Here is a 72,089-nt window from a genome sequence, read left to right as displayed (position 1 = left end):
TATATGGAGGTGTTGTGATCCCAGAGTCTCAGGATCAACAGTTTGTAGGACGAGTCCAGTGGGACAAAGACGTCCTCAGAGACGGACGACTCAGACTTCATGTGTCCAGACTCAGGACTGAGGACTCAGGACAGTACCTGTGTGATGTGAGGACAAACTATGATGGAGACTCGGGTGAATGTCGGCTCAATGTCTCTGGTAAGTTGGTTGAGTAGAAGTCAGTAGAACTTTTTTTGGATCAATAAGAACCTGAAGAAAAGTATTGATGATGACCACAATCCTTCACTTCATTCTCACAGTATCTGAGAAATATGTCACAACTTCTGTCACCACAGACACACCTGAGAGACCCGACACAGGAAGTCGGGGAATGATCGTCCTCTACTGTGGACTGACAGCAGCAGCAGTGGTAGTTTTGTTTTTTGTTTATAAATGTTGTTGCTGATGAACTAAACTACTTTGACTGATGAACAACAATAAGGGAGTTGATAGATGAAACGTTGTTCTTCACCTTCATGTTGTCCATTTGACAGGACGTCTCATCAAACTCTCTTATTGGACTGATCTGAGATCTGCTGTATGATCACTTTACTGAAGTCTCAGGACAGTACCTGTGTGATGTGAAGACAAACTATGGTGGTGACTTTGGTGAATGTCGGCTCAGCATCTCTGGTAAGTTGGTTGAGTAGAAGTCAGTAGAACTTTATTAACAGGTTCAATTCAGCAGCTTCATTTGATCAATCAGAACCTGAAGAAAAGTATTGAGGACGACCACAATCCACAATCAAGGTGTTCTATTGTTTGGTCTCTTTACAGCAGCGAGGAATCGACCTGAACCTGAGAGTCCCAACACAGCAAGTCGTGGAAGGATCGGCCTCTACTTTGGACTGGGACTGACACAAACAGTGGTAGTTGTGTTGCTTGTTTGTTACATTTTATCCATTCACTGTCTGTCTGATGAACAGAAGTCCAGCAGAGGATTTAAGAAAAGTTCCAACTCAGTATTACGGAAGGAAACTGTTTGATCAGCACTGTAAATGAGATGGTTAAAACACATCCTGCCTTCATGTAAACCACTAAAATTGGGTCAAGAACCGTCCAATGCATTGTTAAAACCTGGAAGAACAGTGTAGAACCATCAACTGCCAGGAAGAAATGTGGTCGGAAAACTATCTTGAATGATCGTTACTAGAGATCACTTAAACGTTTTGGTTATTTAAAAACTCAAGAATAGAGCTCATAGCTTTGTTTGATAGTGAAAGTAAGAACATTTCCACATAAAATGTGAAGAGAACTCAAGGGGCTGGATCTAAACATCTGTGTAGTCCTTACAAAATCACTTATCAGTGAGGCTAACTGGAAATAAAGGCTTCAACTTGCTCTGGAGCATAAAGATTGGACTCTGGAGTGGATGGAAGAAGGTCATGTGGTCTGATGAGTCCAGATTGACCCTGTTCCACAGTGATGGGAGCATCAGGGTCAGCAGAGAGGCAGATGAAGTGATGTACCCATCATGCTTAGTGTCTACTGTAGCTGCCTGTTGGGGCCATGTTATGATCTGGGGTTGATTCAGTTGGTCAGGTCAGCTGACTACCTGAATATACTGAATGAGCAGGCTTTTCCATCAGTGCTCTTCTTCTTCCCTGATGACACACTGTGTTCCAGGATGTGTTGAGACTTCACACAGCAGCTCGACTCTCCCATCATCAACACAAGATGTTGGTGAACAATTAAAGCAACTCTGGACGGAAAGAAATGTTGTGACATTGATCAGCTGATCAGAACGATGCCACAGAGAAACTGGCTGTAATCAAAGTTAAAGGTGGTTCAACCAAATATTACACCTCAAGTCTCTGGATGTTGTGGGGCTGTCTTGGTTGACACGTCTCTGCAGCATCGCGTGGCAGTCGGGGACAGTGCCTCTGGACTGGCAGACCGGGGTGGTGGTCCCCCTATTTAAAAAGGGGGACCGGAGGGTGTGTTCCAACTATCGGGGGATCACACTCCTCAGCCTCCCTGGGAAAGTCTATTCAAGGGTACTGGAGAGGAGAATTCGGCCGATAGTCGAACCTCGGATTCAGGAGGAACAATGCGGTTTTCGTCCTGGCCGTGGAACACTGGACCAGCTTTATACCCTCCGCAGGGTGCTCGAGGGTTCATGGGAGTTTGCCCAACCAGTCCACATGTGTTTTGTGGACTTGGAGAAGGCATTCAACCGTGTCCCTCGTGGCATTCTGTGGGGGGTGCTCCGGGAGTACGGGGTCGGAGGCCCTCTGTTAAGGGCTGTACGGTCCCTGTACGACCGGAGCAGGAGCTTGGTTCGCATTGCCGGCAGTAAGTCAGACCTGTTCCCAGTGCATGTTGGACTCCGGCAGGGCTGCCCTTTGTCACCGGTTCTGTTCATTATTTTTATGGACAGAATTTCTAGGCGCAGCCACGGGCCGGAGGGGATCTGGTTCGGGAGCCACTGGATCTCATCTCTGCTTTTCGCGGATGATGTGGTCTTGTTGGCTCCTTCGAGCCAGGACCTCCAGCATGTCCTGGGGCGGTTTGCAGCCGAGTGTGAAGCGGCTGGGATGAGAATCAGCACCTCCAAATCTGAGGCCATGGTTCTCGACCGGAAAAAGGTGGCTTGCTCCCTCCAGGTGGGAGGAGAGTTCCTGCCTCAAGTGGAGGAGTTTAAGTATCTCGGGGTCTTGTTCACGAGTGAGGAAAGGATGGAGCGTGAGATTGACAGGCGGATCGGTGCAGCGGCCGCAGTAATGCGGTCGTTGTATCGGTCTGTCGTGGTGAAGAGAGAGCTGAGCCGAAAGGCGAAGCTCTCGATTTACCAGTCAATCTACGTTCCGACCCTCACCTATGGCCATGAACTTTGGGTCATGACCGAAAGAATAAGATCCCGGATACAAGCGGCCGAAATGAGTTTCCTCCGCAGGGTGGCAGGGCGCTCCCTTAGAGATAGGGTGAGAAGCTCTGTCACCCGGGAGGAGCTCGGAGTAGAGCCGCTGCTCCTCCACATCGAGAGGAGCCAGCTGAGGTGGCTCGGGCATCTGTTTCAGATGCCCCCGGGACGCCTCCCTCGGGAGGTGTTCCTGGCATGTCCCGCCGGGAGGAGACCCCGAGGAAGACCCAGGACACGCTGGTGTGACTATGTCACCCAGCTGGCCTGGGAACGCCTTGGGATCCTCCAGGAAGAGCTGGAGGCAGTGTCCGGGGAGAGGGAAGTCTGGGTGTCCCTGCTCAGGCAGCTGCCCCCGCGACCCGGCCCCGGATAAGCGGACGAAAATGGATGGATGGATGGATGGATGGATGGATGTGACTTTTTATCAGGGCCAGACAGAATGTTATATTTATATTTTTTCTCCATGATGTATTAATTTAATAGGTAAATATGACATCATGATTCATCTCTCCTGTACTGGACTCCTGCAGGATGTCATGAAGCTTCAGTTGAACTGACCTGCTTGTTGTTTGATATTACAGGACACACAGGAAGTGATGTCATCATGTATTTCATATGAATAACATTTTGTAAATAATCCCTTTTTTATATAAAAATATATTATATGACACATAAAACTCCTTTATATCCCGTTTCTATTATGTATTTTGTTCCATGTATTTTATTCACTTTGTTGTGTTTGAAAAGCTGTGATTTGTTAACGCTGGTGTTAAAGATAAAGGATTTCTACTTTATTCAGGAGAGTCTGCTTGTTGTTGTTCCTGAAGACATCTAACATGAGAGTAAAATGAAGCCTCCTCAGCTGCAGTCATGTATTAATGTCAGCAGGGGGCTCCAGTGGTTACCAACCTGTGACAACATGTGGATCAGCTGCTGCTGCTGCTGCTGCTGCTGCAGAGAAGATCAGATACATCATCAGCTGTGAGCTTCACTTTGATTTACTCTCAGTCTGTGCAGGAGGAGGAGGATCAGTGAAACATAAAGAGTGTGTTGCTCTTGGTTTCTTCACCTTAATGACAGCTGACAATATCTTGGACTTTATTAAAGACTCTTATAAAACATGACATGTACTGTTTGTAGGCCTGCAGGTGATTTTCCAACACATGACTTTGTGTTTCCAGTCTGACACAAAGTCTCTCTGAGTCTTCTTGAGAAAACATGAAGTGAAGTCAGTTACAAACTGCTTTACAGGCCACATTAATGACTAGTGACATCACAGTGGTGAAGACTGCAGGTTTAGGTCCAGTTAAAGATCCTCTTCAGGCCTGAACAGACAGAGGTCAGAACCAGACTGAGAAGAGAACAATGAGCTACAAACTGCAGGAAGACTCAGTTGTAGTTGAGCTCAGTCATATGCCGAAACATCTGCAGCTTCTTTATGATTTAATTCTGATGCTTCACACACAGATCAATATATATGAAAGGAAGATGGAGAGGAGACAATATGAACTGTGATGTCACCCTGAAGCTGTGCAGGAACCTTTGAAACAGAACATGCTGCAGTATTCACAACAGTTTGATTGTGATGTCACCTTTTCAGTTCTGACATGGATTCAACTCAAGAGTGTGAGATGATGTTTAGAAGATAAGATGGTAGACAAAAGAATGTAGACAGACCTGTTATTAGAAAACAAAGGCTTCCTACTAAAACCATGACCAGTACTTGATATCTTTCCTTGTTCAGGGATGTGAATGCCACTCATAGTACAAATATACCAAGAATGTTGGTATACTAAGGGACACTGAATTGTAGGGAACTGGACGCTCTGAGACGTCACTAAACTGTCCACACAAACATGGAGATGGAGTTTAAAGGCTGCCATGTTAAAGCTGTCAGTGTGTCTGCTCCTCACTTTCCCTCTCTGTCTCCTCAACAGGAACATTTGTAGTGAATGTGACACAGACCTCCTATCAGGCAGAGGAGAACCACAACATCACACTGGAATGGACATTCACAACCACAGCTGACACTTCCCCCAACTCACTTTATATCTACTGTGAGCTGATAAATGATCACAAAGTCTCAGTCCTGTTTGAAATACGTGGAGGTGTTGAGGTCCCAGAGTCTCGGGATCAACAGTTTGTAGGACGAGTCCAGTGGGACAAAGACGTCCTCAGAGACGGACGACTCAGACTTTATGTGTCCAGACTCAGGACTGAGGACTCAGGACAGTACCTGTGTGATGTGAGGACAAACTATGGTGGTGACTTTGGTGATTGTTGGCTCAGCGTCTCTGGTAAGTCGGTTGATGAGTAAAACTTTTTTTTGATCAATAAGAACCTGAAGAAAAGTATTGAGGACGACCACAATCCTTCACTTCATTCTCACAGTATCTGAGAAATATGTCACAACTTCAGCTGTTCTGTTGTTTGGTCTCTTTACAGCAGTGAGGGATCCACCAGAACCTGAGAGACCCGACACAGACACACCTGAGAGATTGAAGGGGGTAATTCGGGGAATAATTTCCCTCAGTATAGTAGGACTGGCATTAGCAGTTGTGTGTGTTGTTTATCTTTCATCCATTAACTGTCTGTCTGATGAACAAGATTATGTGTCAGACTCCAGTGGACGACTTAAGAGAAGTCACATCTCAGTAGAAACAGAAGGAACAGTTTTCTCAACATTTTAATGAGACATAAGGACAGACAACTTAACATAACACCTCAGCACCAGTGATGACTACATCCTCCAGCACCTGGACTCCTCTGAAAGCCTCCACCAGGATGCTGTTTGTGGACTTCAACACCATCATCCTGGTTCTGCTACAGAACAATCTCTCCCTGCTGAGTGTGATGACTCCACCTGCAGCTGGACCAATAGAATATCCATCTGTACTGAGAACATGAACAATTCATATCAGGCATCCTGTTTACATTTATATTTTGTCATGTCTCCAGTTATTTTTATGTTTGTTCTTTTGCACCTAAACACAACAGTAGATTCCTCATATGTGAAAACTTACTAAACTAAACTGAATAGAAATTATTCTAATTGTGATAAAACTAAAACTGTACATGTTATATCTTATCAAACTTGTTCTTTTACTTTTATATGTGTATTTATATGTGTATATGTGTATAAAAGGGTTGATATTGTATATTATTGTGCTTTTTAAATTGCCTGTAAGAGCAAACTGAAAATGTGACCCTTCTGTAAATCATTCTGACTCTTTGACACTTTATCACTTTGCTCTTAGATATGAAATGTGACTGTTGTTGATTTCCAGCAGATGAAAAAAAACCTTTCTATTACTTTACTGTACAACATTATTGTGACTGTAGGAGCTCGGAGGGATTGTGGTGACAGATGATTGTTGTTTGACAAAATCTCTCCTTAATGTTGAGATTTAGATTATTTTTAGCTTTTAACATCATCATCTGTTCAAGCACAGAAGTTAAAAAATATAAACTCTGACTCTTTGAATCACAAGTTGAATCAGTCAACTGGGAACCTGTTGGATTGACATGAAGGAGACTCAAGTTTCTGATGAAGCTGCTGTTTCACTTCAAACAGAATAAAGTCCAGCTGTAACCAGACAGCAGCAAACTCAACACCACACAGATTCTGTAGTATAGAAGTTGATATGAGAATAACATTGAAGATAAACACTTAAAGAACGGCTTAAAACAACCTCTACATTTAACAAACCATTCAATGGTTCAATAAACAAGTTAGAGATGAAAGATCTTGACTTTTATTCAGGAGTTGTGAATTAATCAGGACAAACATTTTCATCTGTGACACTGATGTACTGAAATACTCCAGTAATGTGAGACAAACTGAGTCAGAAGTCACATTTAAATCAAATATCACAGAGAAAACACAACATGTGAACGTTTTTGTGACCTTCAGTCACATTTCAACAACCTGAAGGTCCAAGTGATCTCAGCTGTCACCTGCAGCCAGGTGAGGATCTCTAAACTGGTGATTAAGATAAAGAGCTCCCTCTGCTGACCACAACACATCTTTACTTTACAGCACAACAAGGAAAGGTTAAAGCTCAGTGAGAGTTACAGCTGTAGATAACATCTGGACAGACAGTCAGAACAGTCTGACAGTTTACAGGATGTCACAATAGAAGAGAAACATAACAACACTGTTTTCATTTGATGGAAGAGAAAAAACTTCAATACATCCTGCTGGAGTCCAGACAAGGATCAGAACAACAACAATAACAACTACAACAACAACAATAAAAATAATAATAATAACAATAATAATTTCAAAACCATTTCACATGGTAAAACACAATTTGCAGATCTCACTTAGACTTTTCAGCAGAACTCTAAACACATTCTGCACTCTAATGCACATGTCATCCATACTGGTAAACACACGTGGCAACAATAAAATACAAATAGAGAACACTTGTCATTGATTAAACACAACCACTCAAAATTGATTTCACCTGTTTCAAATCATGTGACACAACCAATATAAGCCAGTTCAGAGAGCAAACAGCCTGTGGTGATATAGGTGAGGAACCATGTCAGGGCTGGACACACAAGAGGCTTCTTCTTCTGTTGCCTCAGGAGGGAAAATATTGCTTGTGATGTGACAAAGTGCTCTGGCCTGATCCAGCCCAAAGACAAGAAGAAGCACATTGATCACATATTTACTCCTTTGATTATTGTATTGTATACTGTAGTACAGTGCATTGTAGGCTGCATACTGGACAATAAACAAACTGTCTGGTCCTGAACATTGTGCTCTCTATTTGTGTACAGTACTGACTGCTCAATAGATTTTGACTGGTTGCAGGTTCATATCAACAAAGAACAAGATTTACAGAATCACAGAAACAAAGGACAAGTTTGTGAGATGCAGGATAAAGTGCTGTAATAACAGGGGTACAAGGAGGAGGAGGAACAAAAAAACTTGCACAGAGCAAAGCAGAGTATAATTTCTGATTAATTTTGAGCTACTATGATAGAACATGTTTTCATTCATCAAAAGACAGTGACGGAAAAATATGAAATTTGTTTTGAGATTAAAAATGTGCTTCTCCCTGAGAACTATATGATTTGATCAACGTGTTTTCTATTTTATGGTGCATTGTTTTCTGCCTGCTTGATCGTGTATATTAATTTGATTGATTTGTTTATGATTTGAGAGCAGTGTTTGGTTTTGAGAACAGGTAAATCTGTTTTGAGGCGAAAGTTTCATTTTGCACGAGGAGTCAGAGGTTTTGTAAATAGTGCTTAAAGCTGAGGATTTGTGTTTAATGTTTTCAGAAAACGGAGCAAGGTTTCAGAAATAGTGTTTTAGCAATTGAGAAAAACTGTAACAGGCAGGATGTAGCCAGAGTAGGGCAGGTCATGCCAAGCAAGGTAGTGTGAACTAAAATAACGGAGATACAGCAACTGTATTCCTGCTAACTGACTGGAGTGCAGACAGTGTTGCTCACGTTACTCTTAAATAGTAATTAATTATATTTACTAGTTACTTCTCCCAAAAAGTAACTCAGTTAGTAATGGAATTACTCTAATATAAAATTAATTAGTTACCAGGAAAAGTAACCCTTGCGTTACTTTCTTTTCTTCCCCTTTTGAGCTCGGCATTGTTTTTAATGTATCTATGTATTTAGAAAATGTCTTTCTGCATGGCAGAGCGGCACCTGCTCTCCCTGGTATTTAGCCTATGAAGGAGTCTGGGTCAGCTGTTGATAACGGGAGCATGTTCTCAACAACATACCTGCCTATCATTGCATTCAGTTCAGTCTGTGTTACAAGTTTTAGTGAAGCTGCAGCAGAAACATCCAGCTTTAGCTGCTTGGACGACTCCGTGTCTTTCCTGACTCCTGTTGTCATCATCAACAGTGTCAACAACGGTGTTTTTGTCCACTAGTGTTGTAGAAGCGCGTGCAGTTGAGAGATGCTTCATTAGATTAGAGTTGCTTAAAACGGACGTGGACAAAGGAGGTTAAAGTAGTGTCTGTACTTCCACTTTGAAAACTTAAACTTTCTAGCGTTGTATCGGTCGCAAACGTGACGTTCAAACGAACGAATCTTTTGAGTGAACGAAGTGAATGGAATCACTTCAAGAACTTATTCGTTCCTTTCTCAGTTCAGTTGAGCTCAGCCGCAAGCATGCCGGCTGGGAGTGGATCTGCCGCGACTCACACAGAGAACTGTGAGGACGTGATTCACGTTCGCGCTGATTCGTTCATGATTCGCGAACCTACTGCATACAGAGAACTGTCGCTGAGGACGTGATTCTCGTTCGCGTACCGTGCTGAAAGTGGCGCTGTGTCAGTCACTCAGGGCAGACGAGTTAATTCACGTCCAGTAACCATACTGCTAAAATTAGCGCTGTGTTGCTAACATCCATGTAGCATCATGTTAAGTGATTTTACTGCACAGTTAAAGTCACTCACGTCCGCGAACGTGATTCTCAGCAGGTAACGTAATTCACCTCCTCATAATTCACCTGTTCGCGAACGACCTGCTGAGGAGGAGATTCACATCCATGCTGATTCAAGTGACAGCGCGAATGTGAATCACCTCCTCAGCAGGTCGTTTGCGAACGAGGGACGCCAGGACGTGAATCACGTTCGCGCTGTCATTCACTCATGATTCGCATCAGATTCTCGTTCACGTACTGTGCTGAAAGTAGCACTGTGTCACTCACTCACTCAGGGCAGAGGAGTTGATTCATGTTCAGTAACCGTACTGCTAAAACTAGAGCTGTGTTGCTAACATCTGTGTAGCATCATGTTAAGTGATACTACTGTGCACAGAGGACACTTTCACCGTATAATAATTTTAGTGCATGAATACCACTCAAAGCAGCGCTGCGTCTCCCGCGAAAGATTGTGTACTATAGTCAGTGAACGCACCGTCCCTCAATAAGTGAACTTGAACCTCAGGGCTGATTAATGAACTGAATGACGGATCGTTTGGCTGCTTATCAGTTCAGGGAGTTGGAGAGCACTGAACGATTCGGTGAACGAATCTTTTGAACAAATCATTTTAATGAACGGATTCTAGAGATTCAGTACAGTAAAAAGAACTGCCGTTCCCATCACTAAAACTTACCCTCTGGACTCGCCATTTCTGCAGCTCACCTCTGCTAGTTTGTGTGTGCGAGGCTGTGTGGTTTGTGTGTAAACCGAACACAGCCTCTGATTGGCTCACAAAATCTCACTCTACCTTAGAGAGCCAATCATCACCTCTGCGGTTGTCCCGCCCCTCCCACCGGAGAAAAATATAGCAGCCCTGCTGCCCCTGTGGACGAGAGCCGAGTCGGATGACAACAGCTTCAATGAGAAACTTCAATTTGTAACGCGCCACATGTTATAGTTGGTAACGGTAACGGCGTTGTAACAATGGGAAAAGTAATTAATTAGATTACTCCATTACTGAAAAAATAACGCAGTTAGTAACGCCATTATATTTAAACGCCGTTACTCCCAACACTGCTGGAGTGAATGTATGTTATAACAAATATATAAATATATGTTTATATAACTCCTGTTGGTGACACTCATAAGCTACAGAAGTAAAGGCTCAACTCCAGACCAGGGGTTTCAGGCAGTGCAGGAGCAGAGTTTTCTGTGGAATAGAGTAACTCCCTGTGGCGTGGGCTTTAGGCTTTTTCACTTTGGAGACATTTTACATGCACAACAATGCTCCATAGCAAAATTAAGGAAAGGCAAAAACCCTAAAACGCTTAATATGACCTCTTTTGTACATATGTACAAAACACGTTACGTATACATAGTAGACAAAGACGACACGTTTCTCAGCATTACTTCAGTAAAGTGATCATACAGCAGATCTCAGATCAGTCCAATAAGAGAGTTTGATGAGACGTCCTGTCAAATGGACAACATGAAGGTGAAGAACAACGTTTCATCTATCAACTCCCTTATTGTTGTTCATCAGTCAAAGTAGTTTAGTTCATCAGCAACAACATTTATAAACAAAAAACAAAACTACCACTGCTGCTGCTGTCAGTCCACAGTAGAGGACGATCATTCCCCGACTTCCTGTGTCGGGTCTCTCAGGTGTGTCTGTGGTGGGTCTCTCAGGTTCTGGTGGATCCCTCGTTGCTGTAAAGAGACCAAACAACAGAACAGCTGAAGTTGTGACATATTTCTCAGATACTGTGAGAATGAAGTGAAGGATTGTGGTCATCATCAATACTTTTCTTCAGGTTCTTATTGATCCAAAAAAAGTTCTACTGACTTCTACTCAACCAACTTACCAGAGACATTGAGCCGACATTCACCCGAGTCTCCATCATAGTTTGTCCTCACATCACACAGGTACTGTCCTGAGTCCTCAGTCCTGAGTCTGGACACATGAAGTCTGAGTCGTCCGTCTCTGAGGACGTCTTTGTCCCACTGGACTCGTCCTACAAACTGTTGATCCAGAGACTCTGGGATCACAACACCTCCACGTAGATGAAACAGGACTGACACTTTGTGATCAGTTTTCATCTGACAGAAGATATAAAGTGAGTTGGGGGAAGTGTCAGCTGTGGTTGTGAACGTCCATTCCAGTGTGATGTTGTGGTTCTCCTCTGCCTGATAGGAGGTCTGTGTCACATTCACTACAAATGTTCCTGTTGAGGAGACAGAGAGGGAAAGTGAGGAGCAGACACACTGACAGCTTTAACATGGCAGCCTTTAAACTCCATCTCCATGTTTGTGTGGACAGTTTAGTGACGTCTCAGAGCTGCAGAGGCTCATCAACATCAGCTGTTTGCTCACATGTGGGCCACTTTAACTGCTTCATTGAATCACAGTGTCAGAAAGTGAAGCTGTAAACTGACCACAGACACAGTTGAGGCTGATGAGCAGCAGGATCCTGCAGATCATCTTCTCCCTGTGAGAGGAGACAGAGGTGAAGAGTCATGTGATCACAGTTCAGTCCTCACATGTACCACAACCAACATCTACAGTCTGTCTTTAGTCTTCTAAACACTCCTCTGTCTTCATCGTCCTCATCATCACACACAAGGACTTCCTGACTGAACACAGTCTGGATGCTAATGCTAAGCTGCTGTGTTGTTCTTCTGACACAAGATGGCGCCAAAAGTGTGTGACCATCTCAGGAACAGCATCATCAGGGTGAGAACAACAGAGTGTTCTGTGCTGCATGGAGGCAGACAGACAAACCAGGAAGTAAATGTGTGACGACATAATGTCAGTGATGTAAATATCTAACACTGAAACATTATAAACACATATAAACAATGGGGTGAAGCCAAGATGGCGTCGTGAGCGGGAGTTTTCGAATGTTGTCCTCCGAAAATATCACTGTATGTGACTGTACTACTTGAAACTCAATGAACCTACGATTCCCCAGACCCATTTTGTTTAGTTCATACGAAAAGTGTTCTACAGGTGATATTTCTTCTCTCTTTGATGGGAAAAAAAGCACGAAGAAGAAGAAACGCAACAACGCACTGAATTCATGGATGATGACTCCTCAACTGAAGCTTTAAACAGCTAGCAAAAGCCCTCCTTCCATATTAAGAGCAAATGAACAACGGTGCCTCAGCAAGAAGCGAAGAACTCCGGGTATCTGTGCGACAACAATCTCCGCACCAAAGAGGCCTTAACTCCAGAGGATGCAGCTGCCAGAGAGAAACTGTGGCCTTTGTTGAAAAAGGCCAGAGAGGAGAGGAAGAGAGCTTCATTCAGAGGCCCTTTCTCTTACATTGAAGGAAAGAAGATCGACTGCTTGGAGGTGAAAAGAGGAGGAAAAAAAACTTAACAGGGGTACTCAAATACAAATCTTAAAGGGCCACAAAGATTTTTTTCAATGACTCAAAGGTCCGTGTATTGAGGTCGGTCAGGCCACATGCAATAATACTTGGGTATTCTGTTGGTGTTGGTGTAATTATGGTTCATGAATGTGTTTGTGAATAAGATGATATGTTGGTTGTGGGTTAATTCACGTCATTTGTTCTGTGATTAAATGGTGTTGAGTTTTAACAAGGATGATAAACATTTTGGCACCGTGAGTGAAAGGGTGTTTGCCGGGAGAAACTCCCCGTCCGTTACACATCTTAAGGCAATACATGATGAGACTTGCTAACATTACACTTAGTCAAAAACGTAGGTGTGTGTTATTACAGCACCTTCATATTCGTGGGTTTTGTCCTGGTTCGAGAATGAATACATGCAAAGTTCCTACTGCTATGAGTGGCTGATTCTCATTGTCCACTTTGTTATAGCAGTTTACTTGGCAAACGCCATTTCAATCTTTTACCACCGGCGGAATGTGAATACGCGAACTGCTCCGAAGACGAAAGTGAAAGTTAGAAGTTGCGCTCGCAGTGGTGAGTGACCCAGCTGTATGTGTATCGTCGGCATGGAGACAAGTCCCGGTGCACACGTGCTGACCCAAACAAAACACATGGTGAAGGAATAACAGTTCGGGTGCCACAAATAGGAGGACGGCGGGCCGGATGCGGCCCGGGGGCCGCCTATTGAGGACCGCTGAAGTAGGAGTTTGAGACCATGGACTTCCGAAAATAAAGACAATTCAGGCAATTCAGGTATTTGTAAGACAGGGAAATGCAGATTAAAATGCAGCCTTAAGTCCATGGACGGCAAACATTGGATAAATAATCTAAAATCAAAGTAAATTAAGGTCTAAATTAAAGGAGATGTAAGAATAACGCATGCAAGGACCAAAACTGCAGAAAAGAACAATCTGAACTGAAATAAACAACAATAAAAGTTAGTTGTTAACAAAAATCGAAGATCAACAAAAAAGTTTCAGTAAAATCAATAATAAATGTTCGAACATTCTTATGGGGGTTTAATAGAGTTAAAAAGTAGTGTATGTGGTTGTTGACTGTGTGTTGTCAACTACCTGTGTCCTGACTGTGTGTTGAAAAATCTGCTGGAAAGATTTGTGTTTCCTAAAATAAATTGTGCTATTTCGCAATGTTGTGTGATTTTATGCTGATGTAACTGTCAAGGTGTTACAGACATTTTGCTGTTCTAAAGAGCTTTGTGTTGCTGTTAAGTAGTCAAACGGTGTGAAGGTTATTAGACAAACTTGATAGTTCTGGTCTAAAACGTGTGTGCTAAAGATATATTAGTATTGGGTGTGATTTATGAGATTGTTGTTTATGTATGTGTTGTTTTTGGCTTATGAATACTATTCGCGCAGGCTAATAGTTTCTAAATGCTAAATGGATGAGGACTTGTATTACTTTAAGAGCGGGTTCCTATCTCACTGGTGGCTTAGGAAGTTGTGTGCTGAAAAGTTGTGTTTCAAACTGCAGCTCCATTGCTCCTCCCCTGGTGTGTGTGAGAGGGGGATCCTAGAGCCCCCACCGCTCTACTGCACGTCCGGTGTGACGTAATCGCCCTCCCTTTCTCTTCTCACTGTCGGCTGTGTCCGAGCTCAGTGAACTTTTCCTTTTTTTTTGTACAGCAAGGTTTTGTTGTGGTTTTTCAAGCTCCTTCCAGCATGCTGTCTCATTAGCGGTTGTTGTCTGAAGTGAATGCCTATATGCCAGTGATAAATACATTTATTTGATGATTACATATAAGCTGCTATTTCAAATATTATAACCAATTGTGTTGCAAATACAGTTTAAGCCAAGTTAATATTCAAGTAAACGCTATGATCTGTTTTTTGTTTTTTTTCTCTAAGTACAGGGTGTGAGCTGAAGAAGGCTGTTGTGAATCAAGTAGTATTTGACCAACCTACTCTGTTGCCCAAATGGTGTGTTCATAGATAAGAAATTTAAAGCTGATATTAGAACTGAAACAGGTAAAGTACTAATTGAAAATACTGCGATCCTTTAAAAAAGCGTATATATAAAGTGTCTGTGTTGATTGCATTATGATTTTCACATCAAGGTTCACATACCTGTTACAGAAGAAGTAAAATCATCATTTGAACAACAGAAGCATCAAGCATCTAATAAAAACATACATATAAAGTGTCCACAGTCACAAGGTTTAGTAGAATGTGCCAATGGTGCATTAAAAACTAAAATAGCCAAAATCATGGCTGATTTAATGGTAAACTCACCTGGGAAGATGCTTTTGCCATTAGCACTAATTTCTATGCGCTTGCAAACTAACAGACTAACAAATCTAACCCCGCATGAAATGCTCACTGGACACCCAATGCCACTGCCACAGTGCAGGGGCCCTATAGAGGGATCACCGCTTCAGCAGCTGAAGCGAAATTTGGGGGACTATTTATGGGGTTTAACTCAAATCCACAGACTTGTCTTCCAACAGGTGAAAGACTGATAGTAGTGTCGGAGAGGCTGCAGAGGATGGTGCCCTCAGCACAACCATGGGCAGTGACACCCCGGAAAGTGCACGTGCAGGACTGTCCGGCCTGCAAGACATACACCACCCACCCACGCCTGAATTCAGGCCAGAGTTGGAGTGTTCTCTGACTCAGATTAATTTGTTTGTTTTCTTTCTCTTTGTGCTAACCCTTTCAGGTTTTGCAAGGGGGGAGGGAGAAGGAGAAGTCCTAATGACATGCGCCACTATTATTACACCACATGTTAATTGTGTACTTGCCATAGTCACCTTAAAAAAAATGGGAGAACTACTACATCTTCTGTATGTAAAAAACTGATACATATGATTATGCACTTGCCACCGACAGCACAATAGCTAACGTTCCAGGTAAACATTGGGTGGGACTACCCCGCACCACTGACTGCCAAGAGAAGGAATGGTGACATTACAGGTAATATGCACAGACACGTCATGTCAGGACACAGAAACAAATCAGGAAATGACAACAATAGATGCCAGTAGATGGATTTGACTAATGAGTAAGCGAAAGAAAAAAAAGAGATTTGGCCAAACTAAGAACTGCACAGTGGGACTCAGACATGTTTCAGCAGTGGATAACCTACTCAGTTGAACCAGTGCACAAAGCACAGAAAAGACAGACAGTATTGCATGTTACAACGCCAAAAGAATACCACTGCTCATGCCACTGCCAGGAAGTCACAGAGGTGACTGTCCAGATATGTCAACATGTTTTGCTATTTGTGCAATGCACATGGCACAGAAATTGGATGAATGGAGTTCCAACTCTCAAATATGCCCATATAGAATTAAAAGAATGACAGCTATGTCACCTGTGGTATGTAAACTTGATTAACTAATCTTCCTTTTCTGTGTAGCACGAGGAGCGGAGTTGGAGTATGTAACCCAAGGAAATACAACCACCATGACGGATGTGGTGCGGCTGGTGAAGTGCAGCAACGACACCTGGTATCCAGCCACCAATGGGGGCAATGCTACCACCATGAAAAATGTGTGAATCCAGCCCAGCAAGCCCGGACGCTGAGGGAGAGAGAGGACAGTGTCGCAAAGAGGCTCACACCACAAGGCAGGAGGGCTCAATGATTAGCCCAACTAAGACTATAGGATGAGCTCACCGTAGATGATGTGGGAAGGCTGAATTTTCAATCAGAGCTGCAATCCTTTCACCATATATCCTGGCCTAAAGCTTATGTCCTATGCCCTGGTTTTCCACAGCAGCCAGGAAGTCATCAACATCATGGATGGAGGACAGAATGTAACTTGGTCAACGTGCCGACAAGGCTGCAAGCCTGGCTAAAGTTGCTGTCCACTCCAGGACTTCCAGCAATTGTACAGTGATCTTTTGTATTCAACACAGTTGTGTGAGATTAAATGTTGTAAATGTGTTGTGATGGTGAAATGAGTGTTTGATAAAGGTAAGCGGGCACTCATTTGTGAAGGTCATGTCAGAAGCTGAGTGCCGTAAAAAGCACGAGAAAGGTATTAAACCAGTGTGGTTTACAAGAAACCAGTAAGTTCATAGGGGCTCTGGTGGAATGTTGGCCTCAGGGCCGCCACACTAACCAAGGGAACACAACAGGTAACATGTAACTAAGGCTATCAAATCACCCAAGTGTGTCGTATAAGTCCAGCTGCTAAGATTGAATAGAGCTCTTACCTTTCTTTATCTAATTGGATCAATGGGTGGAAAATAAATAAATAAATAAATGAATAAATAAAAAATACCAGAAGAAAAAAAATGTTTCACAAAAACAAAAGGTGGTGTAGGTGTTTCATGTCAATGATCTGATAATTACTGATCAAGTGTTTGTTGAACCGACCTAAGAAGGATTACCTTCGCAAGGTGTGTCTAAATAATATTCTAATCCATAGAGGTTGAAGAATTTGTCTATGTAATCTTATGCTTTTCTTTAAATTTTCTTAAAATTCTATGCTACCTTATTATGCATGCTTAAAACACAAATCTAGAAGTGTTGAGTGATGTAATTCACCAAGAGTTCAAAGCACTTCCCTATGGGTTGATACTCATTATCAGTCTTGTAGGGGGTTGCATTTATATTGTTTGAAACTATATATATTATGTTTTATCTACAATATACTCATACTATTGTGTATATTATTGTGTATTGTAACGATGAGAAGATGATTGTACTCCCTGATGTTAAAGTTTGAAGTGTTGGTCCTTTTTTGAAGGACCAAAGGGGGGACTGTAGTGGCAAATATAAACTGGGTCATGATCATGCATATACATTTTATTTGAGAAATACACCTTCTAACAGTGAATATGAGCCTGATGTAAGACCAAGGTCAGATACTCCCTTTATAATAACAGAGCTGGAGTGAGTTAGCAACAGGTGACGCCGCAGCCCACCCAAGGCCAAGATAGAGGCCTGGGTGAGACACTTTGCAGCCATTAGGGAAGATATTAAATAATATTAAGATGATAGTCTCGCGTGATCATGACGAGGGGGGTGGTCCAAGAAGGGGCGTTGGTGACACTGACCCCAGGTATAAAAGGGGGTGATCCGGGGAGATTTCTCAGTTGTTCGGGGATACCTAATGGATTTATAACTTCTCTTGGAATAAACACCTTTTTGACTGAAGACCTGCTGTCTCGCCTCTGATTTGGACTTAGGCTCTGGAGTAAATTTTTGGACTTAGTCTCTGGAGCGATTTTGGGACTTAGGTTCTGAGCGGATTTCACCTCTGGTCTGGACTTAGGTTCTGAGTGGATTTCTCCTCTCAGTTGGATCTAAAATCTGGGCTGTTTTTCCTTTAATTTGGATTTTAACCTTCAAGTGGATTTACTGGGCCTGATTGTGGAATAATTTGACGGATAAGGATGGTAGTCTCGCACTACACAGCCTGAACACAAACTGAGAGCGACACAGACTTTGACCAACACCTTTACTTTTAGAGGGCTGGTCTGAGCCCAGAGTCAGAGACCTGACACACAATCCTCAGGTGGTGAAAGTCTTCAAGTGTTCAGGGAGGAGTTAGCAGTTCATTCCTCAACACTCACTAACAACGGACCTTGTGGATCTTGTAGATGAGGTGTGACGGACCTGTCGGCTCAGGTCTCTTACACAGACCACTGTTCATCCACACATGATCCATCACTTACAGGCTCGTCTGTGTCAGTGTGTTAGTTTCCCTCACAGCAGGATGAGCTGCCACTCCTTCATGTGATATGCTCAACACACGGTCTCTGTTCACCTCACGCTTCATCAAGAGAACAGCCACCAGGAACACACTGGAGCTGCTCTCTGGACAGAAACAACTCAAGAGAACACTTCAGTGTAGCAGCTTGTTCTTTAATACACTCCTCTGTAGACAGAGAGGGCAGCGGAATACAGAAACAATACATATATTGAAGATACGTTAACGTAGAGAAGTATGACTGGAAACCATCTGTAATTGTTAAACTTTACACCACAACACAGTCAGAGTCACAGTGGTTAGGGTTTGTATCAAGAAAATTACCTTTGAGTCTAATGTTTATTACAACATCCATGGTTACCGTGTGTTTTGTTGTCATAAACTTGTATATAGGTCATAAATCAGACAAGTCAGATACCAGCAGGTAGGTTGTGTGCTACTTGCTGTTAGTCAGCTGGAGATCGATGGTGATGAAAGTATCTGAGTCTTCATTTCATTGTATAATTTTTAACAGAAGTAATCTTATCTGTTCCAGTCAATCGTCCTGTTGAGTGAACACATCAGCAGCTGCTCTCTGTAAATACTCTTGTTGGTTGTAGTGATAGGAACGGCAGGTCTTTTTACTGTACTGAATCTCTAGAATCCATTAATTAAAATGATTCGTTCAAAAGATTCGTTCACCGAATCGTTCAGTGCTCTCCAACTCCCTGAACTGATAAGCAGCCAAACAATCCGTCATTCAGTTCATTAATCAGCCCTGAGGTTTACGTTCACTTACTGAGGGACGGTGCGTTGACAGACTATAGTACACAATCATTTACAGGAGATGCAGCGCTGCTTTGAGTGGTATACATGCACTCCCGGCCGGCTGAGCTCAACTGAACTGAGAAAGGAACGAATCAGTTCAGGAAGTGATTCCGTTCAGTTAGTTCACTCAAAAGAGTTGTTTGTTCGAACGACACATTCGTGACCGACACAACACTACAATTTTACAGATGTCAGCTGTGGATGTGAAGCTGTACATATCTCTCATGGCCAGAGAGATCTCCTTTAACCTGGTTTACTCTGTTCTTCAGGACTTCTTCCTCAGATGACCTCAGACTATAAGTAATTTATTAGTAGAAGTCAGATGGATCAGTCAGCTGTGTGAAGGATGTTCCAACAGAAACATCATGTCCACTTGTAGAAATCTTGTGTGAGCAGATTTTATTGATGAAACTAAACAGAGTCAGCGTTGATATTTCCCTCCACCTTCATCTACACACTTGAACACATTTATTGATCAGTATTGAGTCAAACAGTGAGCTGTGAGCTCCTGATGTCCTGTGTGACAGTGATGTGAATGTGGACTGGGACGGAGTCGTCCTTCGTCTACAGCTGACTCTGTTTTGTCTCTACTGAACTTTACTAACAGCTGCTGGACTTCAACATGTTTGTCTGTGATTCTGCTGAACATCTAGTAAAGTTCAGTTATCAACAAACTTGTTTGGACTTTGTGTGTTTCAGCTTTCTTCTTTTTCAGGAAGTTTCAATTGGACTCGTTCACTTTTTACTATAAAGTCATCAAAGTCATCAGATATGATGATTTGTTGCTGAGACCTGACAACAACAACAGGAGCCTGTTTGTGTTTATTAGCAGTTGTTGTCTCATGACTTTATATGGAGACACTGTTTATATGTGTTTGTAATGTATCAGTTTTAAACACTGACAACATGTCACCATGTTCCAGATACACAACTTCCATGTGTGTGTAGGAGCAGCACTGGTTCTGCAGTGTTTCATGTGGCAGCTACATGTTGTTGTCTGCAGCTGAATCCACATGTTGTCATGTTTCCTGCTGATGGTGGACACTGTAACCACTGGTGCCATCTTGTGTCAGAAGAACAACACAGCAGCTTAGCATTAGCATCCAGACTGTGTCCAGTCAGGAAGTCCTTGTGTGTGATGATGAGGATGATGAAGACAGAGGAGTGTTTAGAAGACTAAAGACAGACTGTAGATGTTGGTTGTGGTACATGTGAGGACTGAACTGTGATCACATGACTCTTCACCTCTGTCTCCTCTCACAGGGAGAAGATGATCTGCAGGATCCTGCTGCTCATCAGCCTCAACTGTGTCTGTGGTCAGTTTACAGCTTCACTTTCTGACACTGTGATTCAATGAAGCAGTTAAAGTGGCCCACATGTGAGCAAACAGCTGATGTTGATGAGCCTCTGCAGCTCTGAGACGTCACTAAACTGTCCACACAAACATGGAGATGGAGTTTAAAGGCTGCCATGTTAAAGCTGTCAGTGTGACTGCTCCTCACTTTCCCTCTCTGTCTCCTCAACAGGAACATTTATAGTGAATGTGACACAGACCTCCTATCAGGCAGAGGAGAACCACAACATCACACTGGAATGGACGTTCACAACCACAGCTGACACTTCCCCCGACTCACTTTATGTCTTCTGTGAGATGAGAACTGATCACAAAGTCTCAGTCCTGTTTGAAATACGTGGAGGTGTTGTGATCCCAGAGATTCAGGATCAACACTTTGTAGGGCGAGTCCAGTGGGACAAAGACGTCCTCACAGACGGACGACTCAGACTTCATGTGTCCAGACTCAGGACTGAGGACTCAGGACAGTACCTGTGTGATGTGAGGACAAACTATGGTGTGAACTTTGGTGAATGTCAGCTCAACATCTCTGGCAAGTTGGTTGAGTAGAAGTCAGTACAGCGTGTTTGGCTCAATAAGAACCTCACAGTATCTGAGAAATATGTCACAACTATGTTCTGTTGTTTGGTCTGTTTACAGCAGCAAAGGATCGACCTGAACCTGAGAGACCCAACACAGCAAGTCGAGGAAGGATTGTCCTCTACTGTGGACTGACAGCAGCAGTGCTAGTTGTGTTTATTTGTTGTATTTTACTTATTCATCGTCCGTCTGAGAAACAGAAGTCCTGCAGAGGATTTAAGAAAAGTTCCAGCTCTACAGAACAAGAGGAAAAACATTTATCAACACTGTAAATGAGACATTAAATCACATGGTGCCTTCATGTTGTTCAGTAAGTGTCCTGATATAAGAGTCAGAGGAGATGAACAATGATGGAGTTGATGGAGGAAACGTTGTTCTTCACCTTCAGATCTGAAAACTGCTCTGTGAGAAACATGTTGATCTAGAATACCATGTTTATGTTACAACTGTATATATGTTACATTTATAAACTGTCTGGTCAAAAGAAACGTCACCACCTGGAGTTAACTAAGCAAATAGGTCAGAAACATCCATTGGATAATTACTGCTGGGATTATATGTTTCACATGGCAACAAGTTATTTAACTAACTGATGAAAAGATTTTCATTTCTTAAACAACCATGTGTGAAGACATTTCCTCTGATTATTGGGCTGCATCAAACAAAGAAAACATCTAATAACATTACTGAAACCACTAAAATTGGTCAAGAAACGTCCAATGCATTAATAAAACCTGGAAGAACAGTGTGGAACCATCAACTTCCAGGAAGAAATGTTGTCGGAAATCTATCTGGAATGATCGTTACCAGAGATCACTTAAATGTTTTGGTTTATTAAAAGCTCAACAATAGAGCTCACAGTTATGTTTAATAGTGAAAGTAAGAACATTTCCACACAAAATGTATACAGCACTCAAGGGACCGGATCTAAACATCTGTGTCTCCTTTAGATAACCACTTATTAGTGAGGCTAACTGGAAAAATAGGCTTAAATTAACTCCGGAGCATAAAGATTGGACTCTGGCCAGTCAAAGTACTAGATTTAGTAGTTTTAGTCGTGGGGTGTACTCATTTTTGCATTGCCCTTATATGAGTAAAACTGAAAAATGTGTAATCTACGTTATGTTATTGACCTTACTTTCATGTTATACGTTTAACAGATGTTATATATGTATATATATTCAATATTTTGAAAATTGTTTTTGTGTTCATTGAGATATTGAATGAAATGGTACTTTTCAAAGGGGGTGTACTCATTTATGCTGAGCACTGTACATATCTCTACCCCTTTCTCATTTTTCTTCATTTAACTCGTGTAGTTTTTCAAAGACTTTATCAACTAACATACAAACAACCATCCCCAGTTTATTTACCACCCAGTCAAATATATATAAATAACAGTTTATTTGTAATTTAAATATCAAAATATCCACCCAGTGTGAGGAAAACCCCTAATACAACCTTTCCCCCCCATCCAACTGCCAAAACAATTATGAAATTGATTTGTAATTGTGCTTTGTTTGATCACATCACCCAACACTTTTAATAAATTTGAAATTATGATTGTCCTCAACCACAACAACAACAACATCAACAACAACTCATCCAGGAGATAAAAATGCTGCAGTGTTGATTAGAAAAGGTTCAAATTCATTTTATTTAGTAAAATATATATGTATATGTATGTATATCTATATATATATACATATACATATATATACCATTATTTTGTCATCCCTGTTATTAAAGGAGTCATCACCCGGAAATCGCAATTTCTCTCGTTAAATCATGCATATTGGTGTTGGACCTCTGTTGAAACTTGCCTGAAAAGCTGACGTTTGAAAGTGGCTCATTTTTTTCGCTTTGGCTCTTTTTCCGAACAGGAATAGCGCACAGTAGTGCGCGTTCCTAAAGCACGAGATTTTGACTCTGCTCCTGTGGTGACGTTACCACAGGAGGCTACTTGCATAAGCATCGGCTCACAGCCGTCCTCAGCCAGACTTTCTGAGTGAGCACGCTGAATCTGCTTATTTCTCTGTCATTTTCACGCCATGCATCGTGACCGCCAGCATTAAAACTCAGCTCTTACATGTAAAACACGAGTGTGAAAAGTAAGAAGAAAGAAAAAGAAGAATTTACTATTCAGAGACATCCTGCTGTAAACGTGTCTCTTCCACCGTCTCTGCCTCTTCACTCTCCCGTTCACGTTACGACTCCGGCTTGTACATAATGCCTGAATTCCGTAAGGTTCGTCATTTAGTGTGTGCGCCATGACAGGAGGCTGTTTATGTTTTGGAGTCTGTGTGCATGCAGGTTCGCCCCCATTCCAGCTCTGTCCTTACTGCGGCCAATCAACGCGCGCCTCATTACATATTAATACAATGCACATCCGGACCGGTCAAAACCTCGCGCATAATCTCGCGTGAGAAAGTCGCGGTATGAAAAAGTGTCAGAACAAGCTCTATGTTTGATTAGAAAAAAAAAAAAAAAAAATTCTAATATGTTTTAAGAATTGATCCAAAGCGATCCAAGAGGGACTGGATATGTAAAAAAAACAGGTGATTTAAGGATGGTGTACACCACTGACTAATAAAATGTGTATACACATTTTATTAGTCAGTGGTGTACACTATCCTTAATAACAGAGATGACAAAGTAACGCTGGTCACACAATAAAAAACAACTGTGAATGAGAATATAAGTGCATATTTTAAATACTAATACATTTAATTAATACAGTGCTTTTCACAACAAAGTTACATAATACTTTACAGGATTGAACCAAGATTGAAAAAGATGATTGGAGGTGAATAAAAACAAGCTATCAGAGAGAAATAAACCTTCCTGACGACACAGATTTTATGGTAAATTGAAAACTGAAAATATAATCTTACATTTTAAATGATGTATCCATTTATTGACTATAAATGTTATAACACCGCTTACTGATGGAACACAAGTAAAAACGATAAAAAAGTGAAATATACCATTATTTAAGGTAAAACTAAATATTTGATAACACATTCGCTAATTTTAGCATTCAACTACTTCTTGGCTAATATTGTTGTTATAATGTCACACAATACGATGGGAAAAGGCTTGAATTAATTCTGAAATTTCAAGAAACATTTGATATGAGCCTGGAAGTGAGACACACCGGATGTAATCAAGCCGTAACGTTTGCCACGAAGGGGTTGAATGCTAATGTTAGCAGCTATGAACAGGGTTATCTACAGAGCCTTTACGTCTGAGGGGAATAGAACAGTAAGTGTTTTTTTTTTTTGCATACCGTAAAATATCAAATAATAGCCGGGCGTTTATTTGTTTGTTCCAACCACTTAACAGACCAGGCCTTTGTTTTGGACAGGCGTTTAATTGAGACCCGGCTATTATTTGGTAATATACAGTATAAATTCTGTTATTGTAATAAAAATATGAGTAATGAAATAAATTAAATTTTCCACTTTGTTACATTGCTTATTTTTTCAATTGTTAAAATGTTACATATCAAACACTAGAAAAGATACATTTCTGCAAAAAAATCAATTTGCAAGAACACAGTTTATTAGCAACATCTACACCTAGGTCTATGACAATCTTGCTGCTCATAAATGGTGGAAATACAAATTAGATATTGTGCAGGAATTTATGTTTTGTACTTTTGGATACTCATCCTACTCCTACGAACCTGTCTCTTGATGATCACAATTCTTATGTCTACATGTCAAACACTGAAAGTACAGAAAACAGCTTATATAATTTTATTTTTATAAATACAAGTACAGCAAACAACACACAACTATTCAAAAAGTTACTGAATGTACAAGTAGTTTTTATTGCCTGTTGTTAAACAGTAGGTAATATAAATATTTACAAAAAAATATAAGGTAAATCAAAAACTATGTCTAAATATAAATGTATAACTAAATATATCCACTCTGTTTAGCCGTTACAGATACTTGGCATATAGGAGCTTTGAGAGCTGGTGTTGGGGCTTTCTGGGCTGAAGAGTTTGTGGCACTGCCCAGCTGTGTGGTGCTGCGTATACGGATGGAGTTCCCCGGCACTCGAGGCATCTACGTGGGGTTCAGACCGGCCCTTGACTGAACCTTGTCACATAGTGGTCCATCACCTCCTTCTTGTCCAGCGTTTCTAACTGCGCAGAGAGCGCCTCAGGAATGGAGATCTTCAAAACCTCATCTGCGTATGAACCAGGGTCCTGAAAAACCTTCTCAAACACCAGGTCCAAGATGTCATCCACCTAATCTGCAATTAGAAAAAGTGAAATATTGTGCGTACTTTATCGTGTTTTATCGTATATTTATTAAAAACAGAACTAGAAAAAGCCATAGACACTGGTTAATTTATATTTTATTTATTTTACAAGTATTTTTTAATGTCTGTTTCATTTTTCTGTGTGATTTCAATAAAAAGGTTTAAAACTTACGAAAGGTTGGTTGCTCCTTCACTGGCTTTGCTGTGTATTCTCCTCCTTTCTTCCACTTTGGAAATGAAGCCTGAACAGTGGCTCACCAGCTGAGGTTGTTGCCTGTGAACGGTCTGTATTTTCATTGAAGTGCAGGGCTGCCAGGTATAGTCTTGGGCGGAAAAATAATACAATGCTAAATAAGAATGCGAGCACATTGTACACATTGCAAAAAATATTCAGAAAATGGTGATTTCTTTTCAAATAAATAGCTGTATTTAGAAAAATGCAGGACTCAAATGTTCTCTGATGATGATTAAAAAATCAATTTGATAAGGAAGAATCTGGCAAATCACAATCCGAGCAAACCCATGCAAATCCCTCATTTCACATTAGATTTTAGTAAGTGAGCAAAAACGTACACATTTGCGAAGCAACTTTTCTGTGTCCGTGTCTGCATATAACTAACGTTAATCGTAGCACAGCAGGCAGGGAACCCCTGTCTCCGGCTTCAAAACAAAGTAGTGATTGCTTTACTGCAGGTAACGTTTTGGTACTCTCAGATCGGGTCTCTCATGCCAGCAGCTAACACTACACACGTAGTTACATGAATACTAACACAAAGGAAGTCTTTAGCCTCCTTTAGCACAACATGATAATGAATTAACGCAGCCCACCGTCCGTGAACAACTGAGACCATTTCATACCGTCTGCTCGGCCGTGAGCATGTGGAGGAGACGGTCTCCCATGCGTATTCACGTCGGAGAAGTTGTTCGCGGACGGTGAGCTAGCTAGCTAGCTGCTCGGCCTTGAACATGCTAGCCAGCTAGCTAGCTAGCATGTTCACGGCCGAGCAGTTGTTCACCGGCCGATTAGAAGCGATCATATATGAATATCCTAATTCATTTTCTCAATTCAGTGCCATGTTTTAAAAGACCGCTGATTAACATTACAGTGAATCATATGACCAGTAAGCCCAACGTTGCAACTTAACGTTAGTTCAGCCTCATATCTACATCGACGGTTAGCGTTAGCTCATGTGCTAAACGGCCAAAGTAACACAAACGAAACTGTTTTTTAAATACTTACACGGACAGTGGGTATGGATCCATCTTCTAGGAACAATCTCGTTGCCAGTCCAGCCTTATACTGACCCTGGTTGCTGAAACAGTCCGGCGTGAAGTGACTGGCACAGTCAAAAACACTTTTGCTCACTGAAGCTGGGACGTTTCCCTGAAAAATAAAATTTAGCCACTTCGCTCTGATATCCTCTTTGGTAGGGAAGCGATGAAGGGAAACATGAGTATCCATGCATCTCATGACATAGCAGGAGTGCTTGGCTTTCGGGTTGTACATGGTAGCGGTCAGGCTGTCGCGTACGAGTGAGGCGAGAAAATGGCGGATCATCGTTCAGGTAGCCGGCGTAATGTGGGAGGAGATATCCAGCATGAGGGTGGGAGTATTCAAATCACCCGCTCTGTTACGTAACAGCGCGGGTGAAATCCAACTGGCTCCTTTAGAGACACATTTCCTGACTGCGTCCGTTTACAAAACATTGACTTAGTGGTCAGAAATCATTCTTAAGGGGTGGGGAGGCACTCCAGATATGCAAATACACACACTAAAGCAACGAAAAAGTGAGTTTTGCATAATATGTCTCCTTTAATATCTGACAATTTGACAGATTTGCTTTGTTTATATAGCTTACAACCTGGAACACAGCAACGTTTAATAATTGTAATAATGTCCTTTAAAGTGCAGAGTGAAAAGGGTTGAAATACAAAAGGTTGAAAAAAAATACATTTCACAGAGTAATTTCACATTTATACAAGGTAGGTTTTGGACAATATAAAGGCACGATTTGCTTTAAACAATTATCAGCTTCGACAGTTTGTCTGTGAAGCATCAAAGTTGTCACTACGGTTACCTGCTGGTGTGTTTAATGTGTCTTAATATACAGTTTTATTACCTGCAAGCCAATGGGAAACAAGTATTTTCTGTGTCCATGGTATAACTTTTGTCTCCGATCCTTACTGGTTGAGTCAAACATTGGACTCTTCTCTAAGACACTGACACAATAATCTTATGAATGAACTCAGACAGGATTGAATAAACAACAAGGTATAAAGCGAACAACACAGCTACCAATCCTGGTGTCAGTATCAGTACAAGAAAGATGTCGATCCCTCCTCGTCTCACTGTGTTGGGTCTCTCAGGTGTTTCTGTGTTGGGTCTCTCAGTTTTGAGCCAATGCCTCGCGGCTTTAAAAAGACAAATCTGTGTCAGTCACGTGACGAAAAACATTTTACTACAATACAAAACAAAATATCCTCAACAGACGAAGGTGTGGTTGTTTTGTTGGCTACAGAACCAGGTATTTTTGATGAGAAGTCAGGACATTTCTACAGTTTGTGACAAGAAAACTGGAAGTTTTTAACAAAAACAAAATATCCCCAACAGATTAGGTTGTAACACATTTCCAAGATATATCAAGAAGAAGGTAGAAAGATAACTGATTATAGTTATAGACACTATAGCACTTTCCTTCCCAGGTATTATTGTTCCAAAGAGGGTTCTGATGAGGGTTACTTCGTGTCATTTTTGACTGTCTACTGGCAACAACTATCTCAATCTGTTCCATATGTGATCAGATACATGTGACAACGTGACTCGACTCACCAGTGATATTGAGTGAGAACTGTGAGACCTTCCTGCCAGATCTAGTTGCCATCCTACAGAGGTACAGGCCCGAGTCTTCAGTCCTGACTCTGGACACATGAAGTCTGACCCGTCCTGTTCTGAGAGCGTCTTTGTGGCACTGAACCCGTCCTGAGAACTGCTCGTGCTGAGGAGCGTCAACACTGTTGTCCAGGTGATAAAACACCTTCAGCCCAGGCACGAACACACAGTGGATCTTCAGTGAGGGGACGGAGATGTTGGATCCAGATGAGAAGCGCCACTCCACTGTGATGTTGTGGTTCTCCTCTGACTGGTAGAGTGGATCTGTGTAGCGAGGCTTCAGCATAACTGAGAGCAGAAAAGACAGAACAGAGATTAAAGTTGTTTGGTTCTTACTAAAACCTGTTGGCTGAGAGTGTATTTTGTCTTTTCTCTTCATGGATAATAAAATGAAGGTGTGAACTAACCACAGGAGGTCAGACAGAAGAACAGCAGGATCCTGCAGATCATCTTCTCCATGTGAGAGGTGACGGACCTGAAAGACGTGATGAAGTTCAGTCCTCACATACAACCATCAACCACCAGATATTTCTGATGTTGAGACATCCTCAACCGAGGATGTTTTTATTGAGAAATCAGGACAATTTTCTGCTGTATTTGTGGCAACAAAACCTGATTTCATTGACGAGACATCAGGACATTTCCAGTCGTAACAAACCTGATTTTATTGAGAAGTCAGGACAATTTCCACCCAGTTTTCTGGCAACAGAAGAGATATTCTGACAAGCTGTAAGGACATTTTCTGCTGTGTTTGTGGCAACAAAGCTGGACAAAATTCGGCTATTTTTGTCGGGATGTCAGGATGTTTTCCTGATGTTATTGTGCCAAAAAAAAGAGAATGTTGTGCCAAAACAGTTGGACATTTGCAAGTTTTCCAGATATTTAAACCCAAGACAGGATCTTGTCCAAACCCTAATCAGGTGCCAAGCTGGTAACCACTGTTCATAACTGTGCTTTCACATTTACAAGTTTGAAACCACTGGATAGTTAAAACAACACATCAGGACAATTCCATGGGGAAATTCCATTGGGCATAAAACCAGATGTTTTGTTTGTCTCAAAACATGATATGAATCCTAACAAAAATGTTGTTATCAGCACATTTGCACGACACTGTCACAACATGAAAGTGAAAGCTTTCATGTTTTGATGACAAGCGTTCCAGCTTGTCATCAGCATCATAGCGCACTTCACACTAAAACAGGAACTTTTTCTATTTAAAGGTATAGTGACCTTTTCTGCATTAAAATCCCCAAAACAACTTGAGCTTTCCTACATATTTTGTTGAGCTGTGTTCTTACATCATCCTACATAATTTCAACGATGTTCAAACCAGAGAAACCTTTAATGTTTTCCAAGTACACAGAGCATTTAATTTTCTCGCCTGTTGCTATAACTTGCAAGAGAGCATTCAGAGAAAGAGGAAGGAAGTCACATGAGCACCAAACATTGAGTTGGCAGGACGGTGATGTTACGTCAGTGTTTATAAAAGAGCCTAAAACAGCTGCTAAAGCATTGTTACAGTCAGGATTGCCTTTAGATGCAGATGGTGGCAAGATCCCTGTAAAATCCTCTCAGGAGTAAAAAATAAAATTATCTCATGAAGCCAGTCAAAAAATAATCAATATAAAATGAAGGGACATTTACCAGACAGGATCCGAAACAGAAAAAAGTCTTAATAGAACTTGAACAACATGTACAATCAAATAAAACCAAACGCGAAACTTAAACCACACAGAAAACTCCTCGTTCTGGAGGAGAACAGAGGACTTTTAAACAGGTGAGCATTGCATCACAGGGAGGTGGAGATGTTATTGTCGTATGCAGCAGTGTTTTGTTTTGTCACATTGCTCTATTTTGTATACACATTCACTATTCACTTTAATGAATAGAATAACAAAAAACAGACATGAGATGAATTCATGTCTGTATGTTGCTTCAGTCACAAATCACACAATGAAAGGCCATCATCGAGCCATGATACGACAACTCCGAAATGTCACATTTAACCGTCTCTTCACGTAATTATCTGTCTTTGTTTGCACAGAGACTGTTCATGAGGAGCGTCCAGGGCAAAACACACTTCTTTTGACAGCTAATAGGAGTGTTTGATCACAATAACATCTCAAAATAATGACCTGAACCTCTTCTCTCCACAGAACACAGTGCATGATGGGAAACACTCCACTTTTCTCCTGATGGAAACAAGTTTGATATGAAGTTTTATTTATGTTTAAATTAGGGCGGGGACTTTAACACGTTAATTACGATTAATTAATTACACAAAAATTAACGCATTTTAATCGCACTTATTTTTGCACCGCGGAACGTCTCTCACTGGAAGAGTTTCAGGGGTACCGATTATACTGGAGCACCAACTAACGTACATGACTTCAGACAACAACAATGAACGAAGAGGCAGATGAGACTGCTTTGGTTGGCCCTGTGGATGGGAAATTTTGTTTTCAGAAGCGGACGGATGGCAGCGTAGATAAGAGCATGCTATTGCTGCACTTTATGGCAAAAATTGCACTGGTCAGGGCAGCGTTTAGCTCAGTGGGTAGAGCACGCGTCCTATGTGCCGAGGCTCTGCAGCTCCAGGTTCGACTCCCGGCCTGGGTCCGTTTGCTGCGTGTCACTCCCCCTCTCTCTCTCTCCCTGTTTCCTGTCATATCTTCAGCTGTTCTGTCAATAAAGCCATAAAAGGCCAAAAAAATATTTAAAAATTGCACTGGTCTGTTGGTCTTGAAAAAACAAAAACAATTTTTTGTTGCTTAAGCTTCTGTATTCAGTCATTATTCAATGGTATACTAAAATCCATGTCAAAAAAATTGCTTCTCACTGTTCTCAGGTCAAATATTTATATGGGATTAAAATGCGATTAATTACGATTAATTAATTACAAAGCCTCTGATTAATTCGATTAATTTTTTTTATCGAGTCCCGGCCCTAGTTTAAATTTAACTGCGTGATTTTAATTGACCTTTTAATTATTACCATTGTATTGTGAGCCGAGTTAACAAGAAGACCCAAATAGTTCAAAAAGTGTTCTCAGTGTTTTTTTGAGTTTATACGTTTTTTTTGTTGTTGTTTTTTAACGCAACAAGCTGCAAGATTGAGCGCTTTTTTTTTTGTTTTTTTCTATGGAGTCTGGTGACTTTCTCTGGAAGCAGACTACGACACACATGAATCATTGATGTTTTCTTGTAGATTCTACATTAAACACAAACATTCAGATGTGTGTTTGTGTGTAAAGAGTCAGTGTGTGTCCTCCTCTCTGTCAGAGTCTGTCTGCTTCTGTGTCTGAAGAGTTTGTTACCTCCAGCAGCTGAACCTCAACATTTACACCTCATGTATTAAACAACAAAACACACTGACAGGAAACATGTCACGTTATAAAAATACAGTAAACTACAATTACTTGCTGTTCGTGGTCCGTGGAGAAAGTCACCAGACTACATGAAAAAAACATTTAATTTTGGCACTTGTTACAGTAAAATTAACGTAACAAACTCTGAGAAACTCTGTCAACAACATGTTATTCACTATTTGGACCTTCTTGTTAATTCAGCTCACGTTATATTGGTCAAATTGATTAATTAACTTTACTAAATGTGCAGCAGAATCAAAGACAAACATGTTGAAGTGTGTAGATGAAGGTGGAGGGAAATATCAACACTGACTCTGTTTAGACTTCAACCAACGAGAGAAGAGTACTTACAGAGAGCAGCTGCTGATGTGTTCACTCAACAGGACCACTGACTGGAACAGATAACTCCTTTACTTCTGTTAAAATGATACAATGTAATGAAGACTCAGATACTTTGATCCTGTTTCATCAGTGAACGACAGCTGACTAACAGCAATTAGCATGCAGCTTATTTCACCTGAACTGATAACACTGGTATATGGACTTCATTTAGTTTAAGATAACAACCCACAGGGCAATCATAAACATTACAGTACAGGATCTGGATAGGAAAATATTGACTTAGGGACATCTGACTGTGTTCTGGTGTAAAGTTTCCTGCATAGCTTCAGAGTTAAATTACTGTTTATATTGTCTCCTCTCATATATATCAATATGTGTGTGAATCATCAGAATTAAATCATAAAGAAGCTGCAGATGTTTCTCTTCTCTCCTCAGAACACAGTGCATGATGGGAAACACTCCACTTTTCTCCTGATGGAAACAAGTTTGATTTAATTGTGATCATATCTGATCTCTTGACTCTACAGCAGCGGCAGTGTTTGAGTGTTTTATACAGTTTTTATCACTAAGATGATACTTCATGCTCACTTTGAACAAAACAAATTAGATGAGTTTTATTCTTTAAATGCTGTCAAATATCTCCAATCAGTATTATATGAAGTTAAATGTGCTCGATGACTTTAAACTTTCACAAGGCTTCTAATTCTTGATGCTTTGTGATGTCATGAACAATATTTGTTGATACAATAACTGTTTTTATTCATCAGATTATCTTTAATAAGAATCTGATGCAATAAAAACAAATAAATTCATCTCCTTTGTGTCTTCTAGTCTTTAATGTGACCTCAGTGTAAATCAGCTTCTAATATCAGAAGACTGACACACAGAAGAGTACAACATGTTCACACTATCAACACAACATGAGGTCAGGCAGCAGTGAAACTCCATCCATCAGAAGACAACACATGAAGGAGAAGAACAACGTTTCCTCCATCAGCTCTGTTTCTGTTTATCTGCTCTGACTCTTATATCAGGACACTTCCTGTCCTCAGCTGTCACAACACAACCTGTCAGTCTGTGTTCATTTTAAAGTGAGTGAAACATCAACATTATGTCCTTGGTCATGGTGGTGTGCAGGATCTTAGTCACTGAGTTAACAGTGAGTCATGTTCAGGCCAGATGAGTGAACATGATGCAGAATTTTATTGTTTTATTGAACAGGCGTGTATTACCATGCAGCCTCATAAACACTGGTTTGTGGCCGAGGTTTATTGTGCTTGTGCTGAATAGTGTTTGTCAGTTTTACTTTCAGTCTCTCCCTGTTGATCTGTCCTCCTCCTCACTGAGGGAGTATTCTCACCTTGAACTCTGTTTAACTGGTTGGTTTCAAGATGACTTTCTGTCCCTCCTGGATGTCTGGTGACTGTCAGGAGCACAACTTAATTTAGTTTACTTGTGATTGTGTTTAGTTGAGGTCTGTGTTCACATTACAGATGGTTTCCAGCTACACTTCACTATATTAATGTATCCTTGATACATTTATTATTTATGTATCCCACTGACCTCTCTGTCTATAGAGGAGTTTATTAAAGAACAAGCTCATCCTGCTGTGAAGGAAACTACCACACTGACACAGACAAGCCTGTAAGTGATGGATCATGTGTGGATGAACAGCAGTCTGTGTAAGAGACCTGAGCCGACAGGTCCGTCACACCTCATCTACAAGATCCACAAGGTCCGTTGTTAGAGAGTGTTGAGGAATGAACTGCTAACTCCTCCATGAACACTTGAAGACTTTCACCACCTGAGGATTGTGTGTCAGGTCTCTGACTCTGGGCTCAGACCAGCCCTCTAAAAGTAAAGGTGTTGGTCAAAGTCTGTGTCGCTCTCAGTTTGTGTTCAGGCTGCTGGCTGTTTGTGACGTCCAGGTCTAAAACTGGACTTTAACTGGACCTGTCTGTCTGTTGAGTTGTGCTGTAGGGACGTTAACATCAGTGATGTTTGGACCCGCAGCAGTAAAATGTTGGTTTATAAACCTGCAGTCTTCACCACTGTGATGTCACTGGTCATTAATGTGGCCTGTAAAGCAGTTTGTAACTGACTTCACTTCATGTTTTCTCAAGAAGACTCAGAGAGACTTTGTGTCAGACTGGAAACACAAAGCCATGTGTTGGAAAATCAACTACAGGCCTACAAACAGTACATGTCATGTTTTATAAGACTCTTTAATAAAGTCCAAGATATTGTCAGCTGTCATTAAGGTGAAGAAACCAAGAGCAACACACTCTTTATGTTCCACTGATCCTCCTCTTCCTGCACAGACTGAGAGTAAATCAAAGTGAAGCTCACAGCTGATGATGTATCTGATCTTCTCTGCAGCAGCAGCAGCAGCAGCAGCAGCAGCTGATCCACATGTTGTCACAGGTTGGTAACCACTGGAGCCCCCTGCTGACATTAATACATGACTGCAGCTGAGGAGGCTTCATTTTACTCTCATGTTAGATGTCTTCAGGAACAACAACAAGCAGACTCTCCTGAATAAAGTAGAAATCCTTTAACTTTAACACCAGCGTTAACAAATCACAGCTTTTCAAACACAACAAAGTGAACATGATAAAATACATGGAATCAAATACATAATAGAAACAGGATATGAAGGGGTTTCATGTGTCAGGTAATATACTTTCATATAAAAATATGTTTTTCTTCATGTTTATATGAAACTAGTAGATTTTATTTAACGTATGGCTGCAAACTGTCTTACAATCCCAAAGCATCAGTTTCAGAAAAACAAGAGTCAAAAATCAACTTTTCTCCCAAATAGCATCTTTAAATGATACCATGATATTATAAAACAACTTTTCTCATATTCATGGATTTATTTACAATTTCTTGATATAAAATATATGATGACATCACTTCCTGTGTGTCTGTAACATCATACAACAAGTAGGTCAGTTCAGCTGAAGCTTCATGACATCCTGCAGGAGTCCAGTACAGGAGAGATGAATCATGATGTCATATTTACCTATTAAATGAATACATCATGTAGAAAAAATATAAATATAACATTCTGTCTGGCCCTAAAAAAAGTCACACACTGTAATATTTGGTTGAACCACCTTTAGCTTTGATTACAGCCAGTTTCTCCGTTGCATCGTTCTGATCAGCTGATCAATGTCACAACATTTCTTTCCGTCCAGAGTTGCTTTAATTGTTCACCAACATCTTGTGTTGATGATGGGAGAGTCAAGCTGCTGTGTGAAGTCTCAACACATCCTGGAACACAGTGTGTCATCAGGGAAGAAGAAGAGCACTGATGGAAAAGCCTGCTCATTCAGTATATTCAGGTAGTCAGCTGACCTGACCAACTGAATCAACCCCAGATCATAACATGGCCCCAACAGGCAGCTACAGTAGACACTAAGCATGATGGGTACATCACTTCATCTGCCTCTCTGCTGACCCTGATGCTCCCATCACTGTGGAACAGGGTCAATCTGGACTCATCAGACCACATGACCTTCTTCCATCCACTCCAGAGTCCAATCTTTATGCTCCCGAGTTAATTTAAGCCTTTTTGTTCCAGTTAGTCTCACTGATAAGTGGTTTTCTGAAGACTACACAGATGTTTAGATCCAGTCCCTTGAGTGCTGTTTACATTTTGTGTGGAAATGTTCTTACTTTCACTATCAAACAAAGCTGTAAGCTCTATTGTTGAGATTTGATTGAACTAGGGGTGTAATGTTTCATCTACTACATCAATGAATCGATTTGTATTCCTACAATCCTACTACATTGATCTGTGCTCGGCAAGTTGTCCTTCCAGGCGACATATATCGAATAAAAATCATTTGAAATGGTAAAGAATCAATTCTATCGATACTAGGAAATTGCACATTGGATTTCAGCACAGCAAACTTTAAGAATGTGTGTTTTTTTAGCACTTTTAACGATAAAGGCATATTAAACATTACTCGATTCAGATTCAGATTCCATTTTTGGTATCACTAATGTACTCTGTTTATGTTGTAAAGAACAGCAGGAGTACCAGGTACACCTACTGTTAACTCAACCTGAAGAAATTCTGAAGAATGTCTGCACTTACTGTTTACTGTCTTTTTATATTGAAAATGAGAGCAGAAAAGGTTTACCTCCTTGTTGCACTTCATTCAAATAAAAGGTTGATACATTTGCCATTAATTGTTGTTTGCTTGTTTATATCCATAATTAATTTAAACCTGATTCCCTTGCAAGAAACAACAGGGAAACAACAGGGAAACAACAGGGATCTAGGAAACTTCACCTGTACCGTCCAGTATCCAGGTATTTATTTAACAGTCACACTGGTTGAATTTTTGACTAAAAAGTTGCTGAATCGATTTCAAGTCACTGAATGGTATCGGATCGTATCATTCTAAATGAACCAAGATCGTCCTTGAATCGTATCGGCAACCACGAATCGTGATATGAACTGTTGAATGAAGATCTAGGAAACTTCACCTGTACCGTCCAGTATCCAGGTATTTATTTAACAGTCACACTGGTTGAATTTTTGACTAAAAAGTTGCTGAATCGATTTCAAGTCACTGAATGGTATCGGATCGTATCATTCTAAATGAACCAAGATCGTCCTTGAATCGTATCGGCAACCACGAATCGTGATATGAATTGAATCATTTAACCAAAACATTTAAGTGATCTCTGGTTACGATCATTCAAGATAGATTTTCGACCACATTTCTTCCTGGAAGTTGATGGTTCTACACTGTTCTTCCAGGTTTTAATGATGCATTGGACATTTCTTGACCCAATTTTAGTGGTTTCAGTAATCTCATTAGATGTTTTCTTTGTTTGATGCAGCCCAATAATCAGAGGAAATGTCTTCACACATGGTTGTTTAAGAAATGAAAATATATTCATCAGTTAATTAAATAACTTGTTGCCATGTGAAACATCTAATCACTGCAGTAATTATCCTATTAACTATTTGCTTAGTTAACTCCAGGTGGTGACGTTTCTTTTGACCAGACAGTTTATAAATGTAACATATATACAGTTGTAACATAAACATGGTGTTCTAGATCAACATGTTTCTCACAGAGCAGTTTTCAGATCTGAAGGTGAAGAACAACGTTTCCTCCATCAACTCCATCATTGTTCATCTCCTCTGACTCTTATATCAGGACACTTACTGAACAACAAGAAGGCACCATGTGATTTAACGTCTCATTTACAGCGTTGATAAGTTTATTTCCTCTCGTCCTGCTGAGATGGAACTTTTCTTAAATTCTCTGCAGGAGTTCTGTTTCTCAGACGGACGGTGAATAAGTAAAAGGTAACAAACAAACAACACAACTACCACTGCTGCTGTAAGTCCAGAGTAGAGGATGATCATTCCAGGACTGACCCTCTTCGGTCTCTCAGGTGTGTCTGTGTCGGGTCTCTCAGGTTCTGGTGGATCCCTCGCTGCTGTAAAGAGACCAAACAACAGAACAGCTGAAGTTGTGACATATTTCTCAGATACTGTGAGAATGAAGTGAAGGATTGTGGTCGTCCTCAATACTTTTCTTCAGGTTCTTGTTGATTAAAAAAAGCTGCTGAATTGAACCTGTTAATAAAGTTCTACTGACTTCTACTCAACCAACTTACCAGAGACGTTGAGCCAACATTCATCCGAGTCTCCATCATAGTTTGTCCTCACATCACACAGGTACTGTCCTGAGTCCTCAGTCCTGAGTCTGGACACATGAAGTCTGAGTCGTCCGTCTCTGAGGACGTCTTTATCCCACTGGACTCGTCCTACAAACTGTTGATCCTGAATCTCTGGGACCTCAACACCTCCACTTAGATGAAACAGGACTGAGACGTTGTGATCAGTTTTCATCTCACAGAAGATAAAAATGAAGTCAGTGGAAGTGTCAGCTGTGGTTGTGAACGTCCATTCCAGTGTGATGTTGTGGTTCTCCTCTGCCTGATAGGAGGTCTGTGTCACATTCACTACAAATGTTCCTGTTGAGGAGACAGAGAGGGAAAGTGAGGAGCAGACACACTGACAGCTTTAACATGGCAGCCTTTAAACTCCATCTCCATGTTTGTGTGGACAGTTTAGTGACGTCTCAGAGTTGCAGAGGCTCATCAACATCAGCTGTTTGCTCACATGTGGGCCACTTTAACTGCTTCATTGAATCACAGTGTCAGAAAGTGAAGCTGTAAACTGACCACAGACACAGTTGAGGCTGATGAGCAGCAGGATCCTGCAGATCATCTTCTCCCTGTGAGAGGAGACAGAGGTGAAGAGTCATGTGATCACAGTTCAGTCCTCACATGTACCACAACCAACATCTACAGTCTGTCTTTAGTCTTCTAAACACTCCTCTGTCTTCATCATCCTCATCATCACACACAAGGACTTCCTGACTGGACACAGTCTGGATGCTAATGCTAAGCTGCTGTGTTGCTCTTCTGACACAAGATGGCGCCAAAAGACTGTGAACAACACAGAACACGTGCTGCATGGAGGCAGACAGACAAACAGGAAGTGGATTATTCAGCCTGTCTGGTTGTAAAGGTGTGACAACATAATGTCAGTGATGTAAACATGTAACACTGAAACACTATGAATTCATATAAACAGTTTCTCCATATAAATTCATGAGACAACATCTGCAAACAAACACAAATTCTCTTGAATTTAACATTCATTAATACCACAACCAACATCTACAGTCTGTCTTTAGTCTTCTAAACACTCCTCTGTCTTCATCATCCTCATCATCACACACAAGGACTTCCTGACTGGACACAGTCTGGATGCTAATGCTAAGCTGCTGTGTTGTTCTTCTGACACAAGATGGTGCCAAAAGACTGTGAACATCTCAGGAACAGCACCATCAGGTGGAGAACAACAGAGATCATGTGCTGCATGGAGGCAGACAGATGAACCAGGAAGTAAATGTGTGACGACATAATGTCAGTCATATAAATATCTAACACTGAAACATCATAAACTCTTACAAAAGGTGAGGGAGGGGAGCCAAGATAGAATCGTAAGCGGGAGTTTTCGAATGTCGTCCTCCGAAAATATCGCTGTATGTGACTGTATTACTTGAAACTCGATGAACCCACGATTCAACATGGCTGAATTCATGGATGATGACTCCTCAGCTGAAGCTTTAAACTGCTAGCTCCAAAGTAAGAGCAATTGACAACTGTGCCTCGGCAACTCACGTCATCCTGGAAAAGCTCTCAACCATTGAAGAGTCGTCTCAAGCGACTGCCAAAACAATGGAAGCTCTCACGGCTACAGTGCAGTCTCTGCTAAATCAGGTAACCACCCACAGCCAGAGAATACAGAAAATTGACTTAGAGACAGAGAAGCTGCTAAAAGAAAATCTTCAACTGAAGATAAAACTGATATACAGAATCACAATTGACTGTGGAATCTAAAAATACATGGACTGAAGGAGGAAAACAGGGAGGACATACGACAAATCCCAATAAACATTCTCCCCAAAGTGGCACCACAAATTAACAACAAGATGGCGCTGGCCGTGGACATCGTCCATCAATTGGGCATGTGAAAAAGATTGTCTCAGGGGCGGTTCTAGGGGGGGGCCAACACGGGCCAGTGCCCCCGTAACTCTGAGTCTGGACCCCCCTGTGGCCCCCCTAACAGGGAGTCTGCATTTATAATACAATGACAGATTTCTTGCAATAATTTTGTTCTGAAGGGAAAGGCAGAAATAAAGTGTCTCAGCAGTTTACTACCCAATCAAAATTGCTGAAATTGTAAACACTGCTTTGTCTGAATGAGGGATTTATCCTTTTTTCCGGGTTGTGTGTGCCCCGGATATCTGCGCATCAACAATCTCCACATCAAAGAGGCCTTAACTCCCGAGGATGCAGCTGCCAGAGAGAAACTGTGGCCTTTAGTGAAAAAGGCCAGAGAGGAGAGGAAGAGAGCTTCATTCAGAGGCCTCTTCTCTTACATTGAAGGAAAGAAGATCTACTGCTTGGAGGTGAAATGAGGAGGAAAAAAAAAAAACTTGATATGGTTAAAAATAGAAACGGTTGAATAACTCGCCTGTTCTTGTTATGACTTCATTATCATCTATGTCATGGGCTAGTCTTTCCTCATTTCATACCTTAACATACTTGCAGAGACTTTATCATATGATCTTGTTGACTTGTTCTTTCTGAATAGACTTATGAAATATTTCATTATTCGTTCTTATATTCAACAAACCCACTGTTCTTCATCACCAGGTCTGCTTTTTTCAACACGAGGCATACACTCTGATAACCTTTTGCTTGAGACTGTTCAACAGGCCACTTCATGGTCACTGTTCCTTACTATCACTAAGATTTCTAGTCTTAGTCTTAATCTTAGTACTAGTACATTTCTTGTTGTTGTTGTCTTTGTTTTTGTCTGTCCCTTCTTTTGTTTATTTCTTCTGAAAGTCATGCAGAACTTTGAGTTCAACTCACTCAATATTGTCTCCTTAAATGTGAGAAGTCTAACAGACTTCACAAAAAGAAAAGCACTTATTTTATTTTGCAAACACACTGAAGCGGATATGATTTTTCTACAAGAGACTCACTCTGATGAAGCCGATTGCAAATTTTGGAAGTCACAATGGCACAAACCACTCTGCTGGTGTTATGATTTTACTCCACAAGTTTAAAGGGGACATTATTGAATCGGTTACTTCCACTGAGGGAAGGTGGTTGATGCTGATAGTTAATGTTGATAATGGCCGCTTTCTTCTATGTTATATATATGGTTATAACTCTCATATCTCCAATAGGATCTTCTTCTCTGATCTTGTTAGCAAGATTTTTGAGTTACAAAATAAGTATACAAATGTTCAAATGATTTTAGCAGGTGACTTTAACGAGACCCCTGATAGCCTCATAGACTGATACAGCTGATGAAATATCATCTCTCACTCAGCACAAATGCAAGAATTGGTCGCCCTCTCCTGGATAAAAAATGTAATGATAAATTCATCAGGAATGCTATCCATGCTAAAAAGAAATGTTCTCCAGGAGGGAAATTCTTCTTCTGGGATGAGTTAATTGATGATATTGACTGGAAAAAGCAGCTTATTTATTTTGCACCTCTAATAAGATTAAAGAAATACACTTTAACATTTTACACAAAATCTTCCCTTGCAATGCAATGTTATCTAGGTTTATAATAGTAAATGTTTCTGCTGTGATGTGGAGGAATCTATTGCTCATGCATTTTGTGAATGTAATGTTGTGCATGATACTTGGATGGACTTTAGAAACCATTTATCTAACTTTGTTAGTGTCTCATACCAATTCACTAAAAAAGATGCTCTTTGTTATTTTAGTCATTGTAACAAATCTGTTGAATTAGTAACCAATTTCTTCATTTTCTCTTGTAAGTTCTTTATACACAAACACAGATTTTCCAAAGCTAAGCTGAAGTTTAATGTGTTTCTACTCAAATGCAACCATCTACATAAGTCTCTCAGAACTGTAAAAGACAAGAAAATGAAAACTTTTTCTTCAATGTTATGACAGCCTGATGAGTGTATAACTTTAATATCTATCTAATAACTATATGATTTTTTCCCCTTATTATCAGCGAATGCACAGACTTTATGTCATTTGTATTCTCTGCATGACCAATGTATGTGCCTCTTCTGATTGTTCTCTGTTTCATGAAATCTTTTTTTGTCTGACCTCATGATTGTAATGTTCCTCAGTTGTCAATAAATAAAAAAAACAACAACATATAAACAGTTTCTCCGTATAAAGTCATGAGACAACAACTGCAAATAAACAGGAACAAGATTGAATTTGTCATCATGTGTGTCATAGTTGAACATGTCCTCTATAGACTCAATGTTTAGAGTCAAGATTTAAAAGTTTTGTTTCCACAAGATGTTTAGTTAAAGTTGTTTCTGTATGAAGTCCATCATCCAGCTGACTGATCCCAGTGAACATGTCTCACACATCACTGGTGACAACTGGTTGGAAAGAGAAAGAACCAGAAGTGATAGAGAACATGAAGATGAGCTCTTATTTCACCTTCATGGACAAAAGATCCATCAGGATGTTCTGGAGGCTTTTTGTCAGCAGTAAACTGTCTGTATATTTATACATTATTAAAGTAATTGGTGCTTTTTAAACGGTTTAATAGACAAAATATAATATCAAACTTTTAGTTAATTATCATTGAAATCCTGGTTTGTTTCCACTGAGTTAAATTAAATAAATACATATATGAGTTTGTGAGTCTTCAGTCATTAGAGGATGAAGAATGAGAACAAGTCTTCGTCAGGTGGGATCAAAGATGGTGAACACAAACACACTGACAGTTTGTCATGTGAGGAGAATAACTCAGCTAACTTAGTCTAACACAGACTGACTGCACACACGATCACAGACTCGTTTATATCGACATCAGTAAAATATAAATTAGAGAAACAAATGTAGCTCTGTATGTTAGTCAACTAACTAACGACCTTGTTGAAGACGTTTTCCCTCTCATCCAGAGTCTTCAGGTAACACGTCCAGCTCCAACGACTCAGCACTTCAACGAGCCATTAACCTGATGTGTGACAACTTTCAACAACGGGTTCGGACTGACACGTTCAGACTTCAGTCGTTTGCAATGAATCGTGTGTGACAGCTCGAATTACACAATTATGTGTACGCGAATGCATCTGCTCTTTACCCATTATATATACAAGGAAAGCACAATAACTACGTGCGGATCCTCCAAGTTTGATAACAATCTCAACTCACACAGGTAGCGCTGTCTGCCACAAGACACTCCCTCAGACAACTTCAGATGAAGCTTATCTGATAGCGGATTCCCCGAATATAGCTGAGTGTGGTGTATCAGGAGAAAGTGTCCCATACACAGACAAAGTGTTGTGACTACGTCACTGTGTTCTGGTGTAAAGTGTCCTGCACAGCTTCAGAGTGAAATCACAGTTTGTCTCCTCTCCATCTTCCTCTCATATATATCTATCTGTGTGTGAAGAATCAGAGTTAAATCATAAAGAAGCTGCAGATGTTTCTCTTCTCTCCACAGAACACAGTGCATGATGGGAAACACTCCACTTTTCTCCCCATGGAAACAAGTTTGATCTGAAGTTTTATCTATGTTTAGATGTAACTACATGATTTTAATTGAACTGTTGATTTTTATCACTGTCGGCTGAATGAACAAGAGCATAGGCAGCGACAAACTGACTCTTATTACAAACACACATCTGAATGTTTGTAATGTTGAATGTAAGAGAAAGCATCAGAGAGTCAGAATGTGTTGTAGTCTGCTTCACTGTCTGTTCTAGCAGCAGCTGAAGATAATATTGTGTACTGGAAGATTACAGCTACTGTGTTTAGTCCAGTTAGTGCTTTATTAACTACTGTTGGTTAATACAGTATGTGTGAGGAAATAAAGCCTCTGTGAACACAACATCTCTTCTCAGCCACCTGCCCTTCAGCAACCTGAAGCTGCTCCACTGTGACCGTGTGCGTGTGTGGCACTATTGAATCTGCGCTCCTGCTCTGTAGCAGGTTCGCCAGCGGGGTTATTAGGTATTCCGTTATTTAGTTGTCATATTTTATATTACAAAAAAAAGTTATCAGTGAAAATGTTTATTAATTACATCGTTTTATTTTGTTTTATTCGTTTTAAGAATCCGTTTTAATCTGTTCTAAACTGCTTATGCTTAATGACAGTTGAGGATTATTTAATAATTGTTTTCATACTCTGACAGATTTTGCTGTGCTGCACCGCAAATCCACAGACTCAGATTTGCGTACACGAGCTCAGAGCTGACGTGAGATCTGATCGTAGCTTCCGCTCACGTCCAAACTGACAAGTGCCGAAGTTTGCGTGGAAATGGTCGCACGTTTTTCTGCCGTATGTTCATTTGATAAATGAGGGCCACTGTGTGTACAGGTCCATGAGTTTCGCACACACACACACACACAGACCTACAGACACTGTGCGTCTTATTCACAGTAAGATCACTGAGCAGCGACACTGACTCACAATGATAATAAGAGAATGATTCGTTTTCATATGCTGTTTAAAAGTGTTTCTGTGTCACTGATCCCAGTGACGACTGCTTCAACAGTGAAAGTTCTTATTGTCACATTATAGATGATGAAGGTTGTTTAAAGTAAAATAGATCTCATGGTCGGGACACCAACCATCACTTCTAACTGATGAACACAAACTCAACCTTCAGTGAAAGAGTTCAGTGTTTGATGTGACAGCAGTCAAAGCTGTGAAGCTCTCAGTCAGAGTCTTATTTCACCTTCATGGACAAAAGATCCATCAGGATGTTCTGGAGGCTTTTTGTCAGCACTAAACTGTCTGTATATTTATCAGTGTTGAGAATAACGGTGTTAGAATAAACGGCGTTACTAACGGCTTTACTTTCTTTCAGTAACGGGTAATCTAACTAATTACTTTAATAGTAGAGTAATTCCGTTACTAACTCAGTTACTTTTTGGGAGAAGTATTAGTAACTATAACTAATTACATTTTAAAAGTAACGTTCCCAACACTGATGTTTATACATTATTAAAGTAACTAATGATTTTAAAACAGTTCAAAAGATAAAAGGTCAAAATGTATAAATATCTATAAATGTTAAACTTTCAGTCAGTCATTGTTGAAATTCTGGTTTGTCTCCACTGAGTTTAATCAAATAAATACATACATGAGTTTGTGAGTCTCCAGTCAATAGAGGACGAAGAATGGCAAGTCATCATTGTGTGAGAACACAAATGGTGAACACAAACACACACACACAAAAGACTCTGAAGTTCACACTCATGTCCAGATCACAAACACAAAGACTGTCTTAAGACACGATCATCAACTTTTTCACATCGACTTCAGTAAAGTTCAATTTTACACCCAACAAAAATATTAAATACAAATGTGGAGTTGATATTAATATCCAAGACATACATCAGAACAAGTGCTGTATCTTTCTCAACTAGACTAAATTCAAAATGTTTTACCTCTCATCCAGGAGTCTTCAAGAAACACGTCTAGCTCCAACAACTCAGCACTTCGATTCGTCAGTAACTTCTTACGTTACAACCTTCATCATCCGTCTCAAACACACCAGTTTCACGGTTTTCCTGTAAAACCTGACAAAATGGTCTGAAGTAAACACTTTCACAATGGCATACCTCCACCACTGATTTTCCAGTCCTACCCACATTGAGGTTGTGCAGTGATCACATTTTATCTAGCGATCTACAGACGCGATTAAAGCAGCACAGCAGGTCGGTGCAAGAAGGAGCTTGTTAAAATACACATCCCACTACCTCACTGTGTTGTAGTGTTGAGTTTCCTGCACAGCTTCAGAGTGAAATCACAGTTTGTCTCCTCTCCATCTTCCTCTCATATATATCTATCTGTGTGTGAAGCATCAGAGTTAAATCATAAAGAAGCTGCAGATGTTTCTCTTCTCTCCACAGAACACAGTGCATGATGGGAAACACTCCACTTTTCTGCTGATGGAAACAAGTTTGATCTGAAGTTTTATTTATGTTTAAATGTAACTACATGATTTTAATTTAACTATTAATATTTAGCACTATAGCGTCAAATGAACAAGGTTGTAGACAGCAACAAACTGACTTTTTTTTACAAACAAACATCTGAATGTTTGGTTTAATGTTGAATGTAAGAGAAAGCATCAGTGAGTCAGAATGTGTTGTAGTCTGCTTCACTGTCTGTTCTAGCAGCAGCTGAAGATAATATTGTGTAGTGGAAGATTACAGCTACTGTGTTTAGTCCAGTTAGTGCTTTATTAACTACTGTTGGTTAATACAGAATGTGTGATTATCATCATGTTGTGTTGTCACACAGACTCAGGATAAATACAGTGTACACACACACACACACACACACAACTGATACCTACATACACTGTGCTCCTCTTCAACTCTCTCACTCAGGTTCACTTTAACTGTAACACAAAAATATATACTTATATTTAGATATATAGCTACCTCAAGAGTATAATAACCCTTTTGTGTATCTGCTGAAGGAACATTAGTATTCCTATTTAGGCTACATGCAGATGTACTGACACTGTACTTACTTGGTATCGGATCAATACCAAAATTTGCAGTATCACCCGCCCCTAAAATACATATATGAGTTAGTGAGTCTTCAAGTCTTTAGAGGACGAAGACCGAGAACAAGTCATCGTGATGTGAGAGCACAAATGGTGAACACAAACACACTGACTGTCTGTCTGTGTGGTGAGGAGAAGATTGCTTCACACTCATGATCAAAAACACAAAGTCTTAAGACACAATCATCAACTTTTTCTCATCAAGAAGTTAAATTGGTGAAAATTTTGCACCAAAAAAATATTAAAAACAAATATAAACGTAGAGTTGATATTAATATCAAAGATATACATCAGCACAACATTACAAATAAGTTCTGTATGTTAGTCAACTAGACTGAGTTCAAAATGTTTTACCTCTCATCAGATCAGAGTCTTCAGATAACACGTCCAGTTCCAACAACTCAGCACTATGTTACAACCTTCATCATCGGTCTCACACACTCATCTGTGTCCAGTTTGACAGTGTAGTTGGTAGGATAGTAGGACAGTTTTACTGTGGTATCCTCACTCGCCTGTTCTCTGTTGAATGTTACGGAGTTTTGGACACAGTCATATTTTGAGATCTGTCTCTGCAGACGGCAGGGGAAGCGTGACGGGGGAGGAACTTGTTGACACACGTCTGACTTCGAGTTTGAGCTGCAGTTTTATTAATGTTTAGATTTAACTACATGATTTTGTTTGACCATATTCATGGTTAATACTGTATTGTGAGCTGAATGAATAATGTGTTGTAGAAAGTGTTTCTCACAGTTTAGACAGTTCCTCTTAATGCAATTCTTCTTAAAATTGAGTGTTTTTGTCTGGTGACTTGACGAGAAGCATTTTACTGTAGTTATTTGACTGTATGTGTAAATGTGACATGTTACCTTCAGCATGTTTTGTTCTTTAATACTTGTGGTGTAAATGTTGAGGTGAAAACAGCTGAGTGAGTTCATCAGCTGCTGGGAGGTCAGAAACTCTTCAGACATGGAAGCAGTCAGGCTGAATTTAAACACAAAGAACTGACACCTTAACATGAAAACAAACAGAGGAATGTTTTGTATTCAATTTACTGCAACGTCCAAAGAGTTAACAATATGTTGTAGTGTTTCTCTGAGTTTATACAGTCTCATCAAAATTGACCACTTTCTCCGGAAGCAGACTATGACACTCAAGAATCGTTGATGCTTTCCTTTAAATTCGGCATTAAAACATTCAGATGTTTGTTTCTTTGTGAAAAAAAAGAAGAAGAAAGGTCAGTGGCCTCTTCCTGCAACTCTTCCCCTTGTGTCGGTTCATCACTGTCGGATACATTTAAAGAGAAATAAAACCTCACATCAAACTTCCATGAGGAATAAAGTGGAGTGTTTCCCATCATGCACTGTGTTCTGTGGAGAGAAGAGAAACATCTGCAGCTTCTTTATGATTTAACTCTGATGCTTCACACACAGATAGATATATATGATAGGAAGATGGAGAGGAGACAAACTGTGATTTCACTCTGAAGCTGCGCAGGAAACTTTACACCAGAACACAGTCAGGGAGTCACAAAAGTCTGACTGTAAAGTAATGGCTGAAAGAATAAAGATCGGTAATCCCATTTGTAATGTGGACAGTATTCCTGACCCGCATGAAGAAGCCCTTATTTGACATGCCTCCTTGTATCTATCAGATATGGTTATCTTGTCAGATGGAGATTGAGATTTCAATCTTGCTGGAATGTTAGAACAAAGCATCACATCAGGAACAGCAAGTGATGTTTATATGTGTGAGTCTCAGTAATCTCTGAGGAAACACTCAGCTGTTGTGTCATCTACGTTTTCATGCTTTGCATTTATGTGCAACAGCTCAAAACACACAGATTCACACTGGTTTCACTACCTGACTGTTAAATTGTCTCCTTCCATCTTTCTCTCATATATATCAATATGTCTCTGAAGCATCAGAATTAAATCATAAAGAAGCTGCAGATGTTTCTCTTCTCTCCACAGAACACAGTGCATGATGGGAAACACTCCTATTAAATGATACCATGTAAATAAAAACAGCTTCTCATAATAAAGGATTTATTTACAGTATGTTCACATTATAAACAGAACATCAGTAAGGTCAGTGCATTGTAACAATGTTCATCAGAAGACAAAGAGTAAGATTAAATACATGATGACATCACTTCCTGTGTGTCAGTAACATCATACAACACATGAGAACAAGCAGATCAGTTCATCTGAAGCTTCATGACCTCCTGCAGGAGTCTTTCTCTCTCATGAATCTTCCTCTATATAAATGTTTTTAATATCTTATGGTGCTGTAGAATTCTGGTTAAAGTGTCTTCAGTCAGTCTGTGTGTGCAGATCTGCACTTTACTTCCTCCTCACATGAGTCACTTCATTATTTCTGCTATCAGACGACAAACACTTCATAATCCACTAATGACTGAAGACTCACAAACTCATATATGTATTTATTTTATTTAACTAAGTGGAAACAAACCAAAATTTCAATGTTGGTTAACTGAAAGTTTAACATCTTTTGTCTGTGACATCACAGGAGGCGAGCCTCCAACAAAACCTTCCTGTAAATTACAGCCCTTAGCAAAAAGTAGTATACTTGAAGTTCATTTTATTAAGTATGCTTGAGTACAAGTATAAGTATATCAAGTATACTATGGACCATGTACTTGTAGCGTACTAGAAAGTATACTAATTTGATACTTCTTCGGACTAAATTGGAACATTTTAAGTTTATAAAAGTATACTTTAAGTATACTTTATACGGTCATTTTAAGTTTACAGAAGTACACTTTCAAGTATACAACAAGTACACTCATCTAAATACTACTAATATACTAAGTATATACTTCTAGTCCACATTTTAGTTTATTAACTTGTTAGTTTATAACAGTGGTAATACCTCAATGCAAATGTGTATAGTGAAAAACATTATTATTCAGCTGAATTTAATGTAGTACAACTAAACCTTTTTCTGTACTTACATTAAAGTATTGTAAGTATTAGCACTTGTAATGTGGCAAGTTATACCAAGAAATTGACCATTTATTACCTTACATACCCACAGCTTAACAGACAGGAAGTCTCTCCCAGAAAACACTCCTTCACTCACGGTGCCAACATTTTTATCATCTTTGTTAATTCGACACAATTTAACCACAAAACAAGGATGTGAATAAACCCGCAACCGTCTTACACATCATTTTATCCACAAACACATTCACAAACCATAATTACACCAACAACAACAGAATACCCAAGAGTCTTTGCGTCACAGTCCACAGTATACTAAAGTACAAGTATAAGCTTTAGTATTAAAGTATAAGTCTAAGTATTAATGTACTTAGTCTTAGACTATTCTTTATACTTTTCAGTATAAGCCAAGTTTACTTCACTATACTTTTCTTAAGATATGAAATGTAGTATATAAAAAGTACACTTCAAGTATACTACCTCAGTTGTAGTATAAAATAAGTATACTTGTAGTACACTTGAATAAACTACTTTTTGCTAAGGGAGGAAGCTTTTGAGCCTCTTATATGGTCCTATAGAAGCACACCTGCAGTGTGTGTTGTCAGAAGCCCAGGTGGTGTTCAGAGGGACAGAAGTCTTCTCACAGATCGCTGCAGTCTGAACTCTCATCATCACTTCTTCTGCAGACGACCGAACACTCTGACCTGTCATAGGTAAGTGTTGGTCTGAGTTGGACTCTTTGCTGTAAACTTCCTCTCATGATCACATGTCTCTGTTGTATCTTTAAACTGGTTTTGTCATTCCTGAGAGAAATAACAGAAACACAGAATCTCTGCCAGGGATTCATACAGTGGGTTATGTTTATATGGTTCATGTGATACAAAAGCTTCTGAGTTTCTGTGTTTTCACTTCAAAATGTCCAGTGATGAACATGTTTAATAAATGTATTGGTGCTGCTGTAAAACTCTGCTTAAACTTTATTAAAGTCCATGTGAATGACTTGTGATCATGTCTGCAGTCAAGTTCTCTGTATGTGGAAACATTCTGCTCAGACACGAGCAGCAGAACACAGACTGTAAACCACTGACGCCATCTTGTGCCAGAAGTACATTAGAGCAGCTTCAGTATCAACACTGAGGCTGGCTGTCAAGCTGCAGATGTTTCTCTTCTCTCCACAGAACACAGTGCATGATGGGAAACACTCCACTTCTCTCCTGATGGAAACAAGTTTGATCTGAAGATTTATTTATCTTTAAATGTAACTGCATGATTTTAATTGACATATTACATGATTACCATGTTAATGACTGTTCAGTGTTTGATGACGTCACATCTGATCCAGAGCAGGTTGTGAGCAGTAAAAAGTCTCTGAGGCTTCATGTTGTTGTAGAAGAAGTCTTCAGTGGACTGGAGGACTCTCTGTCTGATGACTGAGCTCAACTACAACTGAGTCTCATATATATGTGACTGTTCTCTTCTCAGTCTGGTTCTGACCTCTGTCTGTTCAGACCTGAAGAGGATCTTTAACTGGACCTAAACCTGCAGTCTTCACCACTGTGATGTCACTGGTCATTAACGTGGCCTGTAAAGCAGTTTGTAACTGACTTCACTTCATGTTTTCTCAAGAAGACTCAGAGAGACTTTGTGTCAGACTGGAAACACAAAGCCATGTGTTGGAAAATCACCTGCAGGCCTACAAACAGTACATGTCATGTTTTATAAGACTCTTTAATAAAGTGTAAGATATTGTCAGCTGTCATTAAGGTGAAGAAACCAAGAGCAACACACTCTTTATGTTTCACTGATCCTCCTCTTCCTGCACAGACTGAGAGTAAATCAAAGTGAAGCTCACAGCTGATGATGTATCTGATCTTCTCTGCAGCAGCAGCAGCAGCAGCAGCAGCAGCTGATCCACATGTTGTCACAGGTTGGTAACCACTGGAGCCCCTGCTGACATTAATACATGACTGCAGCTGAGGAGGCTTCATTTTACTCTCATGTTAGATGTCTTCAGGAACAACAACAAGCAGACTCTCCTGAATAAAGTAGAAATACTTTATCTTTAACACCAGCGTTAACAAATCACAGCTTTTCTAACACAACAAAGTGAACATGATAAAATACATGGAAAAAAATACATAACAGAAACAGGATATAAAGGAGTTTCATGTGTCATATGATATATTTTCAAATAAAAAATATGTTTTTCTTCATGTTTATATGAAACTAGAGAATTTTATTTGATGTATGGCTGCAAACTGTCTTACAATCCCAAAGCATCTATTTCAAAAGAACAAGACTCAAAAATCAACTTTTCTCAGAAATAGCATCTTTAAATGATACTATGTTAGTAAAACCAACTTGGCTCATATTAACAATTTGTTGATATAAAATACATGATGACATCACTTCCTGTGTGTTCTGTAGTCCAGTACAGGAGAGATGAATCATCATGTCATATTTACCTATTAAATTACAGTTTTTTTTGGATTGCATAAACAATAAAATCAAAAGTCGTACACAATTATAAAAACCTTACACTCAAGGAGCAAAACTCCAGACCAGATTAGCACAACTATAAGCACAATGTCAGCTTCACACTTTTTGCAAATGACTGCACACAGTAAATTGCAAAACACTAAACACACTTGTATACATTAGACACAGATGCATATCATGATGTCACTTCCTTGCAAATTCCAAAGCACTGACTTTCAAATGACCACACTCATTATCTAATTGGTTAAACACAACACCCAGGTGCACCAACACATGATTGCTTAATTGTAGACACACCAATCAGGTTCAAGCACTACAAAAATTTCAAAGAGAAGGAGAAGGAGGTGAAGGCAGAGGCCATGCCAGAGGTCAAGGCCGAGGTGGAGGTAGAGGTAGAGGACGAGGACGAGGCAGAGGCAGAGGCAGAGGAAGACCGGAAGCAGGAATACATGCCCTAAGAATAAATTTATCAAATGAAATTCGGGCAACATTAGTTGACCATGTGGTGAACCACGGACTGACGCTGAGGGAGGCTGGACTGAGAGTTCAGCCAAATCTTAGCAGATATACAGCGGCATCTGTGATCGGGACATTTCAACAAGAAAACAGGTAAAAACAAATCTTTCTACAAAAGTAATCAACTGCTTAGTATGTACCATATCAGCACTGTTCATACTGGTTCCTGTGAGATCCTATGTATTTCTTTCCACATAGGATTCAGGGGCGAGAGCGACAAGGAGTGAGGGGGCCTATTTTCACACAAAAACAAGAAAGAGCAATCTTGAACATGGTTCTGGCCAATAATGCAATAACTCAGCATCATTGGCGACGATGGCATTTTCAATAATGTTCATCAGGTCTCTCTCTCAACACTGGCACGCATCCTGAAAAAAAATCAACTTCAAATGAAACAACTGTATCGAGTGCCTTTTGAGCGGAATTCGGAGAGGGTCAAACAACTGCGGCATGCATATGTGGAGGTATGTATTGTTCACTTTAGCACTGTGATGTTACACACTGCAAGCTAAATTTACTGTGTATTAGATCCATGCTAAACTACACAATCTTGTCTTTCACTGTATTATAGAGAGTTTTACAGATGGATGCTGAAGAAATCCCACACGAGTTTATCTACATCGATGAGGCAGGGTTTAACCTCACAAAATCAAGAAGGAGAGGCAGAAACATCATTGGCCACAGGGCTATAATCAACGTCCCAGGACAGCGTGGGGGTAACATCACCCTCTGCGCTGCCATTACACAGAATGGGGTCCTCCTCCGTCATGCCAATATGAGCCCTTATAACACAGCTCACATTCTGACATTTCTGGACCAACTGCACAACATCCTCACAGTGAACCAAATACAACAGATGCAATACATTGTCATCTGGGACAATGTATTATTCCACCGCTCTGCACAGGTCCACAACTGGTTTCAACACAATCCTCAATTTTCTGTGCTATACCTTCCACCATACTCTCCATTTCTCAATCCAATCGAGGAGTTCTTCTCAACGTGGCGGTGGAAGGTGTATGATCTGCAGCCCCAGGCTCAAGTGCCCCTCATTGAGGCCATGGAGGAGGCCTGTGACCAAATTGACGCCATTCAAGGATGGATTCGACATGCACGACGGTTCTACCCTCGTTGTCTTGCTAATGAAGATATCGCCTGTGATGTCGACGAAATTCTCTGGTCTGATCCAGCTCGGCGAAGAGATAATCCCTAATATTTTCCCTGCTGGATTTTCTTTTCTTTTTTTGTCAGCCCCCCCCCATATTTTTTTATAGTATCTTTTTTTTTTTTTTTTTTGATTGGGTGTGTATTTTTGTTTTTTTTGGTGTTATGTACAGTACTGTTGTAGCATGGACATCTTTTGTTGAAATTTTGACTGATTTAGATAAATAAATTATATTTTCATCACTCTTCAGTATTGGTCTTGTGTTGTATTTGGTGAATTTTTAGTATTGCATATTTGCACTTCCTCTGTGTACTTCACTTACATTACTCAAATAACTGAGGAGTAGAACTGCTAAAAGTGTTTTAGGTTAAGCGCAGCAGTGTGTAACTGGTTCAGACAGAAATATGTCATATGAAACGTGTGTTTTTATATGGTAACAAAATATCATTTTTATAAAGTAGTGTATAGTTTTTACAAGAGTGTTTCATTTTGCAAAGGATGTGAGGTGTTCTGCTAATTGTGTGTAGTGTTTTGAAAAACTGGGCCCTCTATTCGAAATCGTGCTTAAGCAATTGAAAAAAACTGTAAAAACAAACATTCAGATGTTTCTTTGTAAAAGAGTCAGTTTGTCTCTGTCTACAACCTTGTTCATTCGGCTGAAAGTGATAAAAAATAATAGTTCAATTAAAATCATGTATTTACATTTAAACATGAATAAGACTTCAGATCAAACTTGTTTCCATCAGCAGAGAAGTGGAGTGTTTCCCATCATGCACTGTGTTCTGTGGAGAGAAGAGAAACATCTGCAGCTTCTTTATGATTTAATTCTGATGCTTCACACACAGATAGATATATACAAGAGGAAGATGGAGAGGAGACAAACTGTGATTTCACTCTGAAGCTGTGCAGGAAACTTTACACCACAACAGTCAGAGAGTCACAGCAGAGTGGGACTGGCTCTCTAATTTGATAGTATGAGGAATTTTGTATTAATATTGTCTTTTGACTTTGACCGTCTCGCCTATAATACTTTCGGTTTGCAAACAGGAAAGTGTGTTTGTGAAATTGTGAAATGCTTATCACTGTACTCGTTGTACTGAGTCGTTGGAGCTGGACGTGTTTCTTGAACACTCTTGGATGAGAGGTAAAACATTTTGAACTAAGTCTAGTTGACTAAGATACAGAACTTAGATTAGTGTTTGAGAATGTTTTCCTAATTTATATCTTTGATATTAATATCAACTCTACATTTATATTTGTATTTAAAATCTTTGTTGGGTGTAAAATTAAACTTTACTGAAGTCGATGTGAAAAAGTTGATGATCGTGTCTTAAGACAGTCTTTGTGTTTGTGATCTGTACATGAGGGTGAACTTCAGAGTCGAGCTGCAACAAGCGACTTTCTTCTCTTCACCACACAGTCAGTCAGACAGTCAGTGTGATTTGTTCTCGTTTCTTTGTCCACTAATGACTTAAGTCTCACAAACTCATGTATTTATTTAATGTAACTCAGTGGAAACAAACCAGAATTTCAATGTTGATTAACTGAAAGTTTAATATTTATGAATAGTTATATATTTTGATCTTTTGTCTTTTCCGCCACTTAAAAAGCATCAGTTACTTTAATAATGTATAAACATACAGACAGTTTACTGCTGACAAAAAGCCTCCAGAACATCCTGATGGATCTTTTGTACATGAAGGTGAAATAAGACTCTGACTGAGAGCTTCACAGCTTTGACTGCTGTCACATCCAGTGTTGCCAACTTGGCGACTTTCTCGCTAGATTTACCCTCTTAGCGACTTTATTTCTAAAAAGCAACTAGCGACTTATTCATATCATCAGGGGAAAGGTGAGAAATATATGAATTCACATGCTGCTCAGAGTCATCGCAGTCCACAGCTCCTTTGCAGCAGCACCTGATTTGTCTCTCCTGTCCCGCGGCTGCGCAGGCGGCAGGCCAGTGTGGGGGGCGCTCGCTCTGAGGATTTGAGCCCAGATAGCTGCTGTTTATTCTGTTTTGATCTGTTAATTCTCGGACTTCTTAGTCTTTCGCGGCTCAACTGGTACTTTACCGGTGATAACCTGAAGCTGCTGAGTCTAGATCTCTCTCTCACTCTTTCTCTCCAGATTAGGATGTTCCTCTATCTTGTAAAAATGTACATAGTTCGTTTTATCTTCTCCCTCCCGTTACTGTTTTTACCTCAAATATGTTTGTCTCTGCAGTGAGTTTGTGATTATTTGGTAAAGATTTCTCTATCAAACTGTGATCTCCCCCTCACTGCAACAGACACAACCAGTAACATCATGCAAATTGGTACATGATTATGTCATCAATATGTAAATGGAGCGTATGACGTCACCTGGTGACTGTAGCGACTTCTGGAGCTAGTGCTGGCTACTTGGAAAAGAGTTGGCAACATGATCACATCACCATCACAGGAAACACTGAACTCATTCACTAAAGGTTGAGTTTGAGTTGATCAGATAGAACTGATGGTTCATGTGCAAACTTTGCTGTGTATGAGAAGAGCCGAGCATCACCGGAAGGACCCGAGTAGGCCCGATGGAACCACAGAACAGCCCGGAAGGCTGCTGAGTTACCTGTTGAGTGCTGTGCACATCCTCTTCGGTTGTAACAGCGTTGAGCAGAGCCGGACTGTGGCTGTCCAGGTTGTGGCCTTGTGTCTGTTGTGTGTGAGTACAAAGTGAGTTTGCATAGGTTGTTTGTTGTTTATGCTGTTTTCCAATGTGCGTGGTGTGGATCCGGACCATGTTGTGACGCGTGCTCTTGCACACAGAATTGTCCATATGAGATATGTTGCCACGAGGCGGTTACTATGTCTGTCTTCCTTCATACCCAGCCGTTTCCTCAGAAGCCTATGGGTGCTGCCATGACGGATAACTACTTTCCGGTTGCCTTGCAACTGCGTCACTGACCGCTGCCGCTAAGCTAGCCCTGAACAGGTCAGCGTTAGGTCATAAGTGCTAAATTGTTTTTAGAATGAGCCCAGATACAACATGTGCCGTTGTTGGTTGCCACAACAATTCATGAAAAATTAAGTTTTTTTCAGAACCGTCTTGTGTAGAACATCAACAACTTAGACAAACTTGTCCGTGCCCTGCGCCCTGCACGCCATGCTGAGGAAGGAGGGACGGAGACTAGCGCGGCTCGCGGCTTTGACACTAAAATAAATATTTGGTTTTATGAATATCTTCCACAGAATAGCTGTTGCATGACTGCATGACTTACCCTAACCCAGCAATGTCCGAGCAGCCGCCTGTCTCCACGACTCCACTTTCCTTCAGCATTATCCACGCTGAATGTTTAGCTTGATTGACGCTGTGGCTGGGCGCTACTGCTGCCTTCAGAAATATAAACTCGCTGTGTTTCTACAACAGTACTTTCCCTATTTAGTTACTGTGCAGGTAGTTGAATGCTTCTGTGCTTTTGCAACTGCGTAATTCTCCGCCGTCAACACCCCTTAGAAAATATAACATAATTAACCATGTTGATGTAGCTAACGTTGGGCTAATGCTTCATGTCATCTGCCCACTCCGTGAGAACTGACGGGTGAGTCACTAGCCTCTTTCACACTGCCGTTTGCATGCGGGGATCCTGCGCCAATTCTCCGCACCCTCCTCTGTGTGAAAGTTTCAGATGAGGAGAGGGGGAAATTTCACTCCGGCGCTGATCCGCCTCTGGAGGTAGTATCAGGGCCGCATTATTGGTGAACCGTCACAGTGTGAACGGATAATCCGGAGGCGCGGAGCGAGGGCGTGTCGGTCTGACAGTCTGATAACTACACAGGTCCTTCACTCAACTAAATACAGAGAAATGTCCCACAAAGCAACGTTACAGGACTGAACAAAAGTAACGTAGTAACTGTAACTGTCTTTGGCAACTTATATGAGGAAAACAAATACCACAGCTGTACGTGGAGAAGCGTCACGCTTCTCCACGTACGCTTCTCCAAGCCACAGCTCCAGTGGTTACTACTGATGATGCTGCTGACCAACCAACATCCTCTTCCTCTATTTCTTCCAACTCCGGGAACTCTGCTCCTCCACCTCCGAGCGATCCAACACTGTGGCCAGCTACTCTGTCTAACCAATTACGGACTGATTTGGTTTGCAAGGGTCCTGCACAGGTAGAGAGAGAGTTTGAATTTCCCAAATCCCATTCAAATAGGAGCTTTCACTACCATCACATGTTTAAAAGCTTGCAAATGGAGAGAACGTGAGAAGAAATTGGTTAACATACTCAAAGCAGAAAGATGCAGTTTACTGCTTTTGCAGCAAGTTGTTTTCAAGAAAGTCCTCAAAGCTCAACACAGAAAGACAGAATGACTGGGTCAATATCAGTGCAAAATTGAAGTCCCATGAAACCAGCCCAGATCACGGCAAACATTTGATAGCATGGAAGGAATTAGAACTAAGACTTAAAACAGGAAAAACAATTGACCAGACAGAGATGGCTCTCTTGCAAGCGGAGCAGAATCGATGGAGAGAGGTGCTCACTCGTTTGATCACCATCATTCAGTCACTAGCAGAGAGGAACCTTGCTCTAAGAGGATCAGTAGACACCCTCAACAACCCAAACAACGTCAATTTTCTAAAAGAGGTAGAACTTCTTGGCAAGTTTGACCCAGTCTTAAAAGAACATGTTAGGGGCATCACCGCTGGTGAGAAACACACTACCTACTTAGGGAAAAGCATCCAAAACGAGCTGATTGCCAGTGTAAGTGGGAAAATACTGAGCACTATGGTGACGGAAATAAAACAGTCAAAGTATTATGCAATCATTTTAGACTGCACCCCAGACATCAGCCACCAGGAACAAATGTCAGTTGTTGTCAGAATTGTCACACTAACACCCCCAGAGATTAAAGAGCACTTTCTGGGTTTCTTACCTGCCCCGGACGCCACTGGCCTTGGCTTGTCCTCACTGATACTGATCAAGCTGGAGGAGCTTGGCATCAGTTTTCAAGACTGCAGGGGTCAGTCCTATGATAATGGCTCAAATATGAAGGGGAAAAATAAAGGAGTGCAGGCCAGGCTGAAAATCGTTGTGCTCTTTATGTTCCATGTGGGACACACACCCTGAATCTAATGGTTGCAGATTCAGCAAAGCAGTCAACAGATGCCAACAGCTTCTTTGGTGTAGTTCAGAAGCTCTACACCCTGTTCTCTGCTGCTCCTCAGAGGTGGGCCATTCTCAAACAGCATGTCAACATCACACTCAAATCCTGGAGTGAGATGAGATGGGAGAACAGAATCAAAAGCATTGAGCCGTTACGTTACCAAACTGACAAAGTCAGAGAGGCCTTGACCGAGGTCAGAGAAAAGGCAAATGATCCGGCTGCAAGAATTGAGGCCCAGTCCTTGGCAGAAGAGATAGGGTCATTCAGATTTCAAATCTGTACAGTGGTTTGGTTTGATATCTTGTCCAAAATCAACATCATTAGCAAACTCCTGCAGTCGCCCAAAATGCAGCTTGATGTCGCTGTTGATCTTATTGACAAAACAAAAACATCCCTGAAGCAGTACAGGTTCACAGGATTCTCTGATGCCCAGACAACTGCAAGAGAAGTATGTGAGAACATGAATGTGGAGACAGAGCTCAAGCAGAAGAGGCTTTGTAACACCAAAAAGCAGTTCAGCTATGAGGCTAGAGATGAGACTGTGACTGATGCATTAAAGCGAATGGAGATGACATTCTTTAATGTTGTAGTTGACACTGCCATTCAATCTTTGGAGGATCGTTTCACGTCACTGAGGGATGTCAGAGATACATTTTTGTGTTCTACTCAGTTTCTCTGACATGGATGACAAGGCACTCAGAGAGCACTGTGAGCTACTTGGGAACACACTCACTGAAGGGGGGGAGACTGACCTGGACTGGCGAGAACTAGCCACAGAAATCCAGAGCCTTCCAAACCTACCCAAGACAAGTATGACCACATTTGAGCTTCTCACCTTCATCCACAAAAATGAGCTGACTGGGTTTTATCCAAACCTTTGGGTGGCACTGAGAATAGCCTGCACACTACCAGTGACGGTGGCATCTGCAGAAAGGAGTTTCTCCAAGCTCAAAATGATCAAGACCTACCTAAGGTCCTCCATGTCAGAAGAGCGCCTCAGTGGACTGGCAGTCATCAGAATCAACCACCAGATTGGAAGCCAGATTTCCTATGATGATGTTATAAATGACTTTGCATCACAAAAAGCAAGAAGACCAAAATTCTGAACTGGAACAAAGGAAGGAAAAAAAGGGGATAAGGGTGTAATGAAAGTTGTTTTTTGTAGAGTTTTAGACTTGACTTTGATTTTCTTATTTATTGACTTATTTCCTTCATATTGCTCAATTATTTTATCTGTTAGTCATTTAATTTTCTATAATTTTCTTCTTGTTTATTTTGTTTGGATGTGAATTAAGCTTGTTTGTTTACTTGTCACAGGACTGAATTGTATAGAGTTTGAAGTTTTGGGTTGTAAGATTTAACTTATTACTGGCACCTTTGAGTATAAGACAGGGATAAAAAAAAGTAATGAAGGTTTTGTTTTGTTTTTTTGAAGTTTTAGACAATATAATTTATTTATTTTTTCTTATTAATTATTTTTCTTATTTTATTCAAATTTATTAAGAATATTTTATCTATTATTCATTGCATTTTCTACCTTGTTAACTGTTTTCTTGTTCATTTTGTTTGGATGTGAATGTACAGTATATATTAGGCTTGTTTGTTTACTTATCACAGGACAGAATTGTATAGAGTTTGAAGTTTTGTTTTAAAGGTTCTAGAATTTAGCTGTACAGATAATTTAAAGAAAATAAATCTGTTTAAACTGTAATCTTTTGTAGAATCTTTTATCTTTCTGCTACTAGTGGACAAACACAGTTACTGCCATTTCACAATATTAACATTAACATTCAGACAAAAACATAGAAGAAAAAATGACAAGTGCAATTAGACAGCTTTAAGTGTTTCAGTGACTCTATTTAATTAGTAATAAAATATCTGCTCGCCATCATGTTGATAGAGGTACAATAAAATACGCAAGGATTGCATACAGTAGCTGGTTTTATGAATATTTGATGGTACATGTATACACTGTGAGGCAGGGCCCCCAATTTTATCCTGCTTAGGGCCCCCAGATGTACAGGGCCGGCCCTGCTCCTGTCTGTCCTCCTGTCTGTCCTTCGGACTCTTCCTCACATTTCTGCTCAAAAAACAGCGTTTGTCACCGGCAAAAAAATTAAACTCACCGAGTGTTTGTGACGAAAATAAATCACCGCGACCATCAGTTCTCCGGACCGAGACTTCAGGGAATGACAGAGTCAGACAGCGTCCTGTTTACTGATGGTGATTATGTATAATTATGTAATTTAGCACGAAAATCTTAACTCTGTCACTTTCCAGGATGTTTGGTGTGTCAGGATCTCAATCACTACACATTACAACAGCATCCATATGATTATAAACTGTCCACGGGTTTAGATAGACAACGGGAACACCTGGGGAAACACCGACATCATCAACATGACGTGTACCGTTACGCCTCTGAGGCGCCCCCGTGCGGCCATTAGAGAGTATTATTTACATCACTGCATTCTTTGAGTATGTGTCTGTTTATTTTACAGTCATATTACTTTATCTTTACATCATACTTATACATTTATAGTTGTTTATTGGTACATTTCAAGGAAACCTCAACACAACACATCCTGTACAGTGTCCATGTGGAATCAATAAAGAAGGATAACAGAACTTTTTCTAACTGAAGACTAAGTCCAGACTGTGTCGGCCAGCATCCAAAATACAATATATTCAACAGTTCATGTCCCAACCATGAGGTTTGTTTTACTGTAAACAGCTTTCATCATCTATAATGTGACAATAAGACTGAATCTTCATGTTGCAGCCTGAATTTACTTTCACTTTTGAACCAGTTGTGATGAGTGGTGTGTGAGACATGGTCACTGGGATCAGTCAGCTGTGTGATGGACTTTATACAGAAACAGCTTCATTTATACTTTTAAACATCTCGTGGAAACAAAAACATTTAAATCTTGACTCTAAACATTGAGTCTATAGAGGACATGTTCAACTTTGAGACACATGACGCCAAATTGAAGATAGTTTGTGTTCATTTGCAGTTGTTGTCTCATGACTTTATATGGAGACACTGTTTATATGTGTTTATAGTGTTTCAGTGTTACATGTTTACATCACTGACATTATGTCATCACACCTTTACAACCAGACAGGCTGAATAATCCACTTCCTGGTTTGTCTGTCTGCCTCCATGCAGCACGTGCTCTGTGTTTTTCACAGACTTTTGGCACCATCTTGTGTCAGAAGAACAACACAGCAGCTTAGCATTAGCATCCAGACTGTGTCCAGTCAGGAAGTCCTTGTGTGTGATGATGAGGATGATGAAGACAGAGGAGTGTTTAGAAGACTAAAGACAGACTGTAGATGTTGGTTGTGGTACATGTGAGGACTGAACTGTGATCACATGACTCTTCACCTCTGTCTCCTCTCACAGGGAGAAGATGATCTGCAGGATCCTGCTGCTCATCAGCCTCAACTGTGTCTGTGGTCAGTTTACAGCTTCACTTTCTGACACTGTGATTCAATGAAGCAGTTAAAGTGGCCCACATGTGAGCAAACAGCTGATGTTGATGAGCCTCTGCAGCTCTGAGACGTCACTAAACTGTCCACACAAACATGGAGATGGAGTTTAAAGGCTGCCATGTTAAAGCTGTCAGTGTGTCTGCTCCTCACTTTCCCTCTCTGTCTCCTCAACAGGAACATTTGTAGTGAATGTGACACAGACCTCCTATCAGGCAGAGGAGAACCACAACATCACACTGGAATGGACGTTCACAACCACAGCTGACACTTCCCCCGACTCACTTTATATCTTCTGTGAGATGAAAACTGATCACAAAGTCTCAGTCCTGTTTCATTTACAAGACAGTGTTGTGATCCCAGAGTCTCGGGATCAACAGTTTGTAGGACGAGTCCAGTGGGACAAAGACGTTCTCAGAGACGGACGACTCAGACTTCATGTGTCCAGACTCAGGACTGAGGACTCAGGACAGTACCTGTGTGATGTGAGGACAAACTATGGTGTGGACTTTGGTGATTGTTGGCTCAACGTCTCTGGTAAGTTGGTTGAGTAGAAGTCAGTACAACGTTTTTTGGATCAATAAGAACCTCACAGTATCTGAGAAATATGTCACAACTATGTTCTGTTGTTTGGTCTGTTTACAGCAGCGAGGGATCGACCTGAACCTGAGAGACCCAGCACAGCAAATCAAGGAAAGATGGGCCTCTACAATGGACTGGGACTGACAGCAGCAACAGTGTTAGTTGTGTTGTTTGTTTGTTGCATTTTACTTATTCACCGTCAGTCTGAGAAACAGAAGTCCAGCAGAGGATTTAAGAAAAGTTCCATCTCTGCAGAACAAGAGGAAAAACATTTATCAACACTTTAAATGAGACGGTTAAAACACATCGTGCCTTCATGTTGTTCAGTAAGTGTCCTGATATAAGAGTCAGAGGAGATGAACAATGATGGAGTTGATGGAGGAAACGTTGTTCTTCACCTTCAGATCTGAAAACTGCTCTGTGAGAAACATGTTGATCTAGAATACCATGTTTATGTTACAACTGTATATATGTTACATGTATAAACTGTCTGGTCAAAAGAAACGTCACCACCTGGAATTAACTAAGCAAATAGGTCAGAAACATCCATTGGATAATTACTGCAGGGATTATATGTTTCACATGGCAACAAGTTATTTAACTAACTGATGAAAAGATTTTCATTTCTAAAACAACCGTGTGTGAAGACATTTCCTCTGATTATTGGCCTGCATTAAATAAAGAAAACATCTAATGAGATTACTGAAACCACTAACTGGAAAAATAGGCTTCAATTAAAGATTGGGACTCTGGCCGTAACTATATTATATATAGATATATATAGAGAGAGATATAGAGAGAGATAGAGATAGAGAGATAGATAGATATAGAGAGATAGATAGAGATAGAGAGATAGATATAAATAAGAGATATAGATATATAGAGAGATTATAGATATAGATAGAGATATGATATATAGATATATATATATATATATATATATAGTATATATATATATATATATATATATATATATATATACACATATATACACATATATATATACACATTATGTATATATATATATAGTCACAGTTTGTGACAAGAAAACTGGATGTTTTTAACAAAAACAAAATATCCCCAACAGATTAGGTTGTAACACATTTCCAAAATATATCAAGAAGAAGGTAGGAAGATAATTGATTATGATTACATACAGCACTTTCCTTCCCAGGTATTATTGTTCCAAAGAGGGATCTGATGAGGGTTACTTTGTGTATTTTTTTACTGTCTACTGGCAACAACTATCTCAATCTGTTCCATATGTGATCAGATACATGTGACAACGTGACTGGACTCACCAGTGATATCGAGTGAGAACTGTGAGACCTTCCTGCCAGATCCAGTGGCCATCCTACAGAGGTACAGGCCTGAGTCTTCAGTCCTGAGTCTGGACACATGAAGTCTGACCCGTCCTGTTCTGAGAGCGTCTTTGTCGCACTGAACCCGTCCTGAGAACTGCATGTGTTGAGGCTCGTCAACACTGTTGTTCAGGTGATAAAACACCTTCAGCCCAGACACGAACAAACAGTGGATCTTTAGTGAGTGGACGGAGATGTTGGATTCGGACGAGAAGCGCCACTCCACTGTGATGTTGTGGTTCTCCTCTGACTGGTAGACTGGATCTGTGTAACGAGGCTTCAGCATAACTGAGAGGAGAAAAGACAGAACAGGGATTAAAGTTGTTTGGTTCTAACTAAAATCGGTTGGTTGAAAGTGTATTTTGTCTTTTCTCTTCATGGATAATAAAGGGAAGGTGTGAACTAACCACAGGAGGTCAGACAGAAGAACAGCAGGATCCTGCAGATCATCTTCTCCACGTGAGAGGTGACGGACCTGAAAGACGTGATGAAGTTCAGTCCTCACATACAACCATCAACCACCAGATATTTCTGATGTTGAGACATCCTCAGCGGAGGATTGTTTTTATTGAGAAGTCAGGACAATTTTCTGCTGTATTTGTGGCAACAAAACCTGATTTCATTGAGGAGACATCAGGACATTTCCAGTCGTGACAAACCTGATTTTATTGATAAGTCAGGACAATTTCCACCCAGTTTTCTGGAAACAGAAGAGATATTCTGACAAGCTGTCAGGACATTTTCTGCTGTGTTTGTGGCAACAAAGCTGGACATTTCTGATGAGAAATCAGGACATTTCAGGCATTTTTGTTGTGACAAAATTGGGCTATTTTTGTCGGGATATCAGAATGTTTTCCTGATGTTATTGTACCAACAAAACCAAAATATTTTTGTCAAAACGGTTGGACATTTGCAAGTCTTCCAGATATTTAAAGCCAAGACAGGATCTTGTCCAAACCCTAATCAGGTGCCAAGCTGGTGACCCCTGTTCACAACTGCGCTTTCACATTTACAAGTTTGAAACCACTGGATAGTTAAAACAACACATCAAGACAATTCCAGGAATTCTAGGTCAGGACTCCCTTGATAAAGAGGTTCTTAATCTTAACTGGAATTTTCCTGGATAAATAAAGGTTAAATAAAAATAAACAATTCCATGGGGAAATTCCATCGGGCATAAAACCAGATTTTTTGTTTGTCTCAAAACATGATTTGAATCTTAAGCGTTCCAGCTTGTCATCAGCATTATTGTGCACTTCACAAGTTTCGTATATTGACCATTTCTGCAATGAAATCCCCAAAACAATTGAGCTTTCCTACATATTTTGTTGAGCTGTGTTCTTACGTCATCCTACATGATTTCAACAATGTTCAAACCAGAGAAACCTGTCATGTTGTTCAAGTACACAGAGCATTTAATTTTCTCGCCTGTTGCTATAACTTGCAAGAGAGCATTCAGAGAAAGAGGAAGGAAGTCACATGAGCACCAAACATTGAGATGGAAAGACAGCGAAGTTCACTCAGTGTTTATAAAAGAGCCTAAAACAGCTGCTAAATCATTTTTACAGTCAGGATTACCTTTAGATGCAGATGGTGGCAAGATCCCTGTAAAATCCTCTCAGTTGTAAAAAACAAAATTATCTCATGAAGCCAGTCAAAAAATAATCAATATAAAATGAAGGGACGTTTACCAGACAGGATCCGAAACAGAAAAAAGTCTTAATAGAACTTGAACAACATGTACAATCAAATAAAACCAAACTCAAAACTTAAACCACACAGAAAACTCCTCGTTCTGGAGGAGAACAGAGGACTCAGCCTTTTAAACAGGTGAGCATTGCATCACAGGGAGGTGGAGATGTTATTGTCGTATGCAGCAGTGTTTTGTTTTGTCACATTGCTCTATTTTGTATACACATTCACTATTCACATTAATGAATAGAATAACAAAAAACAGACATGAGATGAATTCATGTCTGTATGTTGCTTCAGTCACAAATCACACAATGAAAGGCCATCATCGAGCCATGACACGACAACTCCGAAATGTCACATTTAACCGTCTCTTCACGTAATTATCTGTCTTTGTTTGCACAGAGACTGTTCATGAGGAGCGTCCAGGGCAAAACACACTTCTTTTGACAGCTAATAGGAGTGTTTGATCACAATAACATCTCAAAATAATGACCTGAACCTCTTCTCTCCACAGAACACAGTGCATGATGGGAAACACTCCACTTTTCTCCTGATGGAAACAAGTTTGATATGAAGTTTTATTTATGTTTAAATTTAACTACGTGATTTTATTTGACGTATTAATTATTACCACTGTATTGTGAGCCGAATTAACAAGAAGACCCAAATAGTTCAGAATGTGTTCTCAGTGTTTTGTTTTTTTTTACACAACAAGCTGCAAATTGAGCATTTTTTTTTGGGGGGGGGGGGGGGGGGTGTTTGATGGAGTCTGGTGACTTTCTCTGGAAGCACACATGACACACATGAATCGTTGATGATTTCTTGTAAATTCAACATTAAACACAAACATTCAGGTGTTTGTTTGTGTGTAAAGAGTCAGTTTGTGGTCTCCTCGCTGTCAGAGTCTGTCTGCTTCTGTGTCTGAAGACTTTGTTACCTCCAGCAGCTGAACCTCAACATTTACACCTCATGTAGCTATTAAACAACAGAACATACTGACAGGAAACATGTCACATTTTACACACACAGTGAATAGTAATTAATATAAACTGTTTCTTGTGGTCCATGGAAAAGTCACCAGACTCCATTAAAAAACATGTACAACATGTTATTAACTATTTGGGCCTTCTTGTTAATTCGGCTCACGTTATAGTGGTAAAAATGAATGGGTTAGATAAAATTAATTAACTTTTCTAAATGTTCAGCAGAATCACAGACAAACAAGTCCAGCAGCTGTTAGTAAAGTTCAGTAGAGACAAAACAGAGTCAGCTGTAGAAGAACGAAGACTCCGTCCCAGTCCACATTCACATCACTGTCACACAGGACATCAGGAACTCACAGCTCACTGTTTGACTCAATACTGACGAATGAATGTGTTCAAGTGTGGAGATGAAGGTGGAGGGAAACATCAACACTGACTCTGTTTAGTTTTCATCAATAAAATCTTCTCACACAAGATGTATACAAGTGGAAATGATCTGATCCATCTGACTTCTACCAACAAACAGTACTCACAGAGCAGCTGCTGACGTGTGCAGACATCGGAGGAAGAAGTCCTTAAGTCAAAACAGCCAGAGTAAACCTAGTTAGAGGAGGTCCCTGTCTCAGACATCAGAGTTTCAACTTGGCTTTTGAAAGTTGCAAGTGTTTATACTCCTGTGTTAACTTGTTGCCTATTAGCATTAAAGCTTAGTCAAGGTCAATTTACAGTGTTGCCATAACACATATTCTACATACAGTATAGTGTAAACAATCAACAATGTCAGATCTTATGACTGTTAACTTCCAGTAATTGAAAGGTTATAAATACAGGGAGGCAAAAGAAACCTGCTCTGTCTCTCTGACACTGTTCTGGTTAAAAGCTTTTTTGTGCATTTTCAGAGTGAAACAAAAGTTTAAGTTGTTTCTGTTCAAAGTTTCCTGCACAGCTTCAGAGTGAAATCACAGTTTGTCTCCTCTCCATCTTCCTCTCGTATATATCTATCTGTGTGTGAAGCATCAGAATTAAATCATAAAGAAGCTGCAGATGTTTCTCTTCTCTCCACAGAACACAGTGCATGATGGGAAACACTCCACGTTTCTCCTGATGGAAACAAGTGTGATTTAACTCTGATGATTCAGACACATATCTATATATTAAGGAGGACGATGGAGAGGAGAGAATATAAACTGTATTTCACAAATAAAAGAGTTGATCAGAGTAAAGCAGGAAGTCCGTCGTTGACGTGGAAGTGCAATAAAGTGATGTAAATATATGTCGAGGACAACATGACCGTGTGATCTGAACCTGAACATCTGATCTGGAATCTTATAAAGCAGAATGGATTTGACAAGAAAGTCAAACACAGTAAATCCTGCTGTTTGTTGGACACTACAGTGTTTATCAGAGAGGGAAATAACAGACAGTGAACTCATCACTGCTTCCACAGTGACAGGACACTTCAGTCAGCTGTGTGAGAGACATTCTACCAGAAACATCATGTCCTCTTATAGGAATCTTAGTGACAAGGTTTCGTTGGTGAAAGTAAACAGAGTCAGTGCTGATCCCGGGTCAGTCCTACGAGGACAGCATCGACCCAACCGCGTCTGTCGTCTTGAAGAACACAAACACCACCAACAACAAGAGACACAGAAACACAGAGACTGTGTGACTGTGTGCAGCCGTGTGCTCTATTTATCTGTTTGTACCCACCCACATGTAGAGTGAGCTGCCAGTCAGACTGCAGAGGGAACCAATCACTGCACAGGAAGCCCCACACCCGTTACCCAGCGTGAAGGGGGCGGGGCTCATTTATAAACTGCACAGAGGGAACAAGTTGCTCAGTCAGTCATCAGAGCAGCTGCTTCTTCCACAGAGGACGGAAGTGGCTTCTCTCCTTCTTCGAGGAAGCAGACATGATCTGACAGCAACGAGGCCACAAACAAACATCTGAATGTATTTAATGTCGAATTTACAAGAAAGCATCAATGATTCATGTGTGTCGTCGTCTGTTTCTGGGGAAAGTCGCTGGACATTAAGAAAGTGATCAACTTTGACACATGTTGTGTTAAGAGAAACTGTATGAACTCTGAGAAACTCTGTCTACAACATATTGTCAACAAAGTGGATCTTCTTGTTAACTCTACTCACAATACAGTGCTCATAAATAATAGTTCAATTAAAATCATGTAGTTACATCTAAACATAGATAAAACTTCAGATCAAACGTGTTTCCATCAGGAGAAAAGTGGAGTGTTTCCCATCATGCACTGTGTTCTGTGGAGAGAAGAGAAACATCTGCAGCTTCTTTATGATTTGGGGCCAGTGATACTTATCACTTGAAACCGCAGACTGAAAAAATCCAAAAACACATACCATAAGGAGACTTGAAGAACATGGATCAAGGCAGAGACAAACAAACAATGACTGGACAAAGACAAGAGGGAAAGCAGAGACTTAAAACAGACACTAACGATCAGACAAGGAACAGGTGAGGAGGGAGGGGGCCAGGTGTGGTAATGAGCGGGGAAGGAGCACAGAGGAGAAACATGGAGGGAAACAAAACTACAGACAGAGGAAAAACTTAAGACACTTAAAGGACCAGAGACACAAGAGGGGCATGGAAATCAAACACACAAAAGACACAGCAAGACACGATACAAAGACATGGAAATCAGAAGAAAACACAAGACACAAAATGATACCTGAACTTAACATCAAGAACAATAATCTACAGTCATGACATTGTATATGTATTTATATGTGTATATATGTATAAAAGGGTTCATTTTGTATATGTTTGTGCTTTTTAAACTGCCTGTAAAACTGAAAATCTGATCTTTGTGTAAATCATTCTGACTCTGTGAAGAAGATTATCACTTTGTTCTTAGATATGAAATGTGACTGTTGTTGATTTCCAGCAGGTGAAAATAAACCTTTCTATTTCTTTACTGTGTAACATTATTGTGACTGTAGGAGCTCGGAGGGATTGTGGTGACGGATGATTATTGTTTGACAAAATCTCTCCTTTATCTTTAGATTTAGATTATTTTTAGCTTTTAACATCATCACCTGTTCAAGTACAGAAGTTTAAAAATATAAACTCTGAATGTTTGAATCACAAGTTGAATCAGTCCACTGGGAACCTGTTGGGTCGACATGAAGGAGACTCAAGTTTCTGATGAAGCTGCTTTTTCACTCCAAACAGAATAAAGTCCAGCTGTTACCAGACAGCAGCAAACTCAACACCACACAGATTCTGTAGGATAGAAGTTGATATGAGAATAACATTGAAGATAAACACTTAAAGAACAACTTAAACAGCCTCTACACTCAACAAACCATTCAAAGGTTCAATAAACAAGTAAGAGCTGAGAGATCTTGACTTTTATTCACGAGTTGTAAATTAATCAGGTCAAACATTTTCATTTGTGACACTGATGTACTGAAATACTCCAGTAATGTGAGACAGACTGAGTCAGAAGTCACATTTAAATCAATTATCACAGATTAAACACAACATGTGACAGTTTACAGGATGTCACAACAGAAGAGAAATTTAACAACACTGTTTTCATTTGATGGAAGAGAAAAAACTTCAATACATCCTGCTGAGGGGTATTGCACAAAAGTAGAATAAAGAAATCCAGGATAATTGAGTAAGCCCGGCTTGACCTAGTCTGCTCGGCGCATCCTGGCTTAATTGGTTGCACGTTTGCCAAGCCAGGATGAAAAGGTGCGGCTATGTCAAGCCAGGTGTAGATAGTCTGGATAAGTGCGTGTTCACGGCAGACTTAAATAGACCTCGCGATTGCTCACAGAATCACCGATGGAAACATGGATAAGAGTTGCGCTTCATATCTCACAGCCGCTGAACAACAGCTCCTGACAGAGTTCTATGAAGAGGTGAAAGACATTATCAGAAAAAAAGGCATTACCAGTGCCATTATTAAAGAACGAGAGAAAGCCTGACAGACAACAGCGGACCGGCTTAATGCGTAAGTAGTTCAAAACTGTACAATTTGATAAACAGTGCTCCACTGGAACTGTCATAATTAGGCCACAATTAAAGGACTAAAGGAGTTACTTTTAAAGTCCACTAATCAACTGTTGTACACTTTGCATGTTACTCAGGAAATGTAGAGTATGATTAAGTGCAAACAATTATCCACAACGTGTGTCGTTTAATCTATTTTTCTCATGTTATGTTTGTATCTATTTTATCTTTCTCTCCTTCATAAAGAACAAACTTGTCTGGCTATAAAATGACCTGGCAGCAAGTTAAAATTAAATACAAGAACATTTTGCAGGATGGTGACTTTAGATAACAGTGAACAAATGAGGTGAATAGATTAGGTGTCTGTTGACATGTTGAATGTCTGTATGATTGTAGCAGTTAAATGGCACAGGGGGGCCCACCAAACCAGGATACGACCCCAGCAGAGGAGCTGGCACTCCATTTAAATAAAGGGAGGCCAGTGTCCGCTTCATCCAAGTTACATATTGCAGTACTACTGCACATGGAACACATTCAAATAAATATATTATACTGTCTGACTCCTCACAGTGTCTGGGAACACAGTTACACTCTTGGCGCCAGAAGATGATCCGGTTAGTACACTGTATTCAAATCACAGGTTTGGTATGTCCTGTGAAATCTTAATTCAAGTTCTCTCAATACATGTATGTATGTATGTATGTATGTATGTATGTATATGGTAGGGGGAAGGCACATCTGCAGCTGCAGAACGCACTTCTGCAGATGAGGAGACCATGTCACTGGACTCCAGAAGGCTTGAGATACGTCAATTTTATGGAAATATTCTGCTTATTTAGTCCATAAAGTATGAAGTCAGTGATGTGGTGCTAATAGAAACTATATGTGTAACAGGACCCAGATGCTGCACAGTCTCCTAAGCAGCCTGGTAACATTGTGAGTATTGGCTAAAGTAAATCTACATTATGCACAAAACCTGCTATGGTAATTGACATTTCTTTTACATACTTCACAAACTGTCAGAAGACTATGCAAAGCACCCGGAGGAACAGATAGAGCTGGCAGACATCAAAATCAAATTCAAGAAGAGATAGCTCCAAGAAATGGAGCTGGAGCTTGAGCTCAAACGCGGGACACTCGGGGAAACTGGACCTGGAAATCCAGAAACTAGAAAGAGAAGTGAGTATTTCAGTGCACACCGTAACCATAACTGCAATACAGTGTTTTGATCTTTGTTGCTTTTGCTCTTTCTATTCCAGGATCCAAGCAACCAAGAGAAATGACTGGCAAATAAACCCTCAGGTGGTGCAGGCACTGAAACCCAGATTTCAGAAGGCCGAAGGTCATCTCGATTTGAGCCCTTGTCTTGCTGTGTGGATGGTTGTAGGCCTGCTGTGGTGGGTTTTGGGGGTCCGCAAGGGGAGTCAAGAGGAATGACTCGCAGGCATAGCCTTTGTCTCCCAGCAGCACACCAGAGAATTCGCCTGATAATGCAAGATATCATTTAGAAAACTAGA

General features: G+C 40.3%; 1 protein-coding gene and 2 long non-coding RNA genes across 3 annotated transcripts; 1 reads left to right on the top strand and 2 right to left on the bottom strand.

The window, feature by feature from the left end:
• Positions 1-14,172: 14,172 nt before the first annotated feature.
• Positions 14,173-16,626, top strand: LOC115589007 (uncharacterized). The gene is made up of 2 exons (XR_003985454.1): positions 14,173-15,652; positions 16,098-16,626. It is a non-coding gene; the product is annotated as an uncharacterized LOC115589007 (long non-coding RNA).
• An 8,644-nt stretch (positions 16,627-25,270) lies between these two features.
• On the bottom strand, positions 25,271-27,106 carry LOC115588990 (uncharacterized). The gene is made up of 3 exons (XR_003985433.1): positions 26,655-27,106; positions 25,587-25,737; positions 25,271-25,405 (listed from the first exon to the last, which is right to left on the bottom strand). It is a non-coding gene; the product is annotated as an uncharacterized LOC115588990 (long non-coding RNA).
• A 9,219-nt stretch (positions 27,107-36,325) lies between these two features.
• On the bottom strand, positions 36,326-46,705 carry LOC115588982 (uncharacterized). Its single transcript, XM_030429654.1, has 4 exons — positions 46,530-46,705; positions 38,239-38,291; positions 37,669-38,028; positions 36,326-37,488 (listed from the first exon to the last, which is right to left on the bottom strand). Exons 2-4 carry the CDS (start codon positions 38,282-38,284, stop codon positions 37,250-37,252), a joined length of 645 nt encoding a protein of 214 aa, XP_030285514.1. The 5' UTR covers positions 38,285-38,291; positions 46,530-46,705; the 3' UTR covers positions 36,326-37,249.
• Positions 46,706-72,089: the final 25,384 nt, after the last annotated feature.

The sequence above is a fragment of the Sparus aurata genome, chromosome 10 (assembly GCF_900880675.1).
Source record: "Sparus aurata chromosome 10, fSpaAur1.1, whole genome shotgun sequence".
NCBI classification, from domain to species: domain Eukaryota; kingdom Metazoa; phylum Chordata; class Actinopteri; order Spariformes; family Sparidae; genus Sparus; species Sparus aurata.
This window is presented reverse-complemented; position numbering and strand designations above follow the sequence as displayed.

What these genes read in the sequence shown, in the direction of transcription:
- LOC115588982 (XM_030429654.1), bottom strand. Translation starts at nt 38,284, where the DNA reads ATGATCTGCAGGATCCTGCTGCTCATCAGCCTCAACTGTGTCTGTG. An exon ending in CAGCCTCAACTGTGTCTGTG is followed by an intron (nt 38,029 to 38,238) that starts GTCAGTTTACAG and finishes TCTCCTCAACAG; the next exon opens with GAACATTTGTAGTGAATGTG. An exon ending in ATGTTGGCTCAACGTCTCTG is followed by an intron (nt 37,489 to 37,668) that starts GTAAGTTGGTTG and finishes GTCTCTTTACAG; the next exon opens with CAGCGAGGGATCCACCAGAA.